The sequence below is a fragment of the Aplidium turbinatum genome, chromosome 9 (assembly GCF_918807975.1).
Source record: "Aplidium turbinatum chromosome 9, kaAplTurb1.1, whole genome shotgun sequence".
NCBI lineage: Eukaryota > Metazoa > Chordata > Ascidiacea > Aplousobranchia > Polyclinidae > Aplidium > Aplidium turbinatum.
In genome coordinates, this window is record NC_137480.1 from 10979226 (window position 1) to 11047596 (window position 68371).

Consider the following 68371-nt stretch of genomic DNA (forward strand, 5'->3'; position numbering starts at 1 on the left):
GCAGTCACGTCACACTACCGCTAATTTAAATGACAGCTTTCTGTTATCAAACTTATCAACCTAAAAATTTTCATTAGTCTTATGAATTTAAACAACTAAATGGTATGAAGTAAATTTTAATGTTTGTCTTATCAGTTAAATGCAAAAAACACAAAATCCTATTTCCAGCATAGTCTATATTGCAAAACTAACGAAAAAAAGGAAATGTTGAAAATTACATCGTGAAGGATTATCAGAAAGGTTTCACGCTTAAAATATTTAAGCTGCAAAATAAAATACGCTGCAGCCTTGCATGCTATATCACAAATGTCATCCCGAAGAACACATTGGTCTGTGAATGCATAGATTCGTTGAAAGTTGCTTATAAAAGCTTCAACCACTTTTAGCGAAATCCTATTGCTGTTTGGAGTCTATAGGGTGTTTGTTGTCACATACAAGTACGAGTGTAGCTTTTGCCTGGCTGCAAAAGAATTGGATTAGGCTGTCACGAATGCAAGTAAATGGAAGAGCTAGGGTGCTCTTCTTTTTGTCTACCTTCACAACATGAGTTCAAGACACACGTTAAGTGCTCTGAATGGATATCGAACGCACTCCTTTTTACTCTGGAGCGGACACTCTCACCACTCGGCCACGCAACCGAGTCTTTGTAGACATCATGTGAATTGCAATGACAAGTTCAGCAAATGTATCTGCATTTCGCGGGACAAGGAATATTAATCCTTTCTCCCAAAATTAATAAAAATCTTGTTTGCAATGCTGCATCAACTTTGTCGCATAAGCAGAAAGATAAAACACAACTTATGCTTGCCAGCGGTGTTCGTGTTTGAACAAAATGGCGAAGCAAGTCGCCACCACTGTTATTAAATTTGAACAGGTGTGAGCGGTCCCTTTGTGACTGTTGGATGACTAACTGCAAAGCAAAAAGAAGCCAGTCATATTTTCTTTTGTTTTTTAATGTAAAATCTTTTTGAATTTCTGCAAAGTTGTGGCACAAGCAATGACACATTAACTTGTCATGAAAAAATCTTTGGAGGTTAAAAGTGACCCAAATCAAACAATAGAATCAATTTCAAAGTATTGAAGCAAATCAGTTCCAGTATGTTTGCGCATTCACAATTGATTCAAACTCATCTAAAACTGAAACTAGAAGCAGTTTGTTTAACCAGAATAACGATGCTGACGGTCATGTTCTAATTATGTGACTTATGTCAACCCCAAACTTTTATTATTTTTGCCATGGATCTAATAAATTGGATTAAAACGGTTGAAAAAGATAAGATATCCTATACAGATGAATTTGCTCTCTATACCCATTACTGTCGTAGGACTACAAGCGATTATTGGGCGCAGGGGGTGTTTTTAAGCCTAGGGATATTTTTAGAGCCCAAAATTTTTCCACGAGACCGAAAACTGGAACGAAACATCAATTATTCAGTGGAGTCCAATGCGTTTGTACCCATTTTAGATTCTTTTTTAGACAACTCTTTGTTTTTTGCGTAAAACTACACCCCTTCCTTGAGGTAACGTATTCTTTTTTGGGGGTGTCTTGTCTGTAAGCTCTTGGTTTTCATTGTTTCCCCGTCCAAAATTATCTCCTTAACGGCCCTGGCCCTGCTTAAAGTTAACACAATGGAAGCATTGTTCGTCATCACATGCCATGTAACTATGTGAAAAGGCAAACTTTTTCATCAACGTACTTTAAATTACCAAATATTGTATGCTTTTATTTGAATCCTTATCTACTTTTCAAGAAGGCTAATTTACTTTAATCTTGAACATGATGTCTCCTTTTTGAAATATTTTGTTTTCTCTTTTTGTAGCCTATGTTCAACTGGAATTAGTTGACTCAAGCACTTGAGTATGTAATATAATCTTATCAACAAGATGATAAGCAACAATGGAAACAGACTGATATTTTCAACGGGGGTAAATGACGTCTGTCGAGACACTAAGTTTGATAAAATAAGGCCAAATACTATTGACTCTAACCACCTATTTTATGGGCCCAACTTTTAAACAGGCAAATAGAGATGATTTGCATTTTTAGCTTACATATGAATGATATTATTAATAAATTCATTCAATGACTCGGCTTAATTTTGGTAGATAAGCCGGAGCTTGTTCCACTACCGTGTCATGGATGATGAAACCAAAGACAGGCTGCTCTGTAGTAGCCTTCCAGTGTAGTCCGAGAACATCGTGAATCTGGGGTGGTAAAAGGATTAGACCCTTGGCTCCAAAGGCTCACACGACGACGACGATGATGACGTTCCACTACCTCTAATTTTGTGATTAGAACTTGACAGTTTTGATCTGACAGTTTGTCACAAGCGTTATAATAGTTCCAGCACTTGGGCCATTACAATGTCAATTTTTGACTGAAAAATACTGTAATTCTGAAAGCAGGCTAAAACATGACTAAATGAAAATACAATCGTTTGACCGTTGTGGGTTATTAAAAACGGTCAGAAATAGTCTACTTCAAATTGCACAAATCCTAGGCCTATTAGTGTAATATAATCGATGACTGATATGTTAGACCAGGGATTCATAATATAGGCTTACACCTAGCATGAAAAACAAACTTATCCAATAATCTAGCCTACTTTTCGCATTTTAAAAACACTCACTGGCTGTGATTTTTTCAAACCCGTATACCTGGTCTCCGTAAGGCCGCAAGGTTAAAGCGACACACTTTGCCTCATTTAATTTACAAGCTACAAATAAGGTTAACCGCTATTAATTCGCTACTGCTTCTAAACTTGAAATAAAAAATACAGTTTATATAGGCTTCTGCTATTCAGATTACATACGTCAAAAATTGTCGGTCTGAGTTTGTACAAAATTTGAATCTTTTCTAAATTTTAGAAATTATACTAGCCAATAGGCTATTTATAACTTGTTTTCTACACTACAGTATACGTTGGGGTCTAACTGCATACTCTTGCCCATGAGCGACTGTAGGCTAAGTATGACAATTATAACGATAACGAACAAATATAGTCACAAATCAATTTCTATTTCACCCTCAGCTTTGCATTACAAAAATCTTTTACCGACGTTACTTGGCCTGACTAAAAGTCTAAACTTCTTTTCGATCCACCTTCGTTTACCGAGTGCCGTGTCAAATCACACGAAGCCCGGGGAATGAAAGGGTTCAAAGAACGGTCAAATGGTTTTCTTCACGCCGATGGCAATGAAGCATGAAGGTTTGGAAAATGGACACCGCTGTGTAAATATAAAACTGTGCAATCGTTATTGAAACAGCGAGATCGTGTTATGTTGATTTTATCCAAGTAAATAGTTTGGATTTATAGCTTTACTAATTTGGCGTAAGCCATTGTACACTAACTACTGAAAGCATATACTGTATACTCTTCTTTCTTTGAAGAAGCAAGATAGCCGAATGACAGTTTGTCTCCTTACTATTAATCTGTGTTAGCAGCAATTTTGTAAGTAACAATTTAAACTCCTAGATATCCGCCATTTTGCTATTTTACTTTAATCTTTCACAATGCAAGCATCTGAGTATTCTTTGTTAGCTGCATTTAAACGTGTCAAGACGTTCACTTTTGGTTTGTTGTGTCAAGCAATGAAACGTGCCAACTGTGAATAGTGTCAAGTTTGTATTGGACGTTGGAAATCTCGCAAACAACAAATTAGTCATTTTTTACATTGATTTAAAGTCTACAGGTGTCAACGTTGAATCAATGTAAAAAGTGACTGATTTGTTGTCTGACTGATTTAGTGTCTGGTTTGTTGTGTTGTCTAAGTTGCACTATTTTTGATTAGTAATCTTGACATGACCGAAGAAATGGTCTTAAAACGTTATTTCTATCTTTTAAATTCCAATCAATTTAAATTTCTTCCACGAATTCAAGTTATTGTTTTTGGTGATCTATTTTATGTAAATTAACAATGTGAAATATTCATGAAAGGGCGGCACATACGAGTAAATGATGTCAGCAGTTAATCCCCTTCATTGGATGAAAACCGAAACAAAAGTGAATTGCTTAAAAATCTTGACAGCAGAAACAGTGCAATGTAGCCTTAAGTGCATAGCTTTACATGAGGGTTCACGTCAAACTATTCGAGATTTGTTTTAAGCAAAATATTTCAAGGAGCTTGTTTTATTGAAAAAGAAATTCATTTGGGAGGAAATGAAGATACGGTCGGCCAATGAAGATAGGATAGTAACAATAATGACCTATCATAGGGTACAGGGGTTAGATAAGTGGAGACTGTGGGTTTACGTAAAGAGGATGCACCAAATAGCTCAGATAGCTCAATTGGTTAGCGCGTCACTTCTGGAACGAAGAAGCTTCAAGATCAAGCGGCGCTGGTTCGACTCTCGGGGTGTGCGCTTGAGCAACGCACGTTAAGGACTGCTCTCCATTCAGCGGCATCTAATGGATGGAATAGTTCCCTGCAACAAGACTTCAACAATCGGAAACTTCACACTGTCAATCTCGGTGACCGGGCCTGCGTCAGTGATTCAAAGCCTCTACAAGTATGCGAAACTGCCAGGATTAAGCTCTTCAAGAAGCTTTCCCAGTCCGAGGATAAAGATTCAATCAATTAATCAATCAAATAGAAAATTATGGCAATGGAAAACTCGACGAGGGATTAAAGCTAGAAAAATTGAAGAAATTCTTTTGGCTGAATTTGTTTCAAATACCTTTTAACTAATAGCAGATGACTTTTTAGCGACAGCAACCAAATGTGGCAAAACACTAGATCCCTATAATTATGATCCAATAATATTTGCCCACGAACTGTTTTGAAAGGTCAGCTATGAGTTTGCGAAACAGTGACAAAGGCGTCACATGCGGAGCATTTTTCTTCTAATGTCGTGTGTACGCTGATGCAGACTGGCTTTCCTTCATTGTTTTCTTTTATGCTTTTGTGCAGAAGTAGGTATCAGCTACTTTGAAAGTAGCGCGCTATCGCCACCGCTACAATATACCAAAAGAGCCGCGCTCCTGCTACTTGTTGCCAGTCGATGAAAAGTAACTCAATACCGTTCCCGCTACTCGGAGCAAACGTAACTCACGCTCCTGCTACTTCTCTGCGCTACTTTTGTCTTGAGGAATCACGATCGCTACCAAAAAAGTTGCCGTGAGCTCTCCTATCGCCATCAAAAACGTAGCGGCGCTATAAAAGCTACTGCCCACCTCTGGCTTTGTGGCACAGTATACTGGTGTAGGCCTACAGTACACAACGCTACAGCAACGATTTGATTTACCGAGTTGAAATCAACTATAAAATAATGTTAGTGCTTTTGTGTCTGAAGCCAAATACAAAATTATTTAATTTAGGCTACATAAATGAGTAGCCTAGGCCTATTCTTAATTCTTTAATGTATGACAGCAAGTGAACTAAAATACATGATTTACGAGCAGGGTCGTGTCAACGGTTCCCCGTTCCCCCCGCCGTGGGGCCCACGGCTGCTTAGAGGCCTACTCATTCTAGTCTATTAAATGTTTTGTCTGTTTTAAAAAAGAAAAAATCTACCACACAAGCTGAATAGTCAACAACTTAAACCATGCAAGCCTGTGTTTATTGCTTCCCAAGCCCCCAGCTGGAGGCCCACCCTTATATAGAAGCCCACGCTTCTGTTTAGTTCGTGCAGCGCTTTTTGGTTCTAATTTTATACTTAACACCTATTATATCAAATATAGCTATTACTTTCTAAAACCTCTACGTCTACAGCCTGTTTCACTCTAAACGGGGATCATCAGTAGGTCCTTATTCAAATAGAATCATCCCATTTGAATAAGAACCTTCTGATGATCCCCCTTTTATTGTAAAGGCTGTAAAGGTTTCAGAAAGTAATAGAAGCGAATTTATTTTCACACGAGTCAGTTTAGCTGTTTATGATTGAACTGACTCGAATGAAAATAAATTCGTTTGTATTACAAAACATGTAACCGAGTCGCTCATATCAAGCATTGTTGTAGGTTTGACACCTGTCAGAAGATATTTCATTTCTTTTAGATAGAAATAACTATAATTAATGTAATTTGCTCTTCTTGGCTTTTTTGCTTGGCATTGAGCACTTTTTGTAGTAGTAGTAGTAGTAGTATCTATTGTTTAACGTCTATTAAATACTTTTTTCCCATTTTTCCAAAATTTTCTAGCTCGCTTTGCTCGCTCAACCACATTTCATTCACTTGACCAGCGACATTGGGCAGCATAGTTTTGGAAATAAATTTTTTTTGTGTCAAACAAAAAACTAACAAAATAATGTAATATTTCGAAGTAAACCCTGCTCACTCAAATAACCGAGTTAATTAAAAATTAAATTAATAAATTTCAGCGTTAATGTAGGTAGGTTATAAAGTGAAATGTGCCTTGAAAATACTATAGGAGTGTAGGTGAAGCGAAAGTGAGGACACCTCACATAGATTTTCGAAGTTCTAGCCTGCTGAAAGATTACACCATAGGCAAGTGGACTAGACAATTTTTCAAGATATAAATTATTGAAATCTTTTTGTGATATTGAATGAATTTTTTTTAAATGGTAACCTAACTTATTTTTAACCAAACCTTCTACACAAATCCAATTTTTATTTAATAAATTTGGTTAGTCTACACAGGCCTACGTAGCAACCTATGGTTATTTACAAAGTGTGTGTCTTGATAAAAAATAACTTTCTTGCTCCAAAAATGCCTAAAATGTGACTAAAATAAAATTCTATTTGTCAAAATTCTACGGGCAAGCTCACCCTGTCCAGCTTTGCTTGTTGGACATTAAGCTTTGCATCACCTATTTATCTTATAAACTTTGCTTTGTTAAAACTCTGGTCTTTTCCCAACTTTTTTCTAGACCCGCTACTGCATTGTCGGCATGTTTATTATTTTTTTTCTGGTACACGTGAGAGTTATTTACTCTTTGCTGAAGTGATGAATGTAAAATTTTTCCCTAGACTGAGAGAGTTTTTCGGCCATAACCTAACGCTTTCTTGTCCGATTTTTAACAAATATCCCTAAACATGGGTACCCACTAATGGATTTCGGAAGGGGGGTAAGATGTTACTCACACGGCCCTGCCTACGAGCCTTCAACAATCATGATAGGTCACAATTAGAAAAAGTAGGCTGGCTTTACTTCTAATTGAAAAGTAGAATAGAAACATAGGAATTCGGAAATAGGGCGGTGCTGGTTTGCTATTATGTTGATTAAATCCGGCTAGTGTGTGTTTATTTGCCAAAGGCACAGTCGTCCTATGTATCTAAATTTAGTTACATTAAAGGTTACGACCATGTGGGTTTGTATTGATTGAAAGCTATTGTCCACAAATTGAAGGTTGTTGGAAAATATATAGATTTTGTTCCATCACTTCTACAATACCGTTCAATACACGATGTACTTCAGGTTGGCAAAACTTTAAACTACTTTTGTTCAAAATCTCATCTTTGTAACTTATTGTAAGTATAGTTTTTAAGCTCAAATCTTCATGTTACAACTTTGAGAGAAGAGAGTCACAAAAAGAGCAAAAGCCAAAAAGTGTTTCATTGATTTATTCAAGCAAGATGCAAAATTAATTGATTGAGTATCAAATTGTCTTGAATGGAACTCTGGTCAGGAGAATGGAGAGAATGAAAACAATAATTTAGAGCAGACATAAAATAACAAAAAATAGCAGCTTCCAAAGTGAAAAACTTGTTGTTTCAGCCCCGAACCACAAATATCTCACTTGCAACAATTTTCTATATTTCCAACTTATATATTTTCTAATGCCATAAACTTCAAAAAAAAAATTGATGAATTTCCAAAAAAATAATTTATGGCATTATTAAACATCATATTCCATTGTACAGTATTTTTCGCTACTAGCATATCCCGCACGAAAAAGATGGTCTACAGTTGCAATAAGCGATATGGAGTTTCAGAAAGCTAAACAACTTGTTTTCAAGGCTTTTCAAAGCGATTGTAATTTCAGTCTATTTCTATGTTTTCTTGTCTTGGCCAATTTTTTTCCTGGCTAGCTGTGTAAAACATATCTTTTTAATTGGTTAAATTTCGCTTTCAACAGCATGATCATGTTTGCTGTTTTGTACCACCACAGTGAACCCGCAGCATCAGGCTAAAACAGGTCGTTTGTATCTACACTTGTGGAATATCTTTTTAAACACGTAGAAGGATCGTTATTGCCAATGTCTCATTTTTGCTGACCAAATTATTGCCCCTCGCTGCCACATCACAAAAATAACAATGATACAGGATAGTTCAGTGTGTGATGTTTTGTTAAAGTCTCAATTCATATACAGTATAATATCATACATATTTTTAAAAGAAAACCTTTAATTTGTTTGAAGACGTTTAATTAATGTTTTATGAAAAAAATACGTAAAATCTTGTGGTTGAAGATTAAGAATATATCAAACGCAAGACTTGCGCCATTGTTTGCAAGTCCAAAAATTTGTAAGAATTAAGGTTTTATTATAAAAAAATTAACAATGCTATAATTTTACGTTGTTTGGTCTATTGACATCTTTCATCAGTCAATACTTTTTACAAGAAACTAATCGAGGATACTAAAAACAAAAATAATTCGAAGCGAAATTTTATTTATAGTTTCGGGAGAGAGTTTGCTTTCTTGTACCAAAGACAGACAAGACACAACAATACCACAGGGTTGAGCATTACAACAATATATTTTACATATTTACAAATAGTTTTGACAATCGAACGTTTTCGGCTTAACCTAAGCCCTCATCAGGAATCTGAAAATATTTTCTCAACCCTGTGGTATTGTTGTGTCTTGCCTGTCTTTAGTACAAATTTTTTTTATTTTGTTGCAAAATCCTTTGTCTTGGTTTTGATCAAAATTACAGTTCTTTTTTGTAGATTTTTTTTACATTATTTAAATAACATTATTTTCAAATATCTCCAGAACTAAACTTTTTTACAAGTCTCAAATCTCTCCTCCTTATATTTTTATTTCGTATGAGAAAGCATGAACTTACTGTCTGGTAATAGATGACGCATCTTCAAATAACTTGCAGTTAACCGGATAATTGAAGCTTTATCGAGTTGAGTAGAGATTGCTTGAGGAAGAGGAAGCATTTTTGCCAGCTCCGAAAATTCCGAGTTCTCCTTCTCTCGACGACTTCTTGCCGCAGTCTTTGATTTTTCTTTCATTTTTTCTTCGCTGCAACAAAACGACTTCTAAAAACAAAATTATTCGACGAAAGAAGCCACTCTACTAATTTAACTAAACTCGGGCTTGCGTGTGGACATTTGTATTTTAAATTGAAGACAGACTTTTTAGGACTTTCTCAAATAAGAAAATTTTGAAAGATAATTTTGTATTCTTCTTGCAGAAAACTGAAGCTTACGTGCATAACCAATAGCGCGGCAGTGATTTAGAGTTTTTCTTGAACCTCCATCTTTAAAATTAACCTAATTAACATCATTTTCTTCATTTTTGTTAGTACTTTATTTTAAACCCAGAGATTAGTTAGTTTGTATTGAAAATTATCTGAAATTTCATTTAAAAAACTTATGGTACAAAATCCATTCTTCTGTCAAAAGCACAAAAGTTGGAATGTGTTTAAATAGATCGTATGAAGTAAAGTAGGCTAGAACTTAAGCACAAAATAACATAACCAAAGCGTTTCCATTTATCTTTTTAGTAGGTCATAACAATTTCTAAACGAATTGTATCACCGCTAATTCGTTTTTTTATAATAAGTTTAGATTTTTAAACGTAAGTCATAAGTAGGGCAAGTTTCAGTCACACGTTAAAATAGCAACAATTTGTAACAAAAGTAGTATTTATGCACATGTATTTTAAACAATATAAATCTACTAAAGCGATTTATTTACATAACAATGTTAAAAATTTTCAAATATTATCTTGGAAAAAATGGCGATCGTTTACCAACAGTTTGCCTTGCATGGTAAAACTTCGTACCACACGGTTGCTTGATAATACTCTATAATAATTTGGCATAGCCTATACAGTTCTGAACTAGTATTGGCCGGATCATTTCTACAGTTGCTTTTAGGTGATTATTCCACCAGCATAGATGATGTAAAATACCGTAAAGTTTTTAAGCATGATTTTCAATCGTACTTTTTCATTTTACGCAATACTTGATAAAAACTGCATGTAAAAAACAAAAAAAGTTATAATATATGATTCCTGAAAGCAGTTTAACATATTGTATTAGATAAATTTTGAGTATTAAAGAAGCAGTTGGAAACCATAAAAAAGTTGCAAAAACTTGCGCTACTTAGGCTTGCAAGGCATGGGCTGAACATAACAGATCAAGATTTTAATTGAATCATATTCACTTTTTTAGTCAAAATTTGAAGCCATAATCTAACCTACACTGTATAATGCATTGTTTTGACAATTTTATTTACTCTGCTTATATGTTTATATTTGGCGCTATAGAGACAAAATAAATTGACTGGACTTTGTATTGTGTGAAAAATTGTGATGTACAAATCGGACTTGACAACTTTTTAGTCTTTAATTTTCCTTTTTCTAAGCGCAAACTAAAAAGACACAAACTGTTCATTTCCATACTACATCTACAGCGTACAGTAATACAATCTTTCTGCTACTGTACATACCTTTGATGAAGAAATCCGGACGTACACATGTAAGTGTTTGGCATGTCTCGAGCTTTCGATGTCATTACCAATGGCTTTGCATTAGAAAGTAATAAAAAAATTATGCAACATTATTTAAGGTTTCTTCAAAGCTCTGAAATAAGAAAAATTGAATAAAAAAAATAAACAGCCATATTTCTCTCATCTCCTTTCTTCACTGATAAAATATTGACCACTAAGACAAGTTTCATACATTGTCAGAGTGATTACTCACACTAGAAATGGCAACCCGATTTATCATTCTAGCGTCTATCGTCAAGTAGCCCTGAAAACCCCTTTGTCTTTTCACACCTTGCTTAGGCCACAAATTGTTTTGTATTTTCTCCAAATTAACCTTTGAATGTGCTGAATCAATGAATACATAATACCAAACGAAAATTTTGTGTAAACAAGGCTTATGTAGGCTACGACTGGTTGATATATTTTCATTTCATGAAAGTCTTTTGTAATGATTATCATAATATTATAATATGGTTTTCTGCGAATCCGGCTATTTGTAAGGATTGATGGTCATAAAAGAAACATGAGCTGGTATTAGACAAATGTATCCTTATACAAGAAATATAAGCCTTTCACTGCATAACCAAACACCAGATACAGTAGGTGTTAGCATCAATATTATTGCACGAACAATAGAGCAGGTGTTCTGATGTATGGTTGTATATCTCTCAGTGTTCGCCAACTGCAAGATTACACATTATTTTCTGTTAGTAGCCATATTGCAGTACAAAATTTAAAAGAATTGAGCCTTTCTTTCTTGGAAAACTGGAAAGTGTTCTGAGCTGGTCTGCAAACTTTTCCATTCCATAAAACAAACAAAATGCAGTGTTAAGGAATTACAGGCTGTGGGAATTATCAACACGTGCCCTAATAATGGGACAGGTAACTGTTTTTGATTACAGAAAAATACAAGATATGTTTCTTGTACAGTAATTAAAAAGTCAAATCGCTTTTACAAATTGGAGTAGACGAAGTGTGGTCTACTGTAATGAACTGTAAATTACATGGTATTTTAGGTTCTGCTTTGCTTTCCCTGCTCGTTATTTTCATGCTATAAATCAAAATCAGGAGAAAAAATCTTTTGTTAAAGTCATTACAAGTTATCATTTGAATTAATGACAGATCGTCCCACAATGCATCTGGCTTTCAGGACGTTTTCAATCTAGCGTATTGTGACGTCACAACATCAACATTAACAGAGGACAAAGCACCTGTCTAAACACAAAACAGAAAAGATTGACGTTTGGGCAAATGTCTGAGATTTTGTGGATTTGAAAGACAACGCAGAGGGAGCGCATAATAAAGAACCAAATGTCCCTGCTAATTAAGTAGACTTGAAGGATTGAACATTGAACAATCGAACGCATGTGAATAATCGCACAAATTGCTAGTTTGCCAGTGTTAGCGCATGGTACCATTGATGAATACGATGTTGTACTACATTGGAAACAGGTGAATTTCGGCGCTAATTGGAGATAACCAACATTGAAAATTGCAAACATCACGCTAGACTGATTTGTAAATGTAATACAAAAAAATAAAGAATTTCTAAGTGGTAGCCATGATTTATGTTCGCTGGTGGTGAAAAAGCAACCCAGGTTGCAAAATCCTCTTTTTTACATTTATTCAACCTCTGTAGACGTTGAATCAATGCATAATAGACTATAGGAAGAACTTTGCCAGCTGCAAGACTGCACGCAGCAATAAGAAGCTTAGCTTCTTTGTCAGGTGACATGCCCCAAACAGCAAGAATAACTATTTTCTGAGTAGCTATGCGCATGGACGTCGCTATAATAGAAAGTGTTAAAAAGAGTTTTGGGGCATGTCAGGTCTTGCTGAAAACGAATTGAAACCTTGACTGCACTGTCTTTAACAACTTCTACACTTTTCACAAAAAAACTATAGCCCCGAATACAAACTTTACAAATACAAACTTATTATACTACAATGATAGATGTGTATTGGTAAAAGTGGCTGGTTCGACTCTTGGGGTGTGCGCTTGAGCAACACACGTTAAGGACTGCTCTCCATTCAGCGGCATCTAATGGATGGAATAATTTCCCTGCAACAACAATCGGAAACTTCACTCTGTCAATCTCGGTGACCGGGCCTGCGTGAGTGGTTCAAAGCCTCTACAAGTATGCAAAACTGCCAGGATTAAGCTCTCAAAGAAGATTTCCCAGTCCGAGGATGAAGATCAAATCAATCAGTTTTCCTTCACGCTGGAGCAAAGTTCTCTTCCTGACATTAACGACCTTATTTTTATCAAATTGCACTCGATGAAGATATCTTTTGTGGTGATATCCTAGTTCCTACCATACAACATAGAAAATTAATTTGGTTTTCATACAGAAAATTTATTTACTCAATTGTATGTTTGTACATTTATAAAAAAAATTAATGAAACCTTCTACAATTAATGAAACATTCGATAACTAACTATTTATAAAACCAACAGTTCTATAAGTTTTTAGTTTCAGTTTTCACAAAACCATTCCAGTGACTCACGAAAGCAGCACAGCCGAAATTATTGTGGCATGAATATACAATTAAAAACGCAGTAATAAGTAATGATTCTGATATTAATTAATGTAGGCTAGTAGATGCTGATAAACAGATAAAAAAAAATATGCAAAGCAAGGCTGTAAATTGGATTTTGTTTACGAAGCCGAGCAGTAAAAATCACAATAAACTCTAAAAAAAATTATGGATAAGAATCGAAAACAACCAATAGCTTGAATGAACTGCAGCAGAAACGTTATCACTGAATTACAGTTTTTTGTTTGCAACTGCTTCTCAGACCAATCCGGAAAAACTTCATTTTTTTGAAAACAATTTTGATGAAATGGTGCAAAAGTCTCCCATACTCAAGCTTGTTTCATTGCGGCAAACATTCAGAAAACTAAAAGGACGAACTGGGGCGTCGCGTTGCACAGCTTAAGAACCACTTTAGATAGAAAACCACTAACAACTCGATTTTAAGCTAATAAACTAAAAAATTTTACGCATTCATTATGAATACGTATGGTGAGGAGAATGTTTGTCATAGCTCGAAGCTGCAGTAGGCTGCTTTTCGTCTGAATCTTTTTTGGAGCTTGTCACCATACAACCATAATGACAAAATGGATTTTAAAAGCTATGCAGGAACATTGAATCAGAAACAAACGTGGTCACCTAATAAGGTCATATGATAACAACCTTAGTAGCTTAGGAATGGTCAACTGGGCTTCATAATCTACTGCGTCTTGCCCATGCCAACACTGCAAAAGCGATTGTGGCGCAGGAAATGCTAAGCACGACCCTTGGAGAAGCTTGACTACATTCCTTTATTTGATCTCTCTCTTTCAAGCGATACAACACGCAACAAATGCCTTCCATTGTGCAGAACAAAGCACGAACTCCTCGTTTGGTTGCTTTGGCCTACAAAATGGCGGATGCTCGTGCAAGCTACTGTATTTAAAAAACACACAATCTTTGGTGAAAGCAAATTAGTCCTTGCAACAGTTTCAAAAAGTTGTATTGCGATGTAGACAAAAAACGTTAACCCATATTCACTCAAACATTGCCTGTAATGATCATATAAATAGACAGTAGAGAATCTACAAAAAATGTGAGGGTATGGCCATGTATGGCACCCGAGTTTAGTCGAGGCAATGTAAAAATAATATTGAAATATAAGTGGGATCTACAGTTTGTACCCAGAAAATTTTGAAACATTTTGCCTGTTTTTGGTCGCTTTTTGAGTAGCTTTTGGCTCAGAAAATGCTCCATGTTTGAGACGCACATTTTGTGTTTAGCAAAAATATTTAATCAAAACAATTCTGTAGACCTTACATTTAAAAGCTATGGTTTAAAATTGAATTTAAAGTTTAAGACCATTTCTGTAACGACTACTGCAGTAACCTATCAATAAGCTTATTTCAATAAATTATTATTTTTGACAACTTTTTGAGCAATCTTCGATATAAGAAGGTGGAGACAGTCTGAAGGAAGGAAAGGTTCGGACAATTCTTTCCAGGCCATTAGCTTTATGCAGCTGATTGAGAATATTTTACTTGTAAAAGCTAAAAGAACTGCCTTATTTTTCGGCTTTTTGGAAGCGTGTAAACAAAGTTATTTTTCTTTCATAAAATCCGCTACTCCCTTTGAACATGTAGGCTACGTGCCCTTCTGTCGTTTGTTAGGTTAATCCTTAATCTAATGGGAGTGAGCAAGCAAAGTGAGCAAGAAAATCTTGAGAAAACCGAAAAAATGCACTTTTTTGGTTCAATTTGGACGCACGTTACCAAGTGCTCCCCTAAATCCGCTACTTGCTACACAAATGAAATCTAAGAATATTTTTTCATATTAATTTAAGAGCTGGAATGAAACGAACAGGTTTAAATGAAAGAGGCAGATCTGCTATGTCTATTTCTGATCAAGAGTAAAACCGAAAAATGCACTTATCTAGCAATGATGTTATAACAGTAATTACACAAAATTCTCATTTTTTACACATGCTGTATCCTACATGCAAGTTAAAGAGTTGCAGCCTATACTCAATAATATTATCTTTTAACTAACTAAATCTCAAAATCTTTTCTACGACTTTGTTAGTAAATTGTGGCTTAGATGTTTTTCAAATATATTTCCTTTTTCTGCATACTATTTTACAAAGCCTACAGTAGTTTGAAACAAAAGTAGGCTTGTTGCACATGCAGGGACAACATAGATAAACTTGCAGAAGGCTTGACAGGGGCTCTAAGGGTAATTTCGGAGGAAGGCTAGGGATATATTTACGGGCCAAAACCTTTTCAGGGGTACGAAAAGTTGAACAAAGCTCTGCATTTTTTAGCTACAATGCATTTGTATCACGTCCATCTTATTTTGGTGACAACTTCTGTTTTTTGAGAGAAAACCGCTTCTTTTTTCGGTAATTCACTAACACTTCTTCTTAGGGATTTTTTAAGGGGTATTTTATTTTTTTCAGCAGTGCTTTTTGGAATTGGTAGCAGGTTAAAACCAGTCTCTTAACGGCTCTGTTTACTTGATCTGAGCTGCTGCCCTTTCACATGTCATATATATTTCACATAACTGCTACCTAAAGTAACTGCTATCCTCTCCTGCGTATAAGCAAGGGCGCCGCAAAAAAATATTAAATCATAGTGTAATTATAAATTGCCCATATCTCTTTTGAAAAATAGGAAAAACATTTATCTAGAAGCCAACAATAGTTTTGCAATGTATCAGTTCAATCACAATATCTCGTCTTTACTATTAAATTGTTATTGCGACATAATTTTTCTAATTGTTTGTGTTAATTTCTTGCTAAGTTTTTTTCTCAAAACAAGTTTATTCTCTCATAAACTGCATTAACTTATTAAAGTGTAGGTGATTTTAAACGCATGCGACCGCTCAATTACACAACTTTTATGAAAATACATGTTTATTTGCAACCACATTTTGGAAACTACATAGCCTCATGTAATAATCTAATCAGTCCAACCTATTGGTGATTTTAAAACAAATCTATCCATTTTCAACACGTTCTTTGCCTTTTTGCACCTGCCTCTCCTCATGCTGGCTTTGTAAGAATTAAATTTCACATTTTTTGTCGTTCAGGTGTGACAGAGCAGCAGCCAACTAACAATGACTTGCTTACGAAGTACACTTGTAAAGCTTTGTAGTAGCATAATAGACGGATGTTATTAGTTTGTTTCTATTTTCAATTGTCGTTTAATAAACTAGTGAAACCTTTAGCCTTTGGCTTAACTCGCCGACTTCTGCGCATTAGATCAAGGCGTTAGACACTTTTAACACTGTCACTAAACGTTTCGGTGAGTGCAAAGTTTACATTTTTTTGAAAATATTTTTAACTTCTTTTAAATTTTCTGACACTAACCAACACCCTAAACTTGAGTCTACATCCTTTGAATTTTTATTTCATAACAACGGTAACAAATGTCAGGAAGACGGAAAGATGTCTTCAATTGCAATCTTCTCCTAGTTAACGCACCAAATGAAATGACTTGCGGACCACATAGGTCTTTGAAGAATAATATTTGTTTTTCGAAAAGCGTGTCGCACGAGTCAATAGCGCTCAGATCTGCAGATCACGTGAAATATCCATTAACGATCGCCGGTTTGAAGCTGTGCACCTTTGGTGTTGAAGCTGCAAGTAGGCTATTTTATTTAAATTAAAAAAAACTGGTATAGCACGTCCTTTAAAGTTTATTTCTAAATGGTGTCAAATTAGACAAAATTAAGCGGACTCTATGCCTGTTAAAAATGGCAGCACTTTTTCCACGTGCATTGTTAAAACCATCACGTTTAAACAAAATTATGTTTACAAAATGTTTATTGGTTCAACTTTTTTTTGTTTATATGTGTGGAAAAAAACTAACAATACACAACCGTTTTTTTAAATTAGTTTTGATTTTGTGGTAACCGGTATGTTACAAAAGCACACCGTATAATATAATTATCATAGATTTGTGACATTTTGGATTCAATTATCTGTGCAGTGATAGAATTTGTCAATGAGTTTCATTGTACGATTAAGATGTTTTATTGTTAGTTTATTGATGGCAACCACAGTGTGAGACTGCAAACTGCACATCTTGATTGTTAAATCGTGGAATTAACTTTCCTTACTGGAAGATAAGCAACATTAAGCCTACTGGCAATGGATACAACCACATTCGTCAACAATAGCAAATAAACATATAACGTAAAGAGCAGAAAGCGAACCAGATTACTAAAGAAGGTTTAATCATATGTGACTTCTCTTGGGTTTACAAGAAGTCTTCGAAACAAAAGCGTTTCGAAAATGATTTTGAAACGAAATTTTACTGTCATGCACACTTCAGTCGTCTTAATTTTGTTTGGTTTAATATAGAAAAATTTCGTTTCGTTTTGCCAAAACATAATTCTCTTTGGACAAACCTACCATTTCCACAATGTAAAAAAAATAGTAAAAATAAAATGAAAAAAAAAAATCGATCAGTATTTTGATGCAAAAATAACATAATAGCTACTTTTTATCTACCTTCTATACACAAATTTTGCTATTCTTGGATGAGCGCCAGCAGTTGTTGAAGTTAGAACCTCTGCAACTAAACAAAAAACGATGAAGATTTTTTAGACTGAGAGAAGCAGCTGGATTCGAGCCTTTAAAGTATGTTCTTTATTTGCTTGTCGGCTTAGCGTTATCATCGAAAGCACAGAACAAAAGCGATTAAACCTTACTATCGACTACATATATGTTTTGGATCAGTTAGTTTAATGTTTTCTTAACAACATTTGACATGAAGACTTTTCGGTATTTTTAACCTAAGTTTAATTTTCCCGAAAAATCCTAATGAAATAGAAAAATAAAAGCGATAAAGAAAAAGCTGGCTTAATTAACTGTCTTGTCTTAAAAATCTATTAGGCCTAGAATGGTGCGTAACTGTGGAACTCGCTGCAGCAAAATGTGCAGTGTCTTGTAGGCTCTTTGAATATCCTGTTCAATGTATATTTCTGTGTCATTTCTATCTTCCACCTGCATTACAATATATTTTAAGCGTGTACACTACAGAGAGGTCTTATAAAAAACCTTTTCTGAAACTTATCTGAGTTAAAGTGCTGCAAATATAACTATATATGTTTAAAATTTAAGAGTTGGAGTTTGATGTGTGGCGTGTGCTGTGAAACGATAGCCTACTGAAGACGTTTTCAGATTGTAGATTGAAATCCATGAACCATGATTACTTTTAATGGGCACCTACCTTATCGTGGCATGAGGCTTAAACTTGTGCAAAAAATAAAGAAGGGCAAAAAAAATTAAAGTTTAATTACAAGAGAATTGGTTCTTATTGAAAGAGCTTACATTAGGGAACTTGTAGCATTAAATTTCTTTCATGATCAAGTAAATGTTTACGATAAAAAAATTACAGTGTTAAAGTCGATTAACAATTTGCATCAGTTTCCTAATTTAGCTTTTTAAGTCGAAATTCAAACACAGTTATGAAATGTTTTACAAGCGGCGAATAGCTTAACTGCAAATGGGAAAAAAATGTCTCCTGCGACGCACAGCTCCTTTCAGAGTTAAAATAAAAATCTTTCAGCTCTTGGTAAACAGTCAGCCCATCATCAGTCTAAGACTGAACTAAGGCGAGGCCAAGAATTCAACAAATATAGAAATGCTGACTGGTTTTAAACCACCAAATAGTTGACCGTACAAGAAGTGTTTGTTTAACTTTATTCGTAAAAACTTTTCATACGGTGTTGCTTGAAACACTGTGAAGATAAAAATTACCGTCAATCAGCGTTTTCAACGACAACAATAAACTGTCGAAGACATTGTGACATAACTTTGAAACTTAGAATTTGGAAAAAAATGAAATTCATCTTTACTGCAAATAAAAATAAGCTCTCTCTACAGATTCTTTAAATGCATAAACGCATAATCAACTAATCTTAGTTCTAACAACTGAGTTCAATGTATTTAAATAGTCTTTCTTTTTTCAAATAATATACTAAAATTAATTTCATTGTCAATAGAAATCAAAAAAAGCTCATACCGTGACAGCAAAATCGTTTGCAGACGATAAATCGACGTTAAAGTGACAGGTTTTGCTGTCAGGGTGGCTTGTTCATAAATGCTGGATCTCCACATTGCTCAAGTTGATTCAATTTAATAAATCATAACATTGAAACCGCAACAGACCATAATAAAAAGCAAAATGCTTTTATTGTAATCGTAATGCAATTGTAATCTTGACATTTTTCATAAAAATTCTTTACAGGTATATATTTACAATAAAGAAACATAAAAGTTTTAAAAATTGCTTCGAAGCATAAAAAGTATCTAAAAATTCTCGTATGTATTATGTGTTATATAATTTTTGTCGAAAGTCACCATGTAGGCTACAAGCATATTTTATCAATATTAATATTTGGTCATCATGGCCAGTAAAATAATACATTTTCTAGAGAAACTCTTTTTTACTTTAATCAATGATAAACAGAAAATGCAAGTTAATTTCTCGAAACGCTTGCAAACGTTCAAACACAATATTTCGCAACTTTTATTATGAAATCGGCATCCTTCATCTTTTCCCAAACGATCAACTTTTGACTGAGTTATTCTTTTCCTAGAATTGAAAAAATCAAAAACGGACGTAGGCGGAAAAGTTTTCCTAGCAAAGCAAATAATCTTTCAGTAATTTTATTTGCTGTGATTTGTAGGCAAAAGATTTGAAAACGTCGTTTTAAACCTACCACAGGACTTGAGATTTTTTATCAGAACTCAAAGAGAGGGTTATTGCTTTTGTTTGTACACCTGATATTTACCTACTCGGTTTGCTTACCTACTTACACCGTGGGGCCAGGTGTGAGATAAGAAGCTTAAGTGATAAGTTTAGACAAAGGTCGTCAGGGATTAAACTTTCAAACAACTTTCAGTGGTGTTGTGTATCTCTTTTGTAAAGCTTTGTTCAGTATGTTCATGACAGCTTTCTCCGTTGTAGCAAATTCTTCTTCGCTAATGTTCTAATTGTGGGATGCATGAAATACGTCGACATTTGCGTGCGATATTTAAAAGATTTTTTATGCACACACAGTTTCATCAGACTCGCTCGCAGCTGCGGCTCAGTCCAATCTGTTTCGAGAGCTGGAGGTCGATAGATGGTGATCATTTCTGTGCTTTATGCATCGCACAATATAGTGACTTGCGTCTACCATATCGTAGTCTTAAGTTTGACTTGTGCATTTTTGATGTGAAAGTCTTCAACGCCACTTTAATATTTATGCATCTTCCGATTGCTCTTCCGATTTATTGCGTTATTTTTCTGTATGATCATTCGATATTGTTTGTATAGCGTGGCAAGCATAGGAAACAGATATCACATTGACCTAAAAGATGATTGATTTTCGTTTATTGTTGTTTCGGAGTTTTTCACTATTTCTTATTTCACAAAAAAAAAATTAAATTAGCCTAACTTTTATTATTAGACGTGCAGTGCTCAATAAAACGGACACGCATTTTATTCAAATAGATCATTTTAATTGAGATTAGAATGTTAAAAAAATGTTAACTTTATAACAAATAGCCAAATAATCATTTGAGTGGGTTAAGCAAACTTATTTCAATTTGCAATGAATTTTCGCACTTCGTTTTACAAGATACAAAAGTTACTAAATTGTTATGCAAGCAATTATGCCAGTTGTCACATTTAGGGTTGTGGCATAAAAAAAAGTGAGGACTGACGGTTTTTAAAATAATGTTGCAAAATTGGATAATTACAAATAATTTTCAACTGCGCTGTAAATTTATGAAAAAATCAGTAGGCTATTTATAGAATCAGTCTGAAAAATTTTCACACCAGATCTTCATATTTTGTTGTAGACTATTGATCGACGTGTGTTGCAGACGTGGGAACCGTGAAAATGTGGCGTAGTAAGTACGCTAGGTTAAGATGCCCTATTACCCTTTGATTGGAATATTGATGGTTTTACACGGTCGCTGATGCTTTGCAAGATGCTTTAGATACGCCATGAAATTTTACATCGTTTCTGAGTGGATCTACCGAAGGATGCACAGTGTAACTATATAAGCTTAGAATTTTCCTCATAGCCAACAATGCACGGCTGTGCTTTAATTGTCTTCGAATGTGCTCAACTTGCATCAACTACTGTATTGTGACAACCGTTCATGCAGCACACTCTTGGAGACTTTTGTTTTGCAAAGGAAAACTAATCCACAAAAACACCACTGGTTTAATATCAGTACGAACACTAACGACTCTAGAAACTCGTTTTTTCTTTGGCACACAAAAAGTAAAAATTGCTGAACTTGAACTCAAAAATATAATCCATAACGTTCGATTTCTCTATTTTACCAAGCCAAATATATAGCCAAATGTTGAACGTCTGTTTCAATAATCTCCTTTCGGTTCTAATGCAGTGGCTCCCAACTAGAGGATCATCCCCCCAAATGCTCCCCTGAAAAGTGTTCCAATGGTTCATAATTCCCTTAATTGGACGAAATATTGAAATTGAGAGATTTAGGAGTAAGGTTGCAAACATTTTACTCAACGTTACTCTTAGAAGTTTGAAGATCGGCAGACTTGACAATTCTTGGAGGATAGACGTGCCTACAAAACCATTGGAAACCACTGCTCTACTGCATTAAAAAGGTGAGTCCAATACTGGATCCTTATATTTTGTTTTGAAAAGTATTTCGAATGAGAAATCCCTGCCTACACTACTGGATGCAATTGATGCTTTTTTAGTTTTACGATGTATACAGAAGTTTACTGAAACAAGCTACTATACTTCAATGAAAATAATAGGTTATGCAACAACGAGAAGTAACTGTTGCTAGGCTACTTCGTACGTGCATCAGATCACCAGTTGGCAAACTCTGTTGAGAAACTTAATTCAAAGGCAAAGCTGTAAACAGTGACACCTACTGGACGGAAATTTTGATAAGGAACAACCCTTTTAGTATCGCAGACACTTTACTACGGTACCAGTAAACAATACCTCTGCACTGGTAGCTCAGTTGGTTAATTGACTATTTTGTAAACGAAAAATGGCAAAATCAACCAAACCATGGCTGGACTTTTGTAAGCTTTGAGCAATGTGGTTCAAGACAGCTTTACATTTAGCGGCACCTAATGGACAGTATAACTCTCAGACAAAAACAAGTGGAACTTTACTCGGTCAGTTTCGGTAACCGATGCAAGGTTTAAAGACTCTCCAAAATAAGTACTCCCCAGTCTATGTTGAATGCCGTGAAAATACTCCACTATTACGTGGAGTAGCCTATTGCGCCAGTTCTTCAAAGTCTTTTTAAAAATGCAAAACCGCCAGAATTAAATTCAAAGAGGCTTTGTCAGTCTGAGGATAAAATTTCCACACCAATCTTATCCCAACTGCGATTTTTTTTATTCCAATGAGAGGCGATAAAAGGGAAAGACCTGGAAAGAGTAAAAGTTTTTAGAAGTTTGTAGAGCGCGTGACCCAGAAAGTTTTGCTTTGTTGTAATGGCCAAACGTTTGCGTGGTTTCGTTATGTTGGTTGGTTTAAATCTTTATTCCCGGATTGACAAAACCTCTGATAGGTTATTCCTGGTAGTTTCGCGTACTTGTAGACTTTGAACCACTGATGCAGGTCCGGCTACCGAGATTGGCACAGTGAAGTTTGCAATTGCCGACATGTTGTTGTCTGTGAATTATTCCAATCACTAGGTGCCTCTAAATGAAGAGCTGAAGACCAATCCATCAGTGCGGCAACCTGGGCGGACCACCAATGGAGCTCGGAGTGGAAGAAGAACTCCTCAAGACTCCAAAGTTTCATCTCCGACACCAGCCACCATCCAACCGGAATGCATTTGCCCAGGAAGGCCTGGGTGCGGCTCAACCGCCTTCGTACTGGCGTCGGACTATTTCGCTTCAACATGCACAAATGGGGGATGGCTCCATCCGCGATCTGTGAGTGTGGCATGGAGGAACAAACCGCAGACCACACCATCTGTAACTGCGCCATCTACCATGCGCCAAATGGTGTGCGTGGACTGCGTGAACTGGATGACGAATCAATTCAATGGCTGCTCGACACCTGCCCAAACATTTAAACCGCGTCGCCGCCACTGCCCAAGGGTGGTAAAAGGCAGAGCCCCTCGACCCTTGAAGTGGCGAAGAACAAGGTTCAAACGAAGAAGAAGAAGAATGAAGAGTTGGCCTTGAAATTTGTTGCTCAAGCGCACAACCCGAGAGAGTCGAAACAGTGACGCTTGATCTTGTAGTTTCTTCGTGCACAAAATCGGCGTTTAGTCAACTGAGCTACAGGAACAAATATTTGTTAGAAGGCAGGTGACTCGATTTTTGCAGGCAGGTAACTCAATCCTCGGTTTTTTACTGTTTAGGTGCTATACAAAGTCTTTATGTTCCGTGATAGAGATTTGAAATAAAATAAAGGCATCAAAGCCAATCTGCACCGTTTCCTTCAATCAGAACGAAAGTGTAATCGATAAGTTATCAAAAACTAAATAGTCGTCTTCACCAAATCGGCTACATACCGCATTGTCCTAAATCTTGACAGCTTTGAGGAAAACTCGATCCCGGGGAAAACACTCCTTTACGAAGAAAGGCACAATCAAATACATTAGATTGAATTTGAGTAAGAACCTTCTGATGAACCCAATAACTGACACAATCTGTTAGGGTTTTTAGTGAACCTTGCTTTGTAATTCGCTCTGCTTGGTTTTTTGCTTTGAGCATTATTTTGTAGTAGACTATGTGAGTTATTTATTGCCTTGCTACTCTAAAATCTTTTAACACAAACGTAACATTTATTGTCATTTTTATTTCGATAATCTAAAATATTTTCCCTCAACATTGTCTGGCTACGTCTCTGAATTGATTCATGTTGAAGGTAGTTATTTTTCAAAGAAGGTATTGAAAACGGTAAAATATTATTCTGATGGGTGGGCATAGAGCATGCTACCTTTTCTGTCTTCACGCAGAGGGAAATTTTATAATTCAAAAATTGCTTCAAACAGTCGCGTGGTATCCTTGCTTGTATTGAAGCAAAAAGTTGGAGATTTCAAAAACGCCAAATGCAACCAAACAGTTGAGGGAATTTGAAAAGTAACAAAATACGTTGAAGAAACATCACTTCACATACAAACAGCAAAATCGAGATGAGAAAAAGTCACAACTCCAGCAGCAAATCAATTCAGTTTTACAATGATTCTGCGTCTGCAATCTATGTAAAAATAAATGATCTGTTAACGGGTAACGTTCACAAAAAACAAACATTCAGTAAAAACGTTCTTCTGGTTGATTAACTTGGTTAAAAAAGCAGCAAGTTGCTGACTTTTCCTTGGCTTGGTAAGCTGAAATGCAAAATGTAAGCTGCAAATAAAGCTTAGACGAAAAGCATGTAGCAAGCAGCAAGTATATAACTTGCAGATTGTGAAGTTATAAATAATTACGAAGATCCATTAAAATGATAAACATCACAATAACTTAATAAAATTTGCAAAAGAAAAAGTGAACAAAGCAATGATTTAATAAAAAAAGAAATTTAGTGAATCACTATCAGTCACAGCTGGCAGTAAACACATAAAAAATAACTTTTAGAATATACTTGCAGGCATAATGCCTACACCCCAGTCAGTAAAAGAGCTTTTTTCTAGATTGGTTTAACGTCTGCAGATGGACTGAAAAAAGATTGTTGTTCTGACTGGGATAACACAAGATGTGGATGTTTGGTCACCGAAAGTGTTGTAGATATCAATATAAGAACTGAGTCTGTGAGAAACTAACAGCACAGCAAAAATTCATATGGCAAAGCATATTACAAGTGTAAGAATTTTATAAATTCATAAATCGATTATAGAGACGTAGTTTCATGTAGTTTGTGTGAAGTTTGGTTTTGGAGAGACAAGTGAAATAGCACACACACATACATTGCGTTTGGAATTTCATGGTTATTGACAGTCAGTCAGCAATTCAGAGTTTTTTTACAACGATTCAACGAGTGCAGACGTTGAATCAATGTTAAATGAACTGATTTGCTGGTTGAGGTTTTGTAGACTTTGCCCACTGATGTTAAAACTACCTAAAAATCATATTTTTCATTTTACGTTGTTTGGTGACCGTTAAAATGCTTTGCGATACCTGATGAGAGGTAATGCAAAATAACAAGCTGCGATTTTAAAAAGTTATAGTTCAACTGTGAGAAAAAGTTAAGTCTAAAAAAGTTTGCAAAAATATAACAAATCAGGCCGTAAGCTCAAATGACAATGCGTGGGGAAGGTGTCAGCTGATGATTTGTTATGAAAACAATACCAACATAGATTACCCTATACTTCAAACTAACACTCCGCTCTAAGAAAACATATTTGTATTGTAGGTGTATTCTTGGAAAATCGTATCAAACGACGTCTAAGTGCAAAAAGGCTGATGTGACTTCAATCTAAAGTTGCTTTCTTGCAGCCTACGCAATGCAGCATGGAAACGTCCAAACGGTTCAAGGCAAAAATGAAACGTGTTTGTGGCTCGGAATAGAGAAAGTTGTTCATCGCTGAGCTTACAGTTTTATAAAATACAACTGCAAAGATTCACAATTTTCAAGCCGCAGTTTACATAAAAAAGAAAGGTACTACAGGCCTATTGCACGACTGCATGCTAAGATTGTTGTGTGCTGTCGTACATTTAGGCATAAAATTTTAACGAGTTAACATGTTTACAGAGTTTAGCTTAAATTGCAAAATCAGGTCACGAAGAAGCTAGTTTTTTAGGTTTGGGAGGTATAGAAGGACGAAGATTGCATTTCAAAAGTTGTGCAGCGTCTTCATAATTTTCTTCTTTTTCTTCTTCGATGTCTTCATAATCTAGAACATTTTCTTCTTCAAGATTTTCATATTCTTCATCCTCATCTTCAATGTCTTCGTATTCTTCATCCTTCTCCTCTTCAATGTCTTCATATTCTTCATTCTTTTCCTCTTCAATGTCTTCATATTCTTCATCCTTCTCCTCTTCAATATCTTCGTAATCTTGAGTCTCTTTTTCTTCTTCAATATCTTCATAATCATCCTTTTCCTTCAAAGAAAAATTTGACTGGTAAAAAGTCAAAATAAATACAGTACAATGATTAATATTTTTTTGACTTTTTGAAAAGTCAAACAATAAACAAATATGTGTCTCTTGCAATTCATTGACGTTAATATCGAAAACTTTTTGCACTTACTAATTGTTTTTACCATACAGTGATTTTTGCGTAAGTGCAAATTACGTACCGAATCGGTTGAATTAGATAGCTTTCGGTCTTGTTCAGAATGATCTTTTTCTTCTCCATTTTTTTGCTTTTCAGCTGCTGTAATTGTTGAAATATTTTGTACACTCCATTGTTTTGCGGATTCTTGTAAGGTTGCATATTCTCCAGAAGTAAAAGCTATGCAATCTACAGAATGACTGTGTTGACTTGATTTAGAAGGTGAATTTTTTTCTTCGGGTGTAACGGGTATTTCGCTGTCTGTATCTACTGTAGTTTTTTCTTCTCTGTCGAAGCCTGGTGAAGTGTTGCTTTGGCTCGTTGGCGTAAAGGCAGGCATTGTCATGAGCCGTTTTCTTGGCAAAGGTTTAGGTTTGAAATTACTTGGCACCTTTCCGGGGTGTGTTGTATTAATCCGGTTATTAAAAGAGGATAAAACACAGTGTTTGTGGTCGCGATCGGAAAGTGATTCGCTTGAAGTCCTGCGAGATGGCACTGAAGATGAAAATCCACTTTCCACGTCTGCACAAAGTTAAGATCGTTATAAGCAGGAGACAGGTGTTGGTTGTAGCCTACATGCCGACACACACTTTCATGAAAGATTTAAAGGTTAATCAAATCAATAAAACGCACGAACATCTTGTACCACTTTGTTAACTTATATGTGGCCTATTTTTTTCAGTAAAATGGGGCAATATGTCTTCAATACGTGGTAGAGACGACCCTTTTTTTAGTTATTTTTGTCCTTATCGTGCAAAGCTCGTTACGATGACACCGATGATTTCCCAAGAAACAGCAATATTTAGAAATGGTTATGATGAGTCATAATGAGCAATGGTTATAATGAGTTTTGACGAGAAATGGTTATGATGAGTTATGGTGAGCAGTGGTTCGGATGGTTATGATGAGAAATGGTTAGGATGGTTGGTTATGATGGTTATGATAAGAAGTGGTTTGGATGGTTATAAATTTATGATGAGTTATGATGAGAAGTGGTTAGGATTGTTATGATGAGTTATGATAAGAAATGGTTAGAATGGATAATATGATGAGTACTGAGTAGTCGCCTAGTCACACCAGTTAGGCTACTCTTTTTTTTTAAGAAACCACCAATGGTTTCTTAATAAAGATTTTGATATGGCTAGATCAAAATTTACAAAGATGCTACTTTTTAAAATCTAACTTTTTAAAATTGTGAACAGGTATTTTTCAAACATGTAACATGTAGGTTACTACGTTTCTAACTAACAAATTTAAATTATGAGAACATTTGGCCGAAACCTGTGAGAATTACAATTTGCAAATGCACTTTAACTGTGAAAATTCAAAACCTAAATTCTGCTCTGTCAGAATTTAGGTTACGCTTCCTGTGAATAAATTCCACTCTCATCGAATTTAGCCCACCACATTCATATTTCTGAAGCGACATAACTGTGTAACCGTTCTGCTTTCATAACTCCCACCACATTACTGATAAAAAGGCACCACATTATGAAATAAGGCAGGGAATGGAAAAATATTCGTAACATATATAAACCAAAACGACTTTCATTTAAAAACAGAGGGAAGGAACGAAACAGATTTTCAAAACATAACAGACCGAATGGCTCTCAAACAAGAAGGTAAAAACCACAACGGGTGAATATTGCTTTTCTGACACCCGTCGCAATGATCTAAATTGGTTAGAGTCAGACAGGATAAGTATTTCTCAATTTCTGGAGTGAGAACTTGTAACTTTGATTAACAAATATACATTTAGCATTACATTTATACTAGTTGTGTGAGATCTGCAATGCTGTACGGAAGTGAGACATGGTGCTTACGGGAAAACGAATTGGCGATTTTAAGAAGAACTGAGAGAGCGATGGTGAGAGCAATGTGTGGTGTAAAGCTGATGGACAAAAGGAATACCGAAGAACTTATGAGCTTGCTTGGGTTGAATGAGAGTGTTGATAAGTTGGCAAAAGCGAATGGAGTGAGGTGGTATGGGCATGTTTTGAGAAGGGATGAAGATGATGTTTTGAGAAGAGCGCTGGAGTTGCGAGTGGAGGGTCGTAGAAAACAAGGAAGACCAAAGAAAACATGGAAAAAGCAAGTTGAGGAAGAAAGCAGCAAGGTGGGCTTGACAAGAGAGGACGCGTTAGACAGATCGATGTGGAGGCAGGGTGCGAAGACGATTGCGGCACTTGGAGGTGAATCCGGCCACCCTCGGTAACGGGGACATCACCGGATTAAAACTGGACTCCTACTACTACTACATTTCACCTGTTTAATTTTGTGGGCAATCATACCCCTAGACAGAAACCCTAAATTATCTATTTGTAGCTAGAGACTCAGAATCTCTTAATAAGCAAAATCCTACACCAAAAGACAGCCCAACATCAAAAAGCCTACAAACATATAAAACTGTTTTAAAAGTTGTGGAATTTCTTGAATCATGAAAAATTAGGACAAGAAAAAAAGAACTGCCACTTTTTTGCATGGTTTAGCGAGACAAGGGTTCACTAGTATTATTGACTAACATATAGGGACGTCTCGTTTTTTTAAATTATACCATCAACAAATTCAACTGTTTACCATACAAACCTAGGGGTGGATACTGGGTAGTATCCTACTTTAGATAGAACAAGTGTTGAGCTATGTTTCCGCAGTGCCTGGTGGCATAATTTTGGACAGCAATGAAAAGTCAAAGTCACATGTGCAACCTGACACAGACCTGTTTCAGTTTGTGGTGAACTTTTTCGGCTCTTTTCCAAGTCATCCAAGTTTTCGTCATTTCTTTCGGTGGCATTTGATAATAATAACTTTCTTCCTGAGGATTTATTGACAACTGCGTAGACAGGACGTTTCACCTGTCTCTCAAGAACCATCGGCGTCTCTTCTAAATCTTTGCTCTGAAATGAAGGCGACGATAGATGTAGGCCAAATTCGAACTTCGAAGGGAGTATTTTTTAGGGGGAAAAAGATTTAAACGCATGGTTTTAACTCCTCACAAATTTATACTTTTATGATAAACACAATGTCTTTCCCCAAGTATGCTACTAAAAGTGTGTCTTTCTTGCTTTACCAGAAGCAAAAACTTGCTGTGTTTAAAAAGAAGGACGAAATCTCAACAAACAAAATCGCCATTGTTGTATGGTTTCAAAATGTTTAGTCGTGAAATCGGCGTAAGCATGGTAAGTCTTGTTGACTTGAAAGACACAAGGTAATAACTGTAAACATAAGCTACCTCTGCCAATGGAGACAACAATGACTGAACAGAAGCACTTCTGGAGTTGTCTTGAAGATCACAAACGTCGCATTCTGCAAGCTAACACAACACAATGCTTTAAAAATGTTACAAGAAAACTAGAATGCCGGCTAAAATGTACTGCAAGTGATTGGCAAACTTGTACCAGACTACTTCAATAAATTAGGTTAGACTTTTGTTAGGATATCAGTCAAACCAGTTTCAGATCAAAATTCACTGGTCTTCGCCTTTCATAATAAACACAAAACCTTTTTTAGAGAAAATTATAAATGTAAACCATTTAACAATGGGATTTAGGTCTAAAAAATGTTAAAAAAGAAGTCAATTACATTTTTTTTCTGTGGGAGCCGGTAACAAATTTTCCTTAACCCTAACCTTACTGATCTAAAGCCGGGTGATTAGCGATCACTGAATTATAACATCGTTCAAAAACATAAAAAATTCAACTCACCACTTCAACACATGGTAACTTTTCTAAGCCCTTGAAATCCTTTTTTCTGGGGTAAGGCAAAATACCTCCAATCGCGTCTTCGGCCTTTGTTGGGACTTCGCGGAGGAATAAAGTGCTTCGAGTGGATGGGAGTTCAGATATTCTTCCTCCAGGTTTCACACAATCTTCGTACTTTCGTAACGCTTCAACGATCACAGTTGTTTCTATAAGGAACATATAATTAAACGATATGACGAAAACGTAGACTCTGTACTGAAGACTTGGCTTTTACAACTAAATTATCAAATGCAACGGTACATGGAAAATAGTCAACAGAAAAGGAAATCACAGGCTAATAACTATAAAAGATTATCTTCACATTTCTGAAAAATGAGATACAAATCTTTGAAGTGATGCCTGGAGAGACTCTTGCCAAAGAATGTCGCAGTTTTTCAAAGAAATGCTACAACTTTCCAATAGCCATAAAAACATGAAGCTGACTTCAAAACCGTTTCTATCAGTTTTTGTGTTTGCTATAATTACAAATAACAGTTTTTGCTTACCGGAAATTATTTTTTTAACAACAAAACTCTGCTTCATTGCCAAAGGATCGAACCCAAGGCTACAGTCAGGATTTGTAATTTTGGCACAAATAGGAAGGTTCCGCTTGAATAATTCTTGCGTCGTCATCTCTACAGGAGACTCGTCAACCTTTTCAAATCTCCCGCGCAAATTAGAGGGATACGTGGCTTCATGCTGCGGTCCATCTTGCTCACTTGAAACCATGCAATGAACAACCTGCGTAGAGTGAGTTATTAGTTTATTATAAACAAAACAACATAAAAATATTACTTATCAGACAGCAAATCAGTCGTTTTGTAGCTTACATTGATTCAAGATCTATACTAAAAGACGTTGAATCAATGTAAAAAACGACTGATTTACTATCTGGGATTGGTCTTTTTATCTCAGCCAGCAGATCAGTTCTTTATTATGTTGTTGCAACGTCTGCAAATGTTGAACCAGTGTAAAAAAACATCTCTAACTTACTGTGGAAGTGATGTACAAATTGTACCTTTTGCTGGCTGTAAAAACTGTAGATTTTTGCTGGCTGAGATGCAGTGTGTTTTTAAACTTGACTATTGCCACCGCATTGTTCTCTTGGCTAATACAGAAAGTCAAGTAAACGCATCCTAGTGAAAGTTGCAATCTCACCAACTTAGGGGTAACAGACAGCATATCAAATTAAAAAAGTTATGGCAAAAAGCGATTGTGTTGTGATAAACCAAAGCATTGCGGTTGATAGAAGTTTCCAGAGACGGTGATGGTATCGCGGAGCTTAATTACAGTAATGTAGCATAATAGCTCAGAGACCTTTTAGCATGTGTAAGACTACAAACTACGAAGTTATAGTGACAAATCATCATTTAGTTGTTAGTGACTTACATCAACATCATTATTATTTATGGTCACTGTGGATTGGCTTTTGAAGCGCACATAATGACCATCTTGACAAGGATCTAATTCTTTTTCCACCGGATAGGCACTGCATCGCGTAATGTACGCATCATCGCTCCCTGCCGGTACTTCCCCGGCTTCGTCGAATAACAATGGCAATCTATAGATAAGCACGTAGCAAAGATGAAAAAATTGCAGCTCGGAGGGGAAATAGTCTAAGCCTTGTGTGGTCTGGGTCGCTACACTTTCTACTTTATTTCCTTAAGTGGTCCGTGCACAACCGAATGTGTCTGTTTGCCTTTCGGTTCAACCCTAAACTTCGTCAGTCACTAGATTTAAATAAGGTTATTTTCTAAATAATGCTCCAACCACAAATACAGTACAACCAACTAGTATGGGTCTAGAATAGCATCATGCACGTTGGCGACGATGCCATATACTGTATTTTTGTCGAGACATATTGGCAGATGACACATCACACGGTGCTGCCATGACCATCGTGACTTGTAAATGTCAGTGGAGTGGCAAAGTGGTGAAAGATGCTGCACAATGCTCAATAGACAGTGGTTCAGCATCTATTGGGAGAAAGCGGTTATGTCTTAGCAAGACATGTTTGAAAGTGGACACAAACATTTCTTTTTCTTTCCATATAGTGCAAATCTTACACTACCAAAAATTACCACGGATGCAAAAAAAATTGTGAGATAAAAAATGGTGATTGAAAAAGGTTTCGTTAACTCCAGAGGTGTAGCCACAGAGTGCTTGGGGAGCAATCGCCCCCCCCCCCCCCAAAAAAAAAAAAATTAGAAGGTTTCAACACAATTGTAATTCATGTTGAATGACGTTTGGCCTCCCAACAGTTACTTTTGATTCTCTTAAAGTTTTCTTTCTAGCTACGTCATACTCTGAATTTGTTATAAAAACATTCTGTGCCAAAGCGACGTTGGGTCAAACATTATTGAGATTAGGACAATAGAACAAGATCTTTTCATCTGCTTGCTTCCTTTTTTCGAAAACAGTACCTTACAGTATAGCTAGATCTGTTCGTAACATTTGTATCGTTTCGATGCGACATTTGTTGCTGGTTTCGTTTTAAAATCGTTTCAAAAGATATTTCGTTTCGTTGTCAGATCAAACCACAACGACACACGTGGTAGTCTCCAAACAACTGTGGCGCATTACAATTGGAAGTATAACGCTTTCAGCGTAATACCAAAAGTGTAAAACAGTGACCTTGAGCAATGTTGTTTTTGATTTTTTTTTTTATATATTACCAATTATTCTGGTTTGCAAGTGTTAAAAAAATCCTTGTTTTAAAATTGGATTTTGTTTTAAATTGTCATTGTAGACTAGAGATTTTGTGCCTTGTCGAACGGCCTTCCAAAGAAAAAGATTTCGTTTCGATCAGTTCTACTCACACCCCAACAAAATCTAGTACTTTTCAACTTCAAAATCAAAACAAAGATCCATGCAACTTGGCGGAAACTTTAGGTACCTTGCAAATTTTCCGGCATAATGAGCTGAAACCAAAAAGCATTGAGCATCAGAGGACATGATCAAGAGTTTTCGTACCCGCCGAGTTCTATGTAAAGCCACCCAGCTGCCTCGCGTCATGGAATTCTGAAACAAACAATAAGTTACATTTACTTCCGACTTTTGTTGTGCACAGTTGGGCTTTCTCAGCCAAGGCTTAAGCGTGAAGCAAAAATAGCATCAGTTTTAGTATTTGGAAAAGTTGAAAACTAATATTGTGACAAGGGTAGATACACGCAGTTGGCAAGCGACTATTTTTAATTTCAGTTTAGAAAATTTTGATTAAAAAGATAACTATTGTTGCACGCTTCACTCATGGTTTCGGCTTCAAAAGTCGAACTTTGATTTCAAAATTATTGGTCAGATGCCAACAAAAATCACATAATAAAGAAGATCGTGCTTTTGCGAAGTGTTCATTAGAAAGAAAAAGTAAGAAATATCATGTATCAGCAGTTGACGTTTAATATAAACTGTTACAAAAATAGAAATAATAAAGAGCTACAGAGCATCTTCATCATGTTTTCATTACGGTTACCAACCATGGAGTGTTAACGCTTCTGACTTACTAAATAGCCTTCACTTCTTCTCTCGTATTGTCGCTATATGTCAGGGCATCCGTTGGTTAGCCAATGCCTGGTGTCATCATCGATGGAAATTAGGCCTTCCATACCATGGGGTGGTCTATATAGCCGGCAATCCTTGATAATGTGGGCTGCCGTCTGCATTTCGCCACACTCACAAGCAGCACTCTCTGCCAAGCCCCAGCGCAACATGTCTGCACCATAGCGTCCAACACCAGTGAGCAAACGGTTACGCCTTGATGAGGCAAGTCTAGAGAGGCCATGTCCCAGCTGGTTTTCGGACGGGGATCTGAATACTTGGCGAAGTGGGGACGTGCTGTTTGACCATTGTTCACACCACGCCGCGTGGCACCACTGTTTGCTAGGGCTGAGGCTGCCAGAAGGTCTTGTGCAGCGCGTACAAATGGCTTTCTTGATTTTAGCCGCTGCTTTGGTGGATATCTCAGCGTGGTTGTGTGTAGCGGATGGCCAGGGTTTAGGGCTTTACGGCTCAGGGAAAGAACAGCACGTTGGCGCCGTAGTGCAGCTGGCTACTGATACTCATTACTCACTGATACTCATTGTTCTGTTGCTTTCAAACAAAATAAACATAAAAATTAACAAAGTAAATACCGAATGCCTTGAAGCAGAGTCCAAGCCACTGGTGACCACGCCAACTATGGCGTTATCTCGCGACTTATTGCCCAGTAAAGATGTCAGATCAAAATGGTGTAAGGGTAGAGATGTTTCCGACAATGAGCGGCTTGATCTTGGCGATTCCTCGTCATCAATGGTACCGTCACTACTGTGTAACGACGACATCCTCTCTGGCCTTTTCAACTCTAGCACCTGAAAACGTAGCAGTAAGTGGTCAATTTATTTTACGTCTTTGTTCTGAGGATGTTAATTTGAGACCGATCTTTGGTAGACTTAAAAAGTTTCAAAACCCAAAGTTTCTTGAATCAAGATAAGGTAATACATTCAACCCCGCTTGATTGGATCACATCAGCACCAAGCCAAATTGGCCCGATTAAGCGGATAATCCGATTAAACGAGGAGAATAAATTTCTACAGATTTGGTATTTGGTTAATTTTGGTAACCCAATATTTCCGGCTAACTTCCTATTTGAGGTTCTCGAAGGCTCATTTTTCATTTTGTTAAGAATTTCTTTAATTGATCGACTGAGTTAACGTCGCACATGTAGCCTAGCTAGGCTAATTAAAGGAATAAAGAATGAGCCTTCAATCCAATGCATTACTGTTTGTACTTGTGAAGCGTAAACAAGGAAGAAAAGCGTTTGAAGTGTCACCTTCATATGTTGCTCTCCAATCAGTGTGAGTTTTGCGGATGTATTGGCATTTGTGCAGCGAACGATGTGGATTGGCTTAAGTGTCAGTTGTTTCAAACGCCACGCCTCCGGAATCATCCAATAGTCTTCATTTATCGTTTGGTTGTTAATTACTGGGGATTTTTCGTTCAACGTATCAGTGCTTTGAAAATAGAAACTTTTATTGAAATCTATGACTACCGATCGCATTTGTAATTTGTAGGTCGCTGCAGCAGATGAGATTTATTAACCAATAAGAAGGCAATATTTAAATCAACTGATTGCATTCATGTGACTAATGCATGTGACATCGTCTTCTCGAAATGTTTCTGATGGAAAGTAAACTAAGTGAACATTGCGCCGTCGCCATCGTGGCCTAGTCAGTAGTCGCCCTAACGTTGTGAGGGTTAGGAAAGCAGTCTTTTTGCTGACGTGGGTTTGATTCCCACCCCTGCCATTATTTTTTTTCTTCTTTAACTACCAAACATAGTTCAAACCAAGAATCTACTCTCTGGCTGAGTGCTAGGAGAGTCACAATGACTGCAGTCAGGTGGTTTATTGGGAAAGTTTCTGTATGGTCAAATGTCTACAGGTCAAAACACTCCATCTGAACAAATACGCCTATCGACAATCAGCAATCCAATTTATATCATGATGCATTTGCTTAAAGAGATTTTGATATCTACGATCCAGTTACACAAAGCAAACAACAGACTCACCCAGTGGCGTACGCAGGATTTTCTCAAGGGGGGGGGGGGGCCATTGAGAGTAGCGTAGCCAGGAATTTTGAAAGGGGGGGCTTTGACGACCGGCGGGCGTAGCCCCACGGCGTTTTCGCTTAAGACGACACCCAGCGGCGGGGGGTCTGGGGGTTTCCCCCAGAAAATTTTGAAAAATTACTTTGAATTTGGTGCATTCTGAGAGCATTTTCAACAAAAATGTGGGTATGAATATTCCTGTGAAATGGTGCTGTCAGGTGGCATAGCAAAAGGATAAGATCATGTTTTCTTCGGCATTTTTCGGAAATAAAGCTATGTCTCTATGTTTTCTTGTTGTTAATCCTGGCTGAGATGTTTGAATGTTTGGTATTGGCAAAACTCGCTCTTTTAATGCAGTTTTGTTTAAAATTAGGCAAGTTTTTTTTAGACTGAAAGCATCATTCCCAAGCATAAAGAGACTGTGGGGTGGTAAACCCCAGTGGGGTTGTAACCCCCAACCCCCCCCCCCCCCTCCTTGGCTACGCCACTATGGCCATTGATATCCCAGACGTCTTCATGATATCCCAGTATGGTTGTAGTTTAGACTTTATCCATTTCTCTCTCACTAATCACTATAATAGGTTTACAGAACACTATTCTACATTGGCATACCTGGGGTGGGGTAGGTGGATTGGGCCATGTATTTCGTATTGGCTTAGTCTATAAAATAACATTGTTACAGTGATTGCTTTGACAGAGCAATGCAAAACATATAAAATGCCTTAATCTACGTCGTTAACTACTAAACCATTTTAAGGGGGGGGGGGGGGGGGGGGCATGGCCCAATGCCCCCCCCCTGCGTACGCCACTGGACTCACCAATCTAGATATTTAACTAAGTGTCAGACGATAAATCAATAATAGAATGCTGCAATGCTGGCAGAAAAAGCCAAAGGATATCCAATGTTTTTTTTTGTAATGACAAGCATTCACAAAACAATAAAACAAAGAAACAAAAACAAACGATGGATGCATTGTTGCAACTTGACAGCAAGTTGGTAACTACAAAGATAAACGCTGCTGAAGATGATGCAATCGCACGTTGACGCATTGTAATCATTTATTGCTATTCGCCAATTCGAGTGCTTTCTTCGCTGCACTTTTTTATAGGTTTAATGATATGACCAGTTGGTAGCAGCTGAAGACAGATTTTCTATGTTTGTAAATTGTAAGCTATTATGTTATTGTGATGTAAGCTTATTGTGTAGGCTACTATCATAAAATCTGATTGGCAAACGAAGTTATTTCTTTCTCCCACATCCCATGGACCGTCACACTTTCATTTTCGTGATTGATGTATAACCGGTATCCGAATGTAAGCATTGCATTTCTTGAGAATAAACTTGTGTTTTGTGTATCGCTGTAGTCAACATTTACGGCTTGAAAAATCTTGAAATCAAACAAACTTGCGTTTCCGAAATAAATACGGGATTCAATGAAAATAGATTAAGCTAGAGCTCAGTGTTGATCGGCTTCAGAATGCAGCAGGTCTGGATAATCTATCTGTTGCAGACAGCAGAAAGAGTTTTGTGAAAAGACATCTAATATTTGCGATGTAAACAACAGCGGAATGGTGTGTGAGGTAATATAAAGGTGATTGAAGCTTACCTTGACTTTCTGTCTCTAGACTTGAATATCTTTGAAACAAATTTTCTTGAAATAGCTTCTTTGGCAGGTGACCTATCTATGGATTTTTCTTCGGAAAAAATCGCGTTTTTGTGAATTTCTATCCTGAATCACATAAATCAGCAAACAGTTTGAAAAAGCTTGGCGCAACTATTTACTTACCAGATGACAAAAAAGCAACTTAGAACTTGTTCCAATTTCTTGTTTTCAATTGAGGTTAAAAAGTTCAAGTCCATAATTAGCTAAAGCACCTCGACAACAAAACAAGATTTAGAGATTTCTTGACGTTTCTACAGAAGATGCCGTCCAACACAAAATAAACATAATGATGTTTAGATTTAGGACATATTGCGGTATTAGCAAAAATATGTAGCCCACTTACGACATTGGCTGCAAGTTGGGAGACCAAAATTCACATAATTCTGACAAGGAATAAATTCTTGGTTGGTCTCTTGCGTTTTCGTCTGAAAATCACGCAAGAAAAAGAATGGTTATGTATTATTGGCACTATAAGGTACAAGTTTTACAGCGGCCAACTAAGATTAAGAAATCGGCCACCTGTACCCCGAGCATTGCTTCTTTATCTGCATTTGCGTGAGGCACTTGTCGTTCTTGGTGCCTCATATGTGAGACACAAGAGATGCACAGTCTGAATCATGGATAGGCAAACTTTTGAGGCCACAAGCGAAAATCTTTTTTGAAATTTCACATGAGGACTTTATGAGCGTCAAAAACTGCAAACTTGCTATTAACTGCCTAGCTGTAGCTGCCAGTGCTTCAGTTAATGTTACAAACAATACTGCAATTGTAAACTTGTTTGGTGGGCAGAATCAATCAGTAAAACAGATTAGATATGTCACGGGCGCACGGGGCTTTCGTTTGTCTACTCCTTGGTTAAGTGCATTCGATACAGTTTTCATGGCCTGCCACTACCTGCTAGGAAGGTCGAATCAATATGCCGTGAATATAAAAGCTTAAACTTCGCTATGTCACTTGTAAAAAGCAACAGTTGTGCAATAGTTTGCATGATGCAAAACAACAGACAATTTTCAAACATAATGTAGATCAAAATGCAGTGGACAAAATTTTCAAACAGTGTTATTTCGAAAGAAGCCATGTGAAAGACTCAGTGTGAACACAATCATATAAAAATCAACGCATTCGAAATTAGCTTAAGCTAATTCAGTGACTAAGCTTGAAAGAAAATTTTAGGGGGACAAAAGTAACTGTTGGAGGGCAAACATTTTAAAGGGCGGGGAAACCCAAATTAACTTTGCGAGTTTTTTGTTTCAGCGTGATGTCATTGTGTTCAACATGCGTTTTAGCAAAGAAAAATCCAAATTTTGTTGCCCTCGTCTCGCTAAGGCCGCTTTTGTTTGATACCCGTTTGCGAAGTCTCGCGCGCATCAAGCTGTGATGCTGTTCGCTGTGACGTCACAAGGTACATATAGCTGTGGCCAAAAGTTTAAGACCAGACTTGATTTATGACAATTTTTGCATTACTTCAAAATACTGCATCAGATATAAAATGATGTATAAAGATGATGCAACTGAAACAATATCTGATGCATTATTTTGAACAACAGAGGCTCCGGACACTTCCCGAGAGTGGGGGGGGGGGTAATTTAAGGGCAGGGGCGGGAACGATGTTTTGACATCGACAGGGGGTTATTGGATTATCGCATCACATATACTTCTGAAAGGTCGCTTCCCAGACCCCGTTTGCATTATTGAAAGCTTCAGTTTCTTATACAGCGTCTTAGGCTGCATGTTTCGCGCCGGAAGCGCAAAATTTTTGCTTTTCAGCACGATATAAAATTGAAAAAATTCTTTTAACGAATCTGAAATCACGACCAAAAGCTTTTTAACATTTGCCACATTTTTTTTGAGGTTTTGAGACAATTTTGACTGGAAAAGGGAACGTGTACACAAAATCCATTTCTGTACTCTTCCTTGGCTCAAGTCTTCCAAATTTTGCACTTCAGACGCTATAAGGTTAGATCTAAAAGGCCAAAAGCGTTAAGATCAAAGCTATAAAATATAACTTACTTTAAAATTACATGAATACAGCACGACAACCTGTGCCATAACATCCACAGTGAAATAAAACGTTTCAGCATGTAGGGTCTAGGCCTACATTTAACTCAGAAAAAAAAGCTAAAATGCATTAACTTTTACAAGCACTGAAAATAAAGAGACATCTTGATCGATACTACAGGAAGGCCTACCATCTGCGCCGTGTAAGAAATAACACTAAACAAACAATGCCATAACACCCAGGTAATACCTTGTGCCAAAATTTCACAAAAACTACAAAGAAATAACATTATAAACGAACACTTCAACTCAAACAAAACACTGTGTGCACTCTGCTTCTATTCTAAGCAAAACAGTCAGAAGTCGCCGAAGACTTTAAATCTTTGTGCATTGTAAAACACATTCTTTGCAGATCTCATTAACACTACTGCATCCAAATACACTTGATGGGCATGGCAATGAAATTGAGTCTTGAAGCAGTCATTGTGCTTCGGAGCCATGTTTTTAAGCGGCGTAGCGAGCTAAACGATCTTTCAGCTTCTGCAGAATAAGGACCATTGACCAATAGTAATTTTACAAGTTTCCACACTGGCATAAAACTCTTTGACAATAATAAGTCCCATTAACTTGTTTCGAACATCGCACACATACTTGATCAGCCCAAATTTCTGATGGAAGTGGCTTAAGTCTTGGCCCAAAATTTTCACGTCAAAGCCATATCGTTCCAACGCTGTAACAGCACTGTCGTTGACTGTGCCAGATACTAAAACTTCTTTATGCTTTTAGTGAGTTTTAATTTCTTTGCCATTGAAGTGGTGGGTGAGGCCTTGCACTATGCTGTCAATAGATGCGTAGAACCCTATGGTAAAATTACCTTCTGTAATAAGAAGCGAGGTCATGGGAAGCACTTTGCTCACAGCGCTTTTTTAAATTTGGACTTTAGTTAAGCCTAAGCTATCCACTTGCTGCTGAGATTCCTTGTATAACACAATAAATTGTTCTTCATTTCTAAGACTCTGGTAATTAACTTTCAAGTTTTCAACCAGATCCATCATGTCGCTGATGGTATAAGACTTGATCTGCAACAGGCCAGTTATCTTTTCAAGTGGTTAGAATAAAACTTGGCAAAACTGCAAAGCTGCATTGCAAAGTATGTGTTGCCTTGCAATAATTGGAAATAAAGGCCTAATGATTTCGCATTTTTTAAATTTTGAAGTGTGTTTAGCAAGGCTTTGTAGTTTAACAACACTGAAGAAATGGCCGGTACACGTGTCAGCCATCTTGTTTGGCACAAAGTGTGCAAGCTATGGTGGGGTTCTTCCTGCAGGGCGATTTTGAACTTGTCAGACTGATTTTGCAAACTACTTAGCTCCTGAACAATTCCCATAGCATTATGTAAGTCTCTATTGCATATTTGCGTTGTCTTTCAGTTGTAGTTTCCAAACAAAAAACTAAAAAGTTGTGCAACACAATAAAAAAATGAAAATAAAACACAAAAGTATAAAAAATATTAAAAATTAAATTTTTATCTCTACATTAGTGGGGGGGGGGGGGGGGGGGGTAATTTTGCATTAGTTACCCCCCCCACTCCAATTGGTGGGGGGTAATCACCCCCGCGGCCCCCCTCTAACGGAGCCCATGTATTTGACGTAATGCAAAAATGGTCATAAATCAAGTCTGGTCTTAAAATTTTGGCCACAACTATATGTACCTTGTGACGTCACAGCGAACAGCATCACAGCTTGATGCGCGCGAGACCTCGCAAGCGGGTATCAAACAAAAGCGGCCTTAGCGAGACGAGGGCAACAAAATTTGGATTTTTCTTTGCTAAAACGCATGTTGTACACAATGACATCACGCTGAAACAAAAAACTCGCAAAAAGTTAATTTGGGTTTCCCCGCCCTTTAATATTTGAAACAAAACGTTTGTTTAAAAATATAGCTACTGAATGCATCCAAAGTCACACATTTATGAAACGTCATTCACCATGTAATAAAATGTTATTAAAATGTTGCAACAGCATTAAAAAAAATAATAGCAATAACATCCATTTTTTGGGGGAAAGCAAGATAAAATTTTGGGTAGGCCATTGCTCCCTTCAAGCCCCTTCGTGGCTACGTCCCTGAGCTGATTGTTCCAGTAGAAGGTATGAAGTGTTAACACTTTTTAAAGTGTTTTCTAATAAAGAAGTATGTTTTTCGGTTGCTCCACTAAACCCTATAACTGTTTTCGACACCATTCAATCACCACAGTGCTACGCACACATGAGTGACATGACACAATAAATAGAAGAGGCAAAACGTAAAAAATATGAATGAACCTGTTCGAACAGGGTAGACGTGATTTCTCCAAAACGGATCTGACCATGACTATGATCTGACTAAGCGCGCGTTGGATATTTGTACATAGGCCTCTTGACTCATGTATTTCACATGGATAACTCTTCGATACCGGTGTGGATACCAGCCGAATGGAATCGCAATGTAGTTAACACAAAAATCTAATTTGCTCGTTGGGTGAATTTCTATTTATTTACACCAGTGGTTCTCAACTGGGGGTCGGCGAAGCGATTTCAGGGGGTCCATGAAAGTTTCCGAGTTTGCAGCATGATTAATAAATTATGAAATTTAAAAGTTGGTTGGTTGTGCTTTATTTGTGTATTACTGTGATTTTCAAACTGTACTTCCCAACGAACTGGTGCCATGGACATTGCACAAAGATTTGGTTTCTTAACTAAAAAAATATTATATATTATAAATGAATTATTTTTTTCATAAGGCTATGTTCAACTTAATTCTTTTGAGGCAGCAGTCTATTGATCAATGCTTAACTTAGAAATACAAACGTTAGTCAGCAGTCTCTCATCACTCACAGTTTTGCAATGTGCATCAGAGTTATAAAAACTACGCGGTCCGTGAGTCATGATCAGAGTAATGCTAGTAAAAGGCAAAGTAAAAGCTGCTTTTCTAGCCAGCTCAGTGTAATCTTTAGCAACTAGTAGCCTATGCTAATATGTGGAGCCAAAAACAAGGCATTAATATTGAAAACGCTATCAGTGAGTTTATTTTCGCTATAATTTGCCTCCTGACTAAAATCATCCTGTGTTACCTAGACCTAGAATAGCCAAGTTTAACTTGTGTTGACGACAACATGGCTGAGACTTGGCAAAACGTCAATTTAAACTAACCAATTACTTCTTGGAATCGATTTGATGAACTCATGGAAAGTAGAATATATAGCCTACCCAATGAGCAAATTAGTCATTTTTGTCGGAAAACGTTGACACAATGCAAAAATGGCTGATTTGCTGTCTGGAAAATATTCTACATTCCAACAGCATTCTAAGATTTCAACGTCGAGTGCTGTGGTTTGGTCCATGTGAAATCATGCATGGCTGCCAATCAGTGACGTATCTGGATGTTTGTGCTACGTGAGACAAGCGTATCTGAGCATTGTTCATATAACCTTGTTAGTTTCGATGCAAAATATACGTAGAAACGGGACCCACGTTTTAATATTGCCGCCCTGGACAGCAAAATCCGTCATTTTAACATTGACAGACGTTGAATCGATGTAAAAAATGATGAATTTTCTTGTCTGGGGCCTGACCAACACATCAATTTTCAACTACATAGCCTACGTACTTCCATTTAGACAGCCTACTCCATTGCAACTCAAGGTTTCACATAGCAACCGCAATCAGTCTACTACGCATGACATCTCGAAGATTAGGCCACCTAGTCACATCTTTCACCTTTCTGTGATAATTGCAAGGGCATAACTGACAGGGACCGACGGGGAGCGTTTAATTCCCAACATGTAAAACCTTGACTTCTCTTTGCAGTTTATGAATAAAAATAATAATAATCACACTGTAGTGCATGCATTACGACACGGCCACTAAGATCATTGCAGTTAATTTTCCGCAGCCTCAGCACTACGCTTTGCCCAGCCTGCAAATCAGTTCTTTTTACGTTTATTCAACGTCTAGAGACCAAAAATAAGGACTGTTTAACTGGCTGGGCACTCATGTTTGTGACATTTTCTAGGCAGAAAATCAGTCGTTTTTTACATTGATTCAATGTCTACATACGTTTTCAACGTTGACACACGTTGAATCATTGTAAAAAACGACTGTTTGCTGTCTGGGATTGTTACCTTGTAAAGTCCGATGTTCATTCCATTGACGAAAGGATGTTTCTAATGATGCGGGGAGCAAAACATGCTTTTGTCGTTTCACTATTTTAACCTCAAGAAGCTGATTCGATCGGTTATCTTGCACCTGGTGAAATCAATTAGTCAATTAGAAACGGCAATCAAGGCGTCAGTACGTTCATACCAGCTCATAAACATTGATTTTTGTAGATGTTTCTCACTGCATTAGTTCATTGGGTTAAAAACTCACAGATCCAAATTTAAAAGTGTGGCAGCTCGTAATATCAACGATCTGCTAGGTTGACGTTTTACAGGTGGTACAAAAAGGATCATACAAACTTTAGGTTTTCTATATTCCGTGCACACAAATGAGATGCCTACGTAACTCGCACAAATAAAATGTTGTCATATGCATTCTTGTAAAAATTTTCGTTGCCTTATTCGGAGTATATATCGGCTGTTGACCTTAAATGGTCTATTGATAGCCTACTGTTCACTTAAACATTAGTAATAGTAAGCAAACCTTGTTTTACGATTTCAGTTTGCAGTCGTACCAAAAATACAAACACCAATTTGTGCAATATGCAGCACAACATAAAAGAAACTTAAACAACATATAACAACGATAAAGCAACTTGAAAAAACACGTTTTCAATGAACTCTTAACAGCGAGTACAGTCAAAGCACACAACTTTCGCACCCAGTGAATGGAGTGATTCACATACAACATTTCAACAACCAGCGGAAACTTCACTTCCTGCATCAGTGGTTCAAAGCCTTTAAAAGTAAGCCGATGCGAAACTGCCAGGAATAAGCTCAAAGCTTTGTCAGTCCAAGGATAAAAATTCTATCAATCAAACTTTGTTGCAATCACCGGAACCCCCCATGCTCGGGGTTTGTAGCTTGAGTCTGAATGATTAACTTGAGTCCTGGGCAAAACTGACTTCTCGAAAAGCTAGAGCCACAGTCTTAGAATCCATAATAGGGTTTTTGAGGATGGCGAGTTCAATGGTGTTACTTTCAACACCATTTGAGGTCATTTTCAAGGTCAAAGTATTATATTTTAAGGTCAAATTACAGAATTTTGGTCATTTGTGCCCATTTTTGCGTCTAACTTGTAAATCAAAACTGTTTGAAAGAAGTCTGTGACGAAACATGATATTGTGCACCTACTGCACCTATTGTGTAAAATATTTTTTCTACACTGCCTAAGTCTTTTGAAGTTCACGTGTTTACGAATGGCGATACAGTAGCTTTTTCCTGACGATTCATCAACTGTAATTGATTAACTGGAAAGTTTCTTGGTTTAAAACAATATAGAAAAAACACTTTCTTTTAGGAAATATTTTGTTAATTTTATACGCCCTTGCAAAGCATGGCGGTTCCAAGCTTTTGTGACGTAAGAATTTACTGAAATCATTGCCCCTAGGGATTTAGTTTATTGCGTACAGCAGTGGTTCCCAACTTGGGGTCCGTGAGAAAGCATTTGGGGGTCCGTGATTACCTTGATGAATTTTTGAGAAAAAACGAAAAGCGATCTTTTTACTGTCATTTCTCTTTTTAAATGAAATTGTGTCAAGCTCAAGCCGCGAGAATAAACTGTACCGGTATGCATTAAAATAAATCTATGCTGCTGCCTACGTGTACATTGACCTTAAACTACATCTACCACAACGCATGTCGATTACAGTGAAACCACGATTGGCTTGTCCATTACATCATAGAAAGCAGAGAGAACAATTTTGCGCACACTTGGAAACACTGCAAATCTCATTTCAACGTTATTTTAATTTATAACACCTGCCGAACGAAGTTGAAACATGGATTGGAAATTCTTTTCGTTTTGTCTTGAACAATGTTAGCGATGACGATCTCAGTAAAGATGACCTAATTGATTTGAGATCAAAAGAGTTATTACGCATTGAATTTCATTCAAAAACCGTGGAAGAATTTTGGTGCTCACAACTGCAAACCTACCCATTCATGGCAAAGCAAGCGATTATTGTTGTGTTACCATTCATAACCACTTAACCTTTGTGAGGCAGGATTCTCAGCTCTTGTTGCAATAAAAACTAAACATCAAAATCACCTGGACGCTGAAGATGACATGCGTGTTACATTGACTAAAACTCAACCACAGTTTAGTCGTTTAGTTCAGTAAAGACAACAACAGCCCTCTCATTAAATTTGCTTACATTGAAAAAGTTTCGGCATGGCACTTTGGGTCACCTTAATATTCAAATACTGTTGACATTTCTTGAACAATTCATTCATTTTCTTATTTGAGCAACTGTTTAACCTGATATTTGCCGCAAGAGTGATAACGGCAATGTAATATGACACAGTAGGCTACAGTTTGTAGTTGAGTAGCATAATTATTACAATAGTCAACTCAATAGTAGCCTATGTTAATTTAGTTTCAGACAAAATTTAGGTAGGGGTCCGCAGAATTAATAATTTGTCTAAAGGGGTCCGTGACAACAAAAAGGTTGGGAACCACTGGCGCACAGAAACAACATTCCCTGATTTCATCGAAAATATTGTTTTCGATTTGTTGCTTTTTATTGTAACTTGGGAATTTCAAAACACGTAAAAAATTATCTGAAATAAGCGCACTTATGCCTAAAATATTATGAGACAGTTTGTAACCAAATGTAGAGCAAGAGTTCTGTTCATTTGTGAACTTGGTTTGTGACAGCGTTTTGTCAGCCAGTTCGGTCTTATTTAGTAAGTCGAGATTTGTAGAATTCGGATAAACAGCTTGAAAGAGATTGCTTCATATGAGTACAAATTGATTACTAATATGTAAATTTGGCTTTTGCTATGTGTTAAACGTCTGACATATCTATCAGCTTTGTACGCGCTGGGTCCACTTGGAAAAAGGCTTACGTAATGACAATTTTTTTACTACGCATGATCTACGTATGATGAAGATGGTAATGAGATGTCATCAGAGTTCCTATACATAATTTGAATAGAGGTGGGCTGAGTGTGCCGACTATGTCAACTGTCTTTTTTGTACATAATGCCTGTAATTTGCATGACAAGACTGAAATGCGTTGCCGGTTTCATTTTGCTGAGCTGTTATCGTTTGTAGATGCATCTTTAGCTAGTAATAATGCTGCTTGTACTACTTTACTTTAGCCAACATTCTATTGAAAGCTTATGTCCTCAATGTAAGTGACAAAGAAAAGTCTTTGGGATGCCTCAGGAGGCAAGAAAGCTTTCCAGCTAGTGATAGACATTGTCTATTATGGTGTCATATTGTTATGTATTGTCACTTTTTGTATTATATGGTAATCATAGACTCCTTTAGATAATAGCCACAGTTTTGAGGTATACATATGATGTTTAATTGTTTATGTAATAACATGTTTCGTCACGACTTCTTTAAAAATGTTTTGCTTTACGAGTTAGACGCAAAAATAGGCAAAAATGATCAAAATTCAGTAATTTGACCTTAACATATAGTATTTTGCCCTTGAAAATGACATCAAATGGTGTTGAAAGTAACACAATTGAGCTCGCCATCCTCAAAAACCCTAATATGGATTCCAAGATTGTGGCTCTAGCTTCTCTAGAAGTCATTTCAGCCCAGAACTCAAGTTAATCTTTCAAGTTACTAACCCCGAGATCGTAACATTCCAGTCCTTATCTAAAGGAGTAAAGGAGTCTATGCTTGCAATACAAGTTGAAGCAAAACTCTTGTCAAATTCAAACAGGTAATGTTCAAACGTTGGCTACGTGGTATGCAATATGCAATGAAAATATACACAGATAGTCACATTTGCCATAAAAATGTTTGAGAGAAAATACGCTTCAAGTTAACTTTAAACATTCAAGTTAACTTTAATAGCCAACTTTTCATTATGATTTCCAGTTTACAGTAGCCTAGGTACAAATTTAGAACATCACATGCAGTGAATGCTGCAGAAACCGCAACTTGATTATCGAATTAAGCAGCCCTGCACCAATGCTGTGATAGGCTTTTTTCTGCAGCATCAAATGATCTAAAATGATTCCATTTCTATCAAGATCCAGCAAAATTACATTAAAAAATCTTTTAGTCAACTCAAAATAGACAGATCATTATCGTACAGCGGTAGCCTACAATAGAACAAGTATAGAAAAGAAAAACATAATGATCTTGGTGTTGAAAGTTACAGCACTGTCGGGCAAAATGGCTTGTGGAATTTTGGGTATAGCGGTTTTGACCACACAAAAAGGCAGTCTATTTATATTCAGTGGCGTAAAACCGTATAAAGAATGGAACAAGCGGGTAAGCTGGTAACCGCTTAGCAACAACAATTAATTAATTAATTTTTTTATTCATATTTTTGGCTAGATGAGTAAATGAAGACGACATTTTCACAACTAGCTTATGGAAAAAAAAGTTTTCTCCTTGTCTGGTACTCAATAGATATATTTGCAATATTAGAAGGAGGAAAAGCGCAATGCGTCGATGATATTCTCGGTAATTGTCGATTCAAGTTACTGAGAACAAGGACGGATGTGACAAGATTAACAATTGAAATTTAAAAAAATCTGTTTTGACAACGCCGAGTAGCCATTGCGTACTGAAAGTTGCAAATTTAAGAGCAGCTACAGGGCAACAAACGTTTTCAGACGAGGCAATAGATTCAGCATTCGGTAACTTTCAATTCTTACAAAACTTTTCTGTGACAGCAAATAAACTCACCAGGGTAATAATTTTTAATACATCCCAGGCTGGAATTTCATTTCCTTCAATCGTGATGGGTTCTCGAGGAAAGATAATATCGTTAACAAAAGGATAGATGTCGATAATTTCTTCAACCGAAGCAAATGTGTGAGTGGGAGGATAGAAAGGACACGGTCTGTACTTTCCACCAAAACTCACAGGTATCACAATGCTTTCTTGCTCGCACGAGTCTAAAAACAGCACTAGTCAAACAATGGAGCGCTTACAGACGGCTACGATAGAGTATCCTGTGTTGTGTCTAAACTGCCAACACTGCAAAATCAATAAAAAGCACCTGGTATGCAACAGTAGCGCGTTGAAAATTTGTTTTTCTCTACACCACCTTCAAAGTCTAAAGTACGGTATAAAGCAAATTGAAGTAGACGCATTCACTTCTGTGTGCTCTCAAGTGTTTGGAATCTCCCTCTGAGCATCAAACCAAGGGGAATTTCTTTTTTTTGGTGCCTACAATGGAAGTTGAGGCAAATGTGAATGCCAACCAGTTTTGGTGAAAATAATCTGAAGTGTTGAAAACTGCTAGAATGGAAGTTATAAAAGACGCTTTCTCAGTCTAAGGATAGAGATTCTCACATTCAATCGATATCTTCTAGTTAAATTGTCTTTAAAATAATCAATTTGGTTAAAAAATAGAAACATATGCTCAGATTTGCTACATAGGCATAAAATAAAGTCTTTTTAACTGAGCTGAATTCATAAAGTCTCACCGTTATTTTGGTAACTCTCCGCTAAAGCTAATTGCACATGTTCAACGGTGACGTCACGAAGAAACAAATTGTCGCCAACTTTTACACTGTCTTCGTTGCCCTCGGTAGCGTCGACTTCACTCACTTCCACAAGCAAGGGCGCATTCGATGCCAGTTGCTTTTCGACCTGTCAGAGATAAACATTATCTAACAATTGAAAATCAGGCAAAAAACCGTGAATAAACAGTTAAATACGCTCACACTCGGGACCTCTGCGTGGTGTGCAATTGGTTTAAGGACCCCTTGGTATCGTGGCTTTGACCGCAGATAGTAGCATATGGCGCTGCAGAAGTCATTGTATGCTTCGAAGACATTGCTGCAATGCTGCTGTCAGGTAGAAAGAAACCTGATAAACTGACATATGATTTACATATGACTAGAAACAGAGTTTATATTTCTATGAATAACTTCTGGTTCGGAAAACAGTTACCGGTTTGGCTAATTTATCAAGTTTAACACACAGACACGAAATTCTTCTTGTCAAAAAGAAGACTAGATTGTCATCATTGACGTAAAAGCTTACTAATCGCAAAATTTGAGATCTGTCGGAACTACTAACATTTAAAACCAGAAATTTCCGTCACAAAATGAAAACTTCCCGGTCGAATTTTGGCTAAAATTAAGCTCCTCTAAAAGTGCTGCACCGCATATGCTATGGCAGACGATGCCTTTTGACAATAAACAATGATACAGTTGCAAATTTATTGAGGTAAGCTAACAAAGATATGTATAGTATAGTTGTATTGTATACCTGGCAGAGACATTGTCATTGTCGCTTGCATTGTTGCAAACAATATTGATGTGTTAGCAGCGATAACATTGGCATAGGGTCCTGAGTTACTCTTCAACCAGGGCTCGACATCATTTTATTGACCTAGAATTTTTCCATAAAGCCAAGGAACTCAGAAAACACTGCATATTGTTTGGAATTCTATTGTATTCTTCAAAGGTGTGTTGTACACTACAGGGGGCCAGGCTAGGGTGTTTCATTTGCTCCCTTTATTTGAATTTTGATCTGTCCCTAAGTTAATTCTGTTCCATTTGGGAAAAAAATAACCTGGAAACAATTTTTAATTTCATGGCCCCCCGTTTACCCCCCCCACCACGACTTCGAAATTTCTGCCTACTCCAATCGCCATAACTCAAAAACCACTTTAGATAGACATGGGTTGTTGGGTATCAAAGTTATTGGCATACCCCACTTTAATTCAAAAATGCTGCCAAAATAACAATCTGAGCAAAAAAAATTTTTTTTATTTTTGCACAACATAAGAAAAGCAGTTAGCATGAATTTGAATAGCCAAAAATACGATGTGAACAACCAAACATAAGTGGCAACTGACACAACACCAAAATTAATCACATGACACAATATTATCAAAAACCATCTATGAAGTAATAGGACATCACAATAAGTAATAGCACAGCAGGGGCTCACACAACCTCCATTAAGCAGGCAGCAACGTGGTGTGTTGTGCTTAGCGCATCGGTGTTCGCACCAAAGAGTGTTTACATTAATTACAGCTACTGAAACCACTGTGTTGCTGTTTTCTTGTACAAGAAAGGTCAAAATGATTGCCTCCATCCAGTAATGGGTAGTTAAAAAAAATTCCAGTCATACTAATGTAAGTCACTGGAAACAGTGTATTACAGGCAACTCCAAAGCGAGTGCTGCAAAAATTGCCTACAATGTGCTGTGCTTCAATGATGTTTTTCCATCCTGGAGGATAAAAATTCAATGACCACAACACAAGTGGGACATGAATCATGAATAGTAACACAGCAACAGCTAACGCTCATTAAGTAGGGCATGGATAGGATACTAAGGCCCGTATTCTAATCCAACTTGAGTTCAAGCTGGAATACAAGTTGAACTTGGGCTATGGTATACCAAATACATGGACCAAGTCAAACTTGAGTTTCAGCTTGAACTCAAGTTGGATCTTAGAATACGGGCTTAAGTTATCTATAATCCTGCAAATAGTTACATTTTTTCAAAAACTGCAAGTACGAATAGTATCCAAGCCTGTTGGTTGACATATTATCATGATTGATGATGCATGCATATAATCGTCAAAGAGGCAGTTGGGCATCATCAACAGTATCAGTGGGTGCTTCTTTTGCGAAGGAATGGTTGACACTTTCTGTGTTTTTCTGCCACTTGCAGAGGGTGTCTTGTTAATGGTCTTCACTGCGAGAAGATCTCAAGAAGTCTGAGCTTAATTTTATATAGCTTTCAGCACAGTCATTAATTACATTGATTCCTGGGACATTTACCAGGTTTTCTTTTAAGATGCTGTTGTCATGCCATTCATTAACAGGCAGGTGCAAAAATTTATGGTTCAGGTTCAACAAGTTGATAAAATAGCATGAATCCTGTCCAACTAAGTCACCAAGCCTTGTTGATGACCCAAAGTGTTGTGAAAATTTTGGTTTTTCAAACCCAGTCCCAGATCCATGTCGCTGTTTTGGGTTGGCTGAGTGTGTATCAATGCATTGTAGCATTCGATCAGCAACAACCAAGTTTCTTCAACAGGAGTGTGTTCTCTGAATAGAGAAAGAGAAATCATTTCCTCTGTACCAAAAGTACCAAAGGTGTCTCTTTAATGCCTTCAGAGCAATACAGTTATTGATGTTGCTGTAAGTGAACAGCATCTTGTAAAACTTTAAATCATTCCATAGAGCATCAGTGGGTGATGAACATGTCAACCACCACTGAGAATACACATGACATGTGTGCCGAAGTTGACAAAGCCTCTTATCTTTGAGGTTTGTATCTGTTGCTACCACTCTAGAGTGGTAGCAACAGTGCCAAGTGGAAGCTTTCCAGACTCCAATGTACTTTCCCAGAAGGTATATCTTAATGGAGTTAATCAGCTTTGACGCCCATCCGGCTTTATGCAAAGCTCTTGGGTTTTAGAAGGTTATTGGATTTTGCAGTAAATTTTCCAGGAAAATACGACAGAGTTCAATGAACTCTAATTAATCACCCCTCTGGAAACTATGCTGAGCAGTACAGCGTATCATCAGGAGACTTGGTAGTTTTAAATTTTAGATCATTAAAAATTTGAGACAGAGTGACTTCCCCTATATGGTGTCTACAGGCAGACCACAAGGGACGCTGCAGACTATTTTGAATCTTGATACATGCTGCTGAATACATCAGAAAGTTGGAATTGGGCTATGGTATACCAAATACATGAACCAAGCCAAACTTGAGTTTCAGTTTGAACTCAAGTTGGATTAGAATATGGGCCTTAGTATCCTATCCATGCCCTACTTAATGAGCGTGTCCCACTTGTGTTGTCGTCATTGAATTTTTATCCTTTAGGATGGAAAAACATCATTGAAGCACAGCACATAGTAGGCAATTTTTGCAGCATTCGCTTTGGAGTTGCCTGTAATACACTGTTTCCAGTGACTTACATTAGTATGACTGGAATTTTTTTTAACTACCCATTACTGGATGGAGGCAATCATTTTGACCTTTCTTGCACAAGAAAACAGCAACACAGTGGTTTCAGTAGCTGTAATTAATGTAAACACTCTTTGGTGCGAACACCGATGCGCTAAGCACAACACACCACGTTGCTGCCTGCTTAATGGAGGTTGTGTGAGCCCCTGCTGTGCTATTACTTATTGTGCTGTCCTATTGCTTCCTAGATGGTTTTTGATAATATTGTGTCATGTGATTAATTTTGGTGTTGTGTCAGTTGCCACTTATGTTTGGTTGTTCACATCGTATTTTTGGCTATTCAAATTCATGCTAACTGCTTTTCTTATGTTGTGCAAAAATAAAAAAAATTTTTTTTGCTCAGATTGTTATTTTGGCAGCATTTTTGAATTAAAGTGGGGTATGCCAATAACTTTGATACCCAACAACCCATGTCTATCTAAAGTGGTTTTTGAGTTATGGCGATTGGAGTAGGCAGAAATTTCGAAGTCGCGGTGGGGGGGGTAAACGGGGGGCCATGAAATTAAAAATTGTTTCCAGGTTATTTTTTTCCCAAATGGAACAGAATTAACTTAGGGACAGATCAAAATTCAAATAAAGGGAGCAAATGAAACACCCTAGGCCAGGCCTCTCATTAAAATCGAGTCAAAATTATTCTTCACACGGCCTGTGTGTTAGCAACAAAGCTCGCACAACTGTGGCCTTGTTAACTCTTTGAACAGTGTGACTTTCATTGATAAAATCAGCAGCTTTGTATTACCGTTATGGCATACGTAATGCATCCGCCAAGTTCTATTACATATTATAAGAAGCATTGTGCCATAGAACAATACACAATTTCTCTCATGCCATCCAACATTGACGATACGCTAAACAAACGTACTTATTGCACACTTTGTAAAGTTGTTAACATGTGCACACTCAAGAATCGCTAGAATACTTCTGCTGCTTTCACTTGTTATTGATAGCTTAGTTTCTTTCATACACGGTTGGTATTGGTCGAAAGTAAAAATAATGCAAAGTATACAGGCCTGAATTTAGGGGGGCAGAGGGTACAGGTGTCTCGCCCCCCCCCCCCCCCCCCCCGACTTTTAAAGGGCCCCCCTACGTGGAAAAAATGTGATTTTGTGTTATAACAATAGAGAGAGATGCAAAAACCAACAGTTAACACATCAGAAAAGCCGCTTCAAAAAGCTATCAAAAGCAAAAAACCAAGTATGTTGTTGGCAAGTCAAATAATAAAAAAGCTCAACAACAGACGCAGCGAAAGGCAATTGCGATCAAATTCAGTTAGCTCTATCTTTAATTTTTTGATAAAAGACATGGATAGAACAAATCAAATTTAAAAAACTGATCTTTTGTTGACAACTATCTTACTTCAGAAACGCTTGGGAAAAGAAAATGCAAATTGACTGTCAATTTATGGCAATAATCTAAGATAAAACAATCTGCAATTTATATCACATAAATCAAGAAATAGCTATAAACCATTCGATAAATGTGATATGCTTACCACTTCATCCCATTTGTATTCCTTCCCTCCATGTTGAGATAACTCCGTATTTTGGGGTGCCTTTGATATTTCACCCGACATCGCACTGAGTTGTTCAGAAATAAATATTGAGTCAAAAAATTAACAATACACTGTAAACCAGTTTCAACCAGTTTCAACCCATTTTCTGTTTTTTTGCTAATTGCTGCAAGAAACTTAATCATAAAAATGTTTCGTTTGTTAGAGCGTTTTCAGATGTTGAAGCAACGTCACAAAACACTTTGTCGGCTTTTCAGAAACCAGGGTCAGAAACCTGGAAACCAGCATAGAGTAAAAAGAGCAATAAAACTACTAATTAGGTCAATCCCAATCTCACATTTGTGGATGTGTCTAATGGGCCTACCCACTTAGTAACCTTTTCGACAAACTACATCACTCTTTCCTCCACTAGGTCTGCGATCTATGCAAGTTTTCTCAAATGGCAAAGATTTAGCGTTGTCTCAAAGTTCGTTCTCGAAGGTTCTCTAAAAGATTTAAAACTATCACACTCAATGTGTGTTCACCGTTCAGTCCTTCTACCAAATATTGACTGTTTGGCTCACGACGAAGGATCCTTGAATCCGAGACTCACACTGACTACACGTCTGGAAGGAGCTATCTGTTTACTCTAGATAACGAAGGTTTTGATAAAATCAAAAATAAAAATGTTAAAAAATTATTGTAGTACATAAATATTGAAATATTGAATGTTTGTAATTGAAACGTGCATTTACTTACATTCAAAAGTAGTTGCTGTTTGAAAATTTCAGAATAATGTAATTGTAATGCCATACAGTAAAAAAAAATGGTCGTGTAATTGTAACGAATTGTAATATAATTGAACTATACCGTAGCGTAGGTAATTGATCTAACTCTGCTGTATACCAAGTTTTGAAGTTGCAGCAAAACAAAACCACAAATATTGGTCTTCTTCTACAGTAGCTCTAACTTTTAGCACCAGACAGTACATAATCCTTAGATATAGGCTATACTGTCGGTCTGTTGCTAAAGTTTCATCTTAAACTTAGCCACAAAATTTGCAGATGGAAGAAACTTTTGAGATGGAATGGAAGACTTCTATGGTGGAATAGAAATGGGATGGAAGAAAATCTCAGGATAGAAGATGGAACAAACGTCTTCCATTCCAATCCATACCCTGTCAATAGGATCTGAGACAACTATTTTTGATAATATCAATATGAAATATGTTCAACTTGTTGCCTGTAACTGAACAACGCTCACATCGGATAATTTGAAAAGAAAACACATCGCCTCTGGCTGAATTTTGAAAATAGGTTTTCTCGTCTAGGTGTTTTTGAATCTATGACTGTGCAGTGTGTACAAGAGATGCACGGATTTCAAAATTTAAAATCAAAATCCACTTTCAGATTTCAACGTAAAATCACGATCTAAGTTCAAATCCAGATTGTAAGCTTTGTAAAATCCAAAACCCCTTATCCAAATCCAATGAAACCCGACAATAAACTAACATTATGTTAAAAAAAAACAAAAAAAACTTACAGTTAGGCTCCTTGTAGGCAGAAGCACGTTTGAAAACAACACATTGCAACTAAAATGAAAAACAACATTTTTTGATAGTTTTTAGAAAGACATCAAAATAATATCAGAATTAGCAGAAGTCCAAATCCAAATCCGGTCGCTGACATCAAATCCAGCAGAATTTAAATCCAAGACCATGTTCCGCCCCGATAGCTCAATTGTTAGCGCGTGACTTCTGGAACGAAGAAGCTTCAAGATCAAGCGGCGCTGGTTCGACTCTCGGGGTGTGCGCTTGAGCAACGCACGTTAAGGACTGCTCTCCATTCAGCGGCATCGAATGGATGGAATAATTCCCCGGCAACAAGACTTCAATAATCGGAAACTTCACTCGGTCAATCTCGGTGACCGGGCCTGCGTCAGTGATTCAAAGCCTCTACTCTACAAGTATGCGAAACTGCCAGGATTAGGCTCTTCAAGAAGCTTTCCCAGTCCGAGGATAAAGATTCAATCAATCAATCAATCTCTGGTGTGTACTATCACACAGTATGCCTTTCTGTTCGTAAAATTTACCTCCTTGATAAGCTTAATCTTTATTTAAAACGTCAAAAGAGATTTTTGATTTGACGAACATTTGAACTCTCAATCAAGTGTATATACTTGATTACTTAGTATACTGCTATAGCAGCTCATCATAACGTGGATTTTAAATTCTTTTTATTTATACTACGCCTTTTAATTTAACTGTGACTATCAAAACCTGCATTCTACGTTATGTTGCGTAGGTTAATCTTGCCGAAGGCTTTTTAGTTTTGTATGGTGACAACTGCTTGACAATGTCATTTGTCAAGCAGAACAACGCACTACCACATTGACCTCTACAATTGCTGAAAGTCATGAAGAATTGAGAAAAGCAATGTTCGTATCACATCAGCACTACAGCAACTCAGAAAGTCATGCAAGCAGGCTCGAAAGTTTTGGAATTTAGATCTTTATTGATGACCGCGTATGGTCTTTCGCTACCATCCTGATTGCGCCATTATCTTATAGAATAAATTGTTTTGAAAATTTTATTCATTCTGCTTGTTTGTTATATAGCGCCATTGAAACACATAACTTCAATTGATTTGGCTATGCTACTGCAACACCAGGGCAGTGCAGCACAGTATTTTTTACAAAATATTTATTCTGAAAAAAGGCTTATGTACGATAATCTAACTAAAATCCCTATAAAAACACGCAAATGAACTACGCTATTCTGTATTTCCGAAACCAAAACTTCCCCATCTCTTCCTGTTTTTGTGAGAAACAGTATTTCTATGCACTGGTAGGACTTGTCATAGTTTGTCAGCAGCGTGTTGTTTATTCTCACTGCATCACATGCTGTTTTAAAATGCACAATACGTTCCTACGCTTTATGATCTAAAAACACTAGTGATTCTTCAAAAGACAAACTGTTTCCGCCTGCATTGTTTGCATGATACTGCACTGTGCTGCTAGCTTTCATTGAGCGCTTTCAGTTGATTTACATCACGCAAACACCCGTGACCGATAGATTAGCTTGAATGAATGTGACTTTACGAGTGAGGCAAACAAAACACCCAACCCAAGTCACACCTTTTCACCGCCAAGAAAACAGTTACCAATATACATGTACAGTAGCCTCAGTAAGCTATGTTGTGCAGCTTTTAGACAGTTTTGAATACACCAGTTAACTTCTCTTCACCGCTGCTCATTAAGCAAAGTGCAGTTTATTGATCACTTCTTCTGTGAATATGACAACAACATCTTGAATAAAGATAATAGAGACTGGAAGCTATCGGCTATAAGCATTAATGAGAACGCCAGCGCTGGACTAGTCTGACAACTATGCATACTCGTATCGTAAATAACATACTTCTTTGTCAAACTGCTTTCTTAGCTGATTTTCACTTTTATGTTCATTGAGTTTCCCAGACAACAAAATCTGTCATTATTACATTGATTCAACGTCTACAGACGTTGAATCAATGTAAAAATGACGGATTTTGCTCTCTGAGAGTGCCATGAACAATTCAACTCCAATAAAATAATTTCACTGACAACTTCTGCAGAACCACTGCTAAGTCCATTCACTGCCAGAGACCGAAAAGCTGCACCACATTAAGCTTGTAAACTACGTCACAGCTCTGACGAAGAGCGTTGTTGTAGTGCCTTGCTTTTGTGTATTTTGTAGACTGGGCCTGATATGAAAGTTTTGTCAAAATCGATAAGCGTGACGTAACAGAGTTATAACAATGCTCGTCGCAAGGCTGACACAGCTAATTCTCTTTCCTAACCCAATTTGTGCTGACGTTAGGACCGTGTAAAACTGACTGAATTGCAATCCAAATCCATGTAAGCTTAATAAGTTTGAGAATTTTTACATTTGAAGTTCTTTTCATAGTGTTAACTTGTAAGTAAAGTGTTCAGCATTTGGTTCATGAATACACCTAAAAAATTGACTCTTCACTAATACTTGCGTGAGGATTTTAAGCCTGTTGTCTGACTTCAATTTTATTTTAACGCCATCAAAAATCGAAAGTGAAACACACGTCAATTTCAAGTGAAATTTGGAAATGGAGTCAATTTCAAGTGGAAATTTCAAAAGTCTTACTCTATGAACAGCGGTTTGTGGAACAAACCTTTTTTATAACAGAAATAGTAATTCATCTAAAATGAAATCAAGATGACTGATTAATTTTAATTGTGGAAATCTTTATCAAGAGCCGCAAGGGCGTCCGCACATAGGGGCAAATGGGGTCAGCTGACCCCCCCTGGAAAATTGTTGGATGAAAAATGAAAAAGCGAGAACATGCAAAAATAGGCAATTTTCTGAAAGGGGGGAGGGGTGAAGGTGATACGAGTGATGACTGGCTGGTCAAGCTCTCCGATTGTGATCATCACATTCACCCTTCTTCGGGAGTATCCCACTTCCTCTATCAATTTACGAAGATACCTACGACTTACGAGCTACCCGTTAATCGCAAAATTCGACAACTTGAGCTACTGTACTCTCAGAACCATATTACTAGTGCCAGTAGCGTAGCCAGGAATTTTGAAAGGGGGGGTTTGACGACCCAGCGACGGGGGGTCTGGAGGGCCTCCGCCAAAAAATTTTGAAAAATTACTTTGAATTAGGTGCATTCTGAAAGCATTTTCAACAAAATGTGGGTATGAATATTGAATATTGCTGTAAATGGTGCTGTCCGGTGGCATAGCAAAAGGATAAGATCATGTTTTCTTCTGCAGTTTTCGGAAATAAAGCTTGGTCTCTATGTTTTCTTGTTGTTAATTCCTGGCTGAGATGTTTAAATGTTTGGTATTGGCAAAACTCGCTCTTTTAATGCAGTTTTGTATAAAATTATGCAATTTTTTTTAGACTGAAAGCATCATTCTCAATATCGTGACGTCACACGCGTGCCAAAGGGGGGGGTTGTAACCCCCAACCCCCCCTTGGCTACGCCACTGACTAGTGCGGGCACTGGCTTTATCTCACATAAATCTTAAGAAGGATAATTCATAGTTTCAGATAAAATCATCTCGTATTTCGTGAATTCAATGAAGCTGTTCGTAACATTTAATCATACAGAAAAGAACAATCAGCCACCAGTTTAGTTACCGGTAATCAGTTCTTGAATAAAAAGTGAAGTCAACGTGGGTCTTTGCCTAATTTTTCGATGACTTTTTGGATGAACGAATTTTTGTCCGAGTTTATTCGGCTTCTGTGGACACTCATCATACACAGCCCGGATAGCCTGTCGTCAGACATGGTTGATCTGAGCCATGTTTTGACCCGCCTCATTGTGCTGAATGATCTTTCTACCGTACAAGTAGTGGCGGGGAGGGTCAGTAATGTTATCATCGCTTGACGTACAGCTGGAAAAAGTTCCATATTTTTCACCAAGTCCACAAATTCCAATTCTTCCTGGTCTTCGGACTGAGGAAATTTTCCTTTTATGGTTATTTCATACCACGACATGGCGTCCTGCTGAAAATTGTCGAAGTTGTAGAATTGGTGTATGGTTTTGACCAGGGCTTTGTAGTCTGAACGGTCAATTTTCTCCATCTGCGCTGGATGCAGTCGGTATAACATGAATGCCAGCATGTTCGTCTCTGAGAAGCGGCTTTTCAGAGACTGGATTAAAGAGTCCACGTAAGGAACGTAAATGGAGCGGCGATAGTATTTCTCACTGGTGCCACCAGTATTTGCTCTGAATACTTGTCGGACACACTGCTGTGGGACAGATATGGTGACATCGATTTCTTCGCCTGACTTTAATGCCGCTGTATAGATGTTTTCTGCAAAAAGTGTTTCTGCATTTTGCCGATGATCACAAAACATTGATATGAGTTTGTCAATGTGCTTCTTGACACCTAACATGTTCAGTTGGACTGCCTGAAGGGCTTGGGTGACAGGCTCCAAAATTGATGAATACTTGGCCATGATATATAGCGTTGAACCTACTTTGATCCCCCCCTAACCGAAAACCTGCGGACGCCCTAGTCAAGGGGATGTCGGGATTTATAAAGTCATTCGATCGAACGAAAATGGAAGATGCAATACTTGAGTTACACCCTTGTTTGGGATCATCAGTGTTGCAAATCGGAAAAACCAGATACCCTCCCTTGCATTAAATAGAATAAGACTGCAGTTAACAACAGCTTCATTGTTTTCTTCTTCGTTTGTATCTTCATCGCCACTTCAAGGGTCGACCGTCGAGGGGCTCTGCCTTTTACTACCCTTGAACAGTGGCGGCGACTTGTCGGTCTAGATCAGCGTTTCTTAACCAATGGGCCATGGCTCATTGGTGGGCTATGGAAACATTTCAGAGTGAACCACAAACGTATTTAAAAAAATTGCTAGATTTATTGAAATTTTAAGTTTCCTTTTTGTCACAATAGTCAACTTTAGCCTACCCTTGTGTGTTTGCTTAGTAGTTTTGATTGTAGTATCAAAGAATAATGTGCTCTTTTGCTACAAAGTGGTCGTTTTCATTCTGTAGTGAAATAAAACCTAACAACCAGACGGCATTTGACATAATAACATGAAAATAAACTAAAAAGTGCAAACGTTTTCGGCTATACTCATCTTAGTCCTTTTCAAGCAATTGACTGAAGGCTAACATCAGTAATGAGTATGGCCGAAAACGTTTGTAATTTTTAGTTTATTTTCATGTTATTATGTTAAATGCCGTCTAGTTGTTAGGTTTTATTTGTTTATGGTTAAAAAAAATTGCCTTTCTACGAAAATTGTAATTTTCATTCTAATTATTAAAATAATAGTTTTGACGGTGTAATGCAATCAATGCCTTTTATTGCATATCATTTTATTTTAAACAGACGTATCGCCATCATAGACGCGCCTTGTCTACAACTCCAGTGTTCTCTTGAATCCCGCAACCTTGTCCATGGCGATCGGTATGAGAAGTTGATTGACCTGCAGGGCGAACGTTCAACGTGTTCACGTCAGAGAAGAAGTCACACAAATAGACAACCTTTGTCAAAAACATATGAATTTTGCACCTTCTCGTGGAGACGCCTCTGCTTTCCAATACAAACCCTTTCCAGAAAGAAAGCGATCTCTTCCAAACGTGATCTTCCAAACAGCAGCATAAAAATCTATTCTGTTCGTACTACTGTAATTAGCGTTTTCTTTTTGCGCTTTCTTTCATTCCAACATGTACAAGTTGGGTTTGGCTTCGTCATCGGCCTGGGAATGCGGCGCGGAGAAACAAACTGCTGCTCATGACATTCTTGGGAAGCAATTAACTGACTACCAGTATTATCTACGTGTCTTTAAAAAAAAGCCTTTTGGTCACAGCGGTAAACCATAATCTCTTCGTGGGAAAATTGTAACATAAAATTTCCGGATCCGTTCGTCTGTATGTAATGACCGAAAAAGAAACACTCTTCTGAAACGTCTATTCAAAAAGTGTATTTCCGTAAAATTAGCCTGCGGCTATCGAAATTGGGACGCAACACCGTACGCCACTAAAACTTGTCACTACAGAAAACTACTTAGATAAAAGACGAAATTTTGTCCAGCTAGCAAGCACTAAGCAAACAGTTAAATATGCGACCAACTTTCAAGCAACCATTTTATGAATGACTCAGAATAATTTGCAATATCTCAAACTCACGTAAGCAGCTATGTGACGTAATAATGAAAGGAATTGTGAAGCAATTCAAACAGGTGTTCAAAGGTGATGATGCAATGTTTCATCAGGTCTTACGAACGATGGTGCAATATTTGGACATTTTCTAGCAATTTCCATGACGTAAGATGCCAGCTAGGTTAAGTAGACCATAACGGTTTTTATATGACGTTTGATTTGGTGAACCATTGTCGGGAACACCTTCAACAAACTGTTTATATTTCTACGCTGTTCTGATACTATTCACTGCATCGTTTTTGTTAGTCTTGCAATGCCTGGTGCGTTGTATTGTGAAGTGGCTTTGCCTTTGGCCTCTTTTAACACATTTTCACTTGAGGGGAAATATTATTATCTGTGATTGTCATAGCAGCTTTGCTCCCCAGACCTTTTAACTCTTTGTTAACTTCTCTGATTTATATTTCACTTGGCACAACTGTGTTAATTCATTGTTTCCAACTTTTTCTATGATGGCATCAACGTTCATTTGAAATTCATGATGAAAATGTTTAAGTTTTGCTTGCAGTCCCATGAAATAATATGTCAGTGCATTGTTGTGGTGGTGCCAGGGGTGTAGCCAAGCACAAAATTTCAGAGGGGGCAAATAAACACTATTACACATCAGTGAACCCGGCAACGAGATGAATCCAAAGCACTTGAGAGAGGGTCTGGGGGCTTCCTTCAGGAAATTTTGAAAAAAATAGGCCTACCTGAAAATTGCGCATTCTGAGAGTACTTTTAGCCTAACTCAACAACAGAACTCTCTCAAACGCTGCTGTAACAGAGAGTGAAACTGAAATGGTTATTTTAAAATATTTCATGGAAGCTATCGCCCCCGTGCCCTTCTGACTACGCCCCTGGCGGAGGCCGGTACAGCTTCTTTAATGATGCTGTTAGATTTATTTTTTACATTACGGTACCTGCTTCCTGAATTAAATTATATCGTAGTGTTTCTGCACTTTCAGCATGTTCTAAAATTATTTGATATGGCATTGCTACACGAGATTATTTGTAGCCTACTTTCTCGACTTGGATCTTCATGAAAAGATTCATGCATTCATTTATTCGGTTTATTTTTCGTCATGAACGCTTCCCGGACGAAAAAAATACTACCGTACTAGGCTAACTATAATAGTCGATATAGGAAGTTCGAACTTCTGAATTATCACGCTTTTTCTTTGCAGAATGTGCAAAATCGGTTTTTTACTGATATTGCTCAGAGATATCTGTGACCAGTGCCGGTCTTTGGGGTGTGCAAACCGTGCGATCGCACAGGGCCCGCAAATTAGAGGGTCCGCAATTTACTCCGAAAATGCAGTAATTTTGTCATTTCCAATGGAAAAATTCAACAAGTGAATTCAACAAAGGAATTAGCAATAAGAAAACATAGAGATTCAACGGGTGCAACCTATTTCGACCCCTGAAAAGATCGAGAAAAAATACAACAGAGCCGAAGTCGCTGATCGGAGTTGCCGCAAACATTTCAAAATTTCTCTCGATCTTTTTAGGGGACGAAATAGGTCGATATTTGATTTTGTTACTCCGATTTCAGGGTACCAAATCTGGGTACGAATTTTTCAGGGGACGAAATAGATTGCATCCAGACTCAACATAGAGACATAGGCTAGCTTTATTTCCCAAAAATGCCAAAGAAAGCATGATCTTATCCTTTTGCTATGCCACCGGACAGCACTATTTTACAGTAATATTCATACCCAAATTTTTGTTGAACGTGCTCTTAGAATGCCTCAAATTCAAAGTAATTTTTCAAAATTTTTTGCGGAGGCCCCCCAAACCTCCGCCGTTGGGTGTCGCCATCGGCGAACACACCGTCAGGCTTCGCCCGCTGACCGTCAAATTTTATGTCCTTTTTCTAAGAAGCAAAATTATTTGTCCTATTTTGTTACAAATTGTTGATAAATAAACTACCTGCGTCTCTGATAAACAAACGAATAGGCCTACTGACTGTGCAAAATGCTTTGAAAGTCAAAATTGGTGGCAGCTGATTGGGCTACAAAACTAATTGATATGATTGTGATTTTATAAGATAGATTTTATTGGCTGGATAATCACGTGATTCACGTCTATTAGGCTATAAGATTCTAAAAAATCTAGGATAGGGCAGCCTACATAGAGTATAGGCTACGGTACTAAAGTTTTGCAAAATTGCAGTGACTGGTGCTGATATTATTTAACCTGAGATAAAAAAAATTACTAAAAAGTGGGGAGACAAAAAGTTTCGTTGGAGGGCAATTGTCCCCACCCCCCACTTTTTCATTTATAGAAGCCCTGGCCCATGGTAGGATTTCTTTCAGGGTTGTCTTTACGGTACTTTTCTCTTCATGATGAGCAAACGCATCAAGACTAGAGTCTTCCCTTCAAGATCACCAGCACTTTCGATAACGCATCAAGGTCGATCAACATAACAACTGTCTTTTTGTCTTGCTTTTTTTTACTCATAAATTGTTAAAAATAAATTTACTTGCCTTTTTTTCTTATTTTTTTTCTTCTTAATTTTTATAAATTCTAATAGGCTAAGGTTTTGCGACCATGACATATTTTAAAATGATTGTCCTGCTTTGGTATTATGCACGTTATAACATAGATATCTTGGTTATAACGTCTGTGTTTTGTTGCTTCTACATTTTTGTAGACCTCTGCTATGCTTGGCGTATATTATTTTTTATTTGTAGCCTAATGTTCAAAAGAAAAAAAAAAAACTGAACTGATTGTTTTTTTATTAGTTTGACATTTTTCTTTTGCGTCATCTAGTGGCCGTTGCCAAAGCAATCCATAATTTACTCTCTGCCAGAGCACGTACATACGGCACATACACAGACTTTCTGAGTGTACTGTTTATTTAACAAATACTGCATGCTTTTAACAAAGTGTCGCAAGTTTTAAGATTAGTATGGTGTTAGCTCATAGTCTTGACAGCTGGTTTAAATTATAGGCTACAAATAGTAGACTTAGTAACTGGCTAACGTATCATACCGGGTACGGTAACATAGGTTGCACCAAAGCTCATACCGGTACTGTATGTCATCTCCTTTTTGTTCCCACATTTTCACAAATTCGTTTTTCTTTACAGCCAAATTTGATTTTGACTCTATATGTTATTGCTTAAAATTTGGGATTTGTATCCTATTTCCTGTGATCACAACCTAATCTGATGATTGCAAATAAACAATGGGTTTTGTGGCCATGCTATCTACTACAATAGTCGATATAGGTCTACCAGCACGTTTTAAACCTTTCAAGGTTTTGCCACCTTTTTCTGTTCATTAATGTGCTGGTAGGCCTATATCGACTATTGTAATTAGCAATATTTTTTTTGTCCCAGATGCATTAATGATGAATATGAAATGAAAACTCAACGCACCTTCTTGCTTATTATGCATTCTTCTTATTTAACGTTGTGCACTAATCTGCATTTTATCATTCAATTAATTCATTTTATTTACATTTGTAAATGTGTTAGTTAAATAGACACATCAAAGGCCTGAGACCAAGGAAAGACTTTGTAAGTTCAAGACTGGCAGGTGAAAACCAGTGCTTCTAGGCAGGTTCAAAATCAGACATATTTCGAGGCCCTACATCACTGCCCTTTGCTATATAAAATAGGTATACTTACAGATGGAAATAACCAGAGATGGCTTTATGTGTCCTTAAACATACTTTTGATGTTGAATTTGAAAATCTTTTCACTTTTTTTTGTGCATTAAGTTTTTAGCATACTTATATTTTTTGATATTAAGCTTTGACTAATCAAGGCTTCTGCAATGCTGATGTTATCATCATTTTTTTGTTTTCAAACATTCCTGTGGGTCTGTACACAAAATTTAATGATATTATCAAGCTATAAAATGAGAATTTGTGTGATACTTTGAAAAATTATTATCACACAAAGTTTTGCTGGACTCCAAGATGTAACTAAATATATATGTAAAGTATTAGTTCTAATATTTTGAAAACTTGATACAGAGTCTGGGCAAGTTTTGTTCTATTTTTAATTGAGAAGTTTAATAGAAATTTATTTTCCAATGTAGTAAAACATTTTATTGAAAATAAATCTGCATTTGCTTGTACACTTTTTATGTCATGTACTTTTTTCACATTAACACAGTTTAGGCCGACTGATATATGTATAAGTATCATGTTTTATGCTTCTTTGTTCTCAAACTGCCAAGTTTTGATTCCTGTAATAGAAGTTATTGATTTAACAGAAATCTCATCTAGCACATTCATAAATCGCTGATGTGGATAATCGCATAAATTGGTTAATCACATAAAAGAGGTTGGCAAGCTGATCATGAAATTAATCAGTTTCAGGTCTGCACGCTTTAGTAAAATGCATTTCCATATATATAAGTATGTTTCTGTTTTGTTTTTTATAAATCACTAAAACTAATGATGTCCAGAATATTTTATCATTTATTTTAATGTTGGAAACATGTCTTTAAACTTCTAATTTTGTGAGATCGTGCCCATTAAGTTTGTATATACCTTGTTTTTTGCATTTTTGCCTGACGCTTTTTTCATGACCTCTTAGTTGGCCACTAGTAAATTCGCTTTCTTGACAGCGTTGCGGCATTCCAACTTGAGTTGCAATAATAAGTTCAATTGTTTTAGTACTGCAGCTATGTGGGCATTTTTGTTGCTAGTTTGTGTTACAGTCTGAGTAGTGAGTACATGTTGAGATTCAAATAAAGCTATCTGTTTGTGTACATGTCAAGGACTCCATGAAACAGTACATAGTGTCAGAAGTGGGGTTCAAATTGACGCCTCCACAAGAATTATGCATTCATTCTTCAATTGATGAACAAGTGGAAAATTTTTCCTAATAATGTTGTGATATTTGACAACATAAATACAGCACTTTTTATTTTTGACTAATACATTAAGTTGTTACATTAAATATCATACCCATGAGTCATGACAATGCGTTTTATCTGTGTGTTTTTTCTTAAATATTGTTGTAATTGTCGCATGTTTATTGAAATGTTATTCCATTGATAAAGTTTTGCTTTCTGCATACCGTATTACCGTATGACTACATAATCATTAGTTTAAACTTTTGTAATAATTAATATCTGAAAGACTAAAAGCGTATGTACCGTATCAAAATTGGCAGATTATATACATTTTTGGTACAAGTTGTTCGCATTTTAATGATAGTATTCCTATGATGTAGGACAGTATAACCTACAACATTCCTAATAGGTAAGGTAAAGGTCCCATACTCAGTTACTGAGCTTTGGGGATTAAGAAGATAAGGTTCTCATCACACTAAGCCTTCAGCACTAATGAAAGTAGGGTGGCCAGTTGCCTTCTCTCGGCCACCTTTATTACACCCTGGGTTTGCATTATTGAAAAGCCAGCTCCTTATCCGCTGCGCCATCCCACCGCCTAGGTAAAGGTGAGTCCCATATTTGATCCAAGCATCGGGGATGAGAAGATATGGTTCTCAATATACTAAGCCATTGGTACTAACGAAAGTAGGGTTGCCAGTTCCTTTCTTTCAGCCGCCTTTCCTTCAGCAACTACGCCCACCCAATTTATTACACCCTGGGTAGAGGTGAGCAGTGTTTTTTTAACAACCAGCTTGGGCCCGGAGTTGAACCAGGATTGCATGATTAGAAAGCCAACGCCTTACCTCACTACCCATAAGTATTGACCAGGCCTTAAAACTCGTGTTTTTTTCCGGCAGCCATACCCAGAGCTCCTTCTCGGCGGCCAAATCTGCGTGCTTGGAGGCCAAAATACAATAACGATAGCACAAGTAAATAGCATTAAACTTGCAACAATGTTAAAATGACCACTTAGCGTTGTTGAAATCTGGGCGACATCCTGCAATAGAATCGTTGTACCACGCATTAAATGCTTTATCTGGATTGTAATCTGGTATTGCGGGACCATCTAACGACCCTAAATTGTTTTAACTGCTCGCAGCTCAGTAAATTGTTTCAACTGCATACCGCCTTTCATAAAACCTGACCATTTATTTCGTTATGATGTCACCATTGAGGGTGTGAAGTCACTAACCCACAGCGTTCTCAACTATGAAGACACGTGTTTTACCCACGGATGTCAACTAACCTAGTTCTCCTTTTTAACAACGATTCAATGTCCGACAACATTGAATCGATATAAGAACGACAATATTGCCAGCCGATGTAAATTAGCACTTCGGATTAACACTTTGTTAAAATAAACATCGGGAATTGCAAACAAGACTTACAGCGCTGGTGATCGCAGCTGGATATATTCAACACAACAGTAGTGACTATGATGCGCTGACCTAATTCTGCGTCACTCTTTGATACTACATATTTTCGACATTTAATCCACGATCATTCTATTGCAAAATTAAATAATTGGCTAGAAGAAACCGACGGCCAAACTTGGCCGACGGAGGAGGTAGCACAGGCGGTCATTCAAGCACTACTTAGCGGCCATGGCGCGATGGCCGTCGGCTGCTTTAAGGCTTGTTGACTAAATAGCAATGGTGATGGCATTATAACTCCCATATACGCAATATGTTTTTGACATTTTAAAACTTTACATGTTTAATAAAAGTGGAGTTTAAATGGCTAGTATTCTTGAAATTGTGATATACTTTACCAACATGATCTCAGAAAAAATACCTTACAAGGTATACGGTATCATGTTTGATGTTTGTCCTGATTAACCTGATAAAACTTGTACTAGTTTTTTCACG

The 68371-nt window shown here is 37.1% G+C and overlaps 3 protein-coding genes across 3 annotated transcripts in view; all 3 read right to left on the reverse strand.

The window, feature by feature from the left end:
* LOC145777347 (single-minded homolog 1-like) overlaps positions 1–9153 on the reverse strand; it is a 17905-nt gene extending 8752 nt beyond the window's left edge. The window contains exon 1 of the mRNA XM_082588709.1: positions 8973–9153. Coding sequence (XP_082444835.1) covers positions 8973–9147 — 175 coding nt within the window. The 5' untranslated portion in view covers positions 9148–9153. The remainder of the gene's footprint in view (positions 1–8972) is intronic.
* A 15007-nt stretch (positions 9154–24160) lies between these two features.
* Positions 24161–54115, reverse strand: LOC145777701 (uncharacterized). Its single transcript, XM_082589135.1, has 16 exons — positions 53963–54115; positions 48957–49122; positions 48211–48422; positions 43515–43638; positions 37701–37782; positions 37301–37423; positions 34918–35098; positions 34241–34456; positions 33010–33134; positions 31503–31674; positions 30620–30854; positions 30078–30280; positions 29606–29686; positions 29093–29270; positions 26402–26898; positions 24161–26204 (listed from the first exon to the last, which is right to left on the reverse strand). Exons 1-16 carry the CDS (start codon positions 54041–54043, stop codon positions 25881–25883), a joined length of 3000 nt encoding a protein of 999 aa, XP_082445261.1. The 5' UTR covers positions 54044–54115; the 3' UTR covers positions 24161–25880.
* A 5032-nt stretch (positions 54116–59147) lies between these two features.
* On the reverse strand, positions 59148–59942 carry LOC145776678 (52 kDa repressor of the inhibitor of the protein kinase-like). The gene has a single exon (XM_082587910.1). The coding sequence runs from the start codon at positions 59940–59942 to the stop codon at positions 59148–59150; it is 795 nt and encodes a 264-aa protein (XP_082444036.1).
* Between the last annotated feature and the right edge of the window lie 8429 nt (positions 59943–68371).

Bases quoted from the DNA above. Each gene is read 5' to 3' on its own strand.
- LOC145777701 (XM_082589135.1), bottom strand. From the start codon at position 54,043: ATGTCGGGTGAAATATCAAAGGCACCCCAAAATACGGAGTTATCTCAA. The intron at 29,271-29,605 runs GTAGCTTATGTT...CCTTCATTTCAG, and splicing joins TGTTGTCTCCATTGGCAGAG to AGCAAAGATTTAGAAGAGAC. The intron at 26,205-26,401 runs GTACGTAATTTG...TTTTCTTTGAAG, and splicing joins TATCTAATTCAACCGATTCG to GAAAAGGATGATTATGAAGA.
- LOC145776678 (XM_082587910.1), bottom strand. From the start codon at position 59,942: ATGGCCAAGTATTCATCAATTTTGGAGCCTGTCACCCAAGCCCTTCAG.